At 47.9% G+C, this 71,241-nt stretch overlaps 2 protein-coding genes across 7 annotated transcripts in view; both read left to right on the top strand.

The window, feature by feature from the left end:
- LOC132206912 (low affinity immunoglobulin gamma Fc region receptor III-A-like) overlaps nucleotides 1-12,478 on the top strand; it is a 21,436-nt gene extending 8,958 nt beyond the window's left edge. The window contains exons 3-7 of the mRNA XM_059642010.1: nucleotides 3,238-3,531; nucleotides 4,656-4,799; nucleotides 5,552-5,617; nucleotides 9,240-9,265; nucleotides 11,837-12,478. Of these exons, the coding sequence (XP_059497993.1) occupies nucleotides 3,238-3,531; nucleotides 4,656-4,799; nucleotides 5,552-5,617; nucleotides 9,240-9,265; nucleotides 11,837-11,965 (659 nt within the window). The 3' untranslated portion in view covers nucleotides 11,966-12,478. The remainder of the gene's footprint in view (nucleotides 1-3,237; nucleotides 3,532-4,655; nucleotides 4,800-5,551; nucleotides 5,618-9,239; nucleotides 9,266-11,836) is intronic.
- Nucleotides 12,479-40,560: 28,082 nt separating this feature from the next.
- On the top strand, nucleotides 40,561-62,615 carry LOC132206961 (Fc receptor-like protein 3). Of its 6 annotated transcripts, none has more exons than XM_059642076.1 (8): nucleotides 40,561-40,813; nucleotides 43,946-44,061; nucleotides 46,558-46,587; nucleotides 51,924-52,184; nucleotides 54,121-54,402; nucleotides 55,181-55,453; nucleotides 56,123-56,407; nucleotides 62,163-62,615. In XM_059642076.1, the coding sequence occupies exons 2-8, from the start codon at nucleotides 44,007-44,009 to the stop codon at nucleotides 62,576-62,578; spliced, it is 1,602 nt and encodes a 533-aa protein (XP_059498059.1). In that variant the 5' UTR covers nucleotides 40,561-40,813; nucleotides 43,946-44,006; the 3' UTR covers nucleotides 62,579-62,615. The 6 variants fall into 6 exon arrangements, with proteins under 6 accessions (XP_059498059.1, XP_059498058.1, XP_059498061.1 ...); XM_059642075.1 differs by having other exon boundaries at nucleotides 40,561-40,939; XM_059642077.1 differs by lacking the exon at nucleotides 40,561-40,813 and adding an exon at nucleotides 41,959-42,199.
- Nucleotides 62,616-71,241: the final 8,626 nt, after the last annotated feature.

Below are 71,241 nucleotides of genomic sequence, written 5' to 3'. Positions count from 1 at the left end.
TTGGAACAGCCCCAGTTTTTCAGTCTACATTTAGCTGCTGGGACTGAGGAGGGTTAAATCCATGAGGAGGGTTCTGTAATTGGTAGATCACCAACATTCATCTCTGCTCTGATCCCGAGACCAGTTTCTTCCTGGAGCTCATTTGGTTGTGAGTGGCCTCTTTCTGTGTAATTTGGCCTGACTCTGTGCAAGAGTTTTGCATGTGCATGATGCATGTAACCTGATTGTCCTCCAAGTGTGAAGAACATAAAATGTGGGAGTGGGAATAGGCCATTCAGCCCGTCGAGTCCACTCCACACTTCAATGGGAGCGTGTCTGATCTGATCATCCTCAACTCCACTTTCCTGCCTTCCCCCCACCTCATCCCCCATCACCCTCAATTCCCCTTCCTGATGAAATCTCCATCTCTGCTTGAATATACTAAATGGCCCAGCCTTGACAGCCCTCTGTGGTAAATTATTCTGCAGATTAGCTCCCCTCAGTGAAAATAATTTCCTCCTCATCCCCAACTTCAATAGGAAGCTCCCCTTATTCTGAGATGATGCCCCTCTGGTCATACACTCTCCCACACAAAAGGAAGCAACTACTGTCTGCATCTCCCCTGTCAGGTTCCTGTAATAATCTTCAATAAGGTCACCTCTAATTCTTCTAAACACCAATGAGGACAGGCCGTACCTACTCAACCTCTCCCTCAAAAGATAATCTCTCCGTATCTGGGATCAGCCGAGTGAACCTTCTCTGGGCTGCCTCCACTGCCCAGGCTATCTTTGTTCAGATATGGGAACCCAGAACTGTTCTCAGGAGTCCAAATTCGATAAATACGAGATAAAAGTGAAGTGTTGTATTTTGGTGAGGCAAATCAGGGTAGAGCTTATATATTTAATGCAAGCATCTTGGGGAATATTGTTGAATAAAGGGACATAGAGGATGCAGGTTCATAGTTCCTTGAAAGGTGAGTTGCAGGCAGACAGGATTCTGACAAAGGTGTTCAGTACACTTGCCTTCATTGTTCAGTGCAATGTGTATCAGGGTTGCGATTTCACGTTGCAGCTGTACAAGACATTGATAAAGCCATTTTAGGAATATGGCATTGAATTCTGGTCTCCTTGCTAGGAACGATGTCCTTCAGCTGGAAAAGGTTTTGAAAAGATTTACAAGAATGTTGCTGGGGCTGTCAGGTTTGAGGGAGACGGAAAGGCTGAATAGGCTGGAGCTATTATCCCTGGAGCGTCGAGGGCTGAGGTTTATAAAGTATAGAAGTTTAGAAAATCATGTGGGGCATGGATCAGGTGAATAGCCAAGGTCTTCGCCAGTGTAGGGGTGTCCATAACTAGATGGCATTGGTTTAAGGTGAGAGGGGACAAGTTTAAAGGGGACCTAAGGGACAATACTTTTCACACAGAGAGTGGTGCTTGCATGGAATGAGCTGCCAGAGGAAGTCATAGAGATGGGTACAATCACAACATTTAAAAGGCATCTGAATAGGTACATGAATGGGAAAGGCTCAGAAGGATATGATTCCAAATGCTGGCAAATAGGACAAGATTAATTTAGGATATCTGGTCAACATGCATGAGTTGGAATGAGGGGCCTGTTTCCATGCTGTACATCTGTGTAACTGTACCGTTTAGCTCCGTTTGCTATTCCTCAGATACTGAAGCAACCTGTGTGCAAATGTAGCAGGTTCTGGATAATATCCAGGCTTATGCTGACAAGTGGCAAGTAAAATCTGCACCACACAAATAAGAAAGACTCTAATCATAATCTCTTGATGTTCAGTTGTATTACCATCACTGAATCCCCTCATTATTTGCATCCTGGGGATACCATTGAGAGAAAATCTAACTATCACCTCTGAATATTTAATGGTATTACTGTCACTGAATTCCCCCACTACCAACATCCTGGGGACTGTCATTGACCAAAAACTGAACTGGATTCATCATTTCAATACTGTGGCTGCAAGAGCAGACCAGAGGCGAAGAATACTGCAGCGAGTAACTCACCTCCAGATTCCCGCCAAAGCCTGTCCACCATCGACAAGGCACAAGTCGGGAGTGTGATGCAATATTCCCCACTTGGCTGGATGAGTACAACTCCAACAGCACTCGAGAGGCTCAACACGATCCAGGACAAAGCAGCTGCCACTTGATTGGCACCACATCCACTTCCTCCACCATCAATGGTCAGCCGCAGCAGAGTGTACCATCTATGAGACTACTGCAGAAATTCATCAAAGATCCGAAGACAGCACTTTCCAAACCCATGATCACATCATCTAGAAGGAAAGGGAGGCAGATATAGGGCAAGACCAACCCCTGCACGTTCCCCTCCAAGCCACTCACCATCCTGACTTAGAAATATATCAGCCATTCCTTCAGTGTCACTGTGTCAAAGTCCTGGAATTCCCTTCCTCATGGCGTTTGTGCCCAATATTGCACATGGACTGCAGTGGTTCAAGAAGACAGCTCACTATCACTTTCTCAAGGGGAAAACTAGGGACAAAGTTGATTAATATCGGGCCTCGCCAATCATATCCATGTCTCATAAGTAGAAAATAAAGTGAATTCAGTAAGGGACAAAGAGTTCAAGTGAGGTTGACTTGAAATCTGTTAAGTGTGTTAATTGTTGTTTCAAGTTTTCAGTCCCAGTAAGGTTGATCAACATTTGTTATCTTTATTATTGTAAGGTCAAAGAAAACAAAATTATTATAAGTAAATGCACATCAGATATTATCAACCTAAATGAAGTAAATTAAGGTAAGACAGCACAGATCAGTCATGTGTATTGCATGTTTTAATATGTGGGAAATCATGGATGTTACAGGTGACCAGCATATGATTCCTTCCATCATAGCATCACAGAAAATAGGAGCAGGAGTAGGGGACATTCGGCCCTTTGAAGCCTGCTTCACCATTCAATCCGATCATGGGTGATCATCAGTCTCAGTGCTCTGGTTCCCCTTTCCCCCCCATACCCTTTGATCCCTTTAGCCTTAAGAACGAGCCCTGATGAAAATAGGATTAGAAAAGCAAGGTGCTTGTTTTTGACAGGCAAGCCATTTTGGGTGAACGGGCCTGTTTCTGTCCTGAAAACGCAGTAACTATATCTGATTCTGCACCTTCACCACTGGGGATCTGTCCCTGAAAAGTCATGTCCGTGTGCAGTATGTGATGGGATCCTCTCTTTTGCTGCTGGGGATTTAATTGATGCCTGAATTTTCTCTCTCCTCCCCAGTCCCTGTGAGCTGCCCATCCATCAGCTCAGATCTGAAGGAGCCCGCTGTGTCCATCGGTGACCACTTTCCCATCCGGTGTACGTCTGAAAATGGGACACTGCCTATAAACCTCATGCTTTACCACGACCACCACCCCCACCCCCTGAGGAACACAACAGTCGTTGACTCCAGGACAGCCACCTTCCATGTCACCGTGCCACCTGATGGGGAGGGCGCTGCGTACTCCTGTGGTGCTGCCAATGCCGTTGCCCACGTTATCAACTGCAGTGAGCCGCTCGTCCTCACTGTGTCAGGTATGGATCAAAATGGAAGGAGCCATCAGTTGTAGATTGCCGTGTTATCTGAGGGGACATGGTATGCTGGTTCGGTGCATTAGCTACAGGAAATGTAGTGTTTTCGGGATGGGGTAGGGGGATGGGGATGGGCCTTGGTGGGATGCATTGACACTGTAGGATTCTATAATTTTATGATATCCTGTGGACCAAAGGTGGGGAACTGACGCAGGAGTACAGTTGCACTCTCCTATTTTGTATTGTCTTTCAACATTCTTCCCACCAAAGTGCATCAGTTCACACGGCATGGAACTGGACCTGCCACCAATCTGCCCACGCCACCAACTTGTCAATGTCCTTTCGGAGTTTCACATGGTCTTCCTCAAGTTTACAGTTCTCCATGTTTAGTTTCATTTGCACACTTGGAACTAGCCCCCCAGAACAGCAAGATCCAGTTTGTTAACATATTGAGTGAAGTAAGAGCCCGAAAGCCATTCCCGGGGGAGTTCCACTAGAAGCTTTTCTCCATCCTGAAAAATATCCATCGACCATCACTCTCTGTGTCCTGCCACTTGGTCACTTTCGAGTCCATATTTGTACTGTCTTTAGAATAGAAATTGCTGCTATTAGCAGGGGGAAGCTTATACCATAAATGCAGGCAGGATGTTCCTGATGACTGGGGGGAAGAGTCCGGAACCAGAGGCTCTCAGGCTAAAGGAGATGGGATAGGATTGAGATGAGGGGAAAGGTGAGAGTGGGGAAGTGTGGAATTCTCTACCACAGAAAGCCAAAGAACATTTGTCTGTGCAGATTTATAACAAATGAGGAGGAATTCACTCCCACAGAGAGAGTGTGTGGTGGGTGCCAGACACTGAATAAATTTAAGGCAAAGGCAGATTTTTAATCAGTTAAAGGGAGTGAGGACGGGGAAGTGGAGTTAAAGCAGAGATGAGATCAGTCACAGTTGTATTGAATGAGAGGGGTTGAATGTCCTACTCCTGCTCCTGGCCCTTACGTATCTGGCCTCCATAGCATCCTCCACCAATTCAATGGGATCGCTTCCCTGCTTTCTCACCTGAAGTATTACATTCAGTGACTTTGTGACAATCAGAGTGATCTTTGGTTTTCCCAATTCTATGTTCCAGGTCCCACTGGGAAATTTGCTCTGCAGGTCGGAGGTTCTGCTGTTGCTGCCGTTCTCCTCATTGTTTTCCTGCTTCTGTTTGCTGTCTGCAAACTCCATCATAAAGAGAGACATCAGGACACCTCTGGTTCCCAATCCAGGAGAGGTCAGTTTGTGACCGTGTGCCTGAGGGACAATGAATGTGTTTCCTTGTACAGGTTCTGATAAAAGTAGGGATCGGTGTTGGGTCTGCTGTTTGGCATTTATATAAATGATTTGGATGAGAATTTAGGAAGCACAGTTCATACATTTGCACCAAAATTGGTAGTATGGTCAAGACTGAAGAAGGTTATTTCAGATTATCAAGAAGATCTTGAGTAATTGGGTTAATGGACTAAAGAGTGGCAGATGGAGTTTAATTTGGATAAAAGTGAGGTATGGCATTTTGGTAAAACAAACGAAGGCAGGGCTCATACAGTTAATGGTGGGGCCCTGGGGAGTGTTGTTGAACAGAGAGACCGAGAGGTTCAGTTACACAGTTTTGTGAAAATTACATCACAGGTAGAAAGGGTGGTTAAGGAGGTGTTTGGTGTGCTTGCCTTCATTGTTCAAAGCATTGATTCTGATACCTTTCCACATCTCACTCCTGAGTTCCGATGGAGATTCACACCGGATCTGAAACGTTAACTGTTTCTCTCTCTCTCTCTCTCTCTCTCTGCAGATGCTGCCGAACCTGCTGTGTTTCTCCAGAACTTTCTGTCTTTGTTAGCTGTGACATTGACAGTTTTTTCTCTCTCTCTTTTTCTGTTTCCACAGATGCTGTTGAATTTCTCCAGCACTTTGTGTTTATAACATGTCATGTTAACGCTCTGTCTCTCTCTCTCTCTTGGAATCTTATAAAGTGTGTTCTTGTTTCAGACACCAGCAGCCCCAATCATGATGAAATTGTGTACTCTGTTGTCCAAGCAAAGAAGAAAGAAGGAGGTAACATGTTTCTAAATAACTTTGCATCACTGTTTCAGAAAGGAAACACAAGGCTCTGTGATAACATCTTATGGGAATAGGGTCCATGTGACTGTAGGAGCAGAACAAGGCCATTCAACCCATCTCCTGTGTTCCACCAGTCAACAAGATTGCAGCTGATCTAATCATCCTCAACTCCACTTCCTCCCCTATATCTCTCTCAATTAAAAATCGCAGCCTTGAATATACTTCATGACTCAGCCTTGACAGGTCTGTGTAGTAAAGAATTCCACAGATTTTCTTCCCTTGGAGTGAAGAAATTCCTCCTCATATCTGTCTTCAGTGGGCGGCCTCCCTTATTCAGAGACGATGCATCTGGTCCCAGACTCTCCGACACAAAGGGAAACAACCTCTCTCCGCATTTCTCCTGCCAAGTACTTCCGAGAATCTTCAATCTTCTAAACTCCAATGAGTACAGGCCCAACCTATTCAACCTCACCCTCAAACAGTCCCTCCATCCCTGGGATCAGATCTTCTCCAACTGCCTCCAATGCCCAGTTTATCTTTCCTCAGATACGGGGCCCCAAAACCATATCACAGCTATTGTCTGACTAGTGCCTTGTAGAGTTTTAGCAGAAATATCCCCACTTTTATACTCCACTACCTTTGAATTAAAGGCCAACTTTTCATTTGCCTTCCATTTGCACATCCATGGGAAGTACTGAGGCATTGACAATTTTCTGAGAAAGGCTGTGGAAGTCCGAAGCACACACGGACTTGGGAATTCTAGTTCAGGATTCTCTTCAGGTTATCAGGCAGATTCAATTGGCAGTTAAGAAGGTAAATGCAATGTTTGCATTCATTTCAAGAGGGTTAGAATACAATAGCAAAGATGTACTGCTCGTGTCTTATAAAGGCTCTGGTCAGACTACCTTTGGAATATTGTGAGCAGTTTTGGGCTCTGTATCCAAGGAAGAATGAGCTGGCCTCAGAGGATGTCCAGAGCAGGTTTACAAGAATGATCCCAGGGATAAAGGGCATGTCATATGAGAAGCGTTTGAGGACGATGGGTCTGTAATTGATGAAGTGTAGAAGGATGAGGGATGATCTGTTGAAAACTTTAAGAATGCTGGGATGCCTGAGTAGAGTGGACATGGAGAAGATGTTTCCCAGAGTAGGAGAGTAGGACCTATGGGCACAGCCTCGGTGTGAAGAGACGACCCTTTAGAACTGAGATGAGGAAGAATTTCTTCAGCCAGAGGGTGTTGAATCTGTGAAACGCACTGCCACAGAGGGCTGTGGAGACCAAGTCATCAAGTGTTTTTAATACAGAGATCGATATGTTCTGATTAATAACGGGATCAAGGGTTATGGGGAGATGGCAGCAGGATGTGGTCGAGAAAGATATCAACCATGACTGAATGACAAAGCAGACTCCTATGGGCCAAATTCTGCTCCGATACCTTATGGTCTGTGATCATACCCCCTGAATTTAAATGCTAGCTTTTGGCGATTCACACATGAGGACTGTCAAATCCCTCAATCCCACAGCTTTTGCAGTCTTTCTCCATTTAAATAATCTTTAACTCCTCTGTTTTTCTTCTATCACATTGTATTTCCCCACGTAATATTCATCAACTAAGTTTTTGCACCTTCACTTAACCGCATCTATGTCCCTCTTGGCACACTCACCACTTGCTTCCCATCGGTTTTTGCATCACCTGTAAACTTGGTATCGCCTTACTAACAGTGAGTGTGAATCCATGATCATGTGCCTCTGAACAAAAACCATCTGGGTTCACTAGCATCCTTCAGGGAGGGAAATCTGCTGTTCTTACCTAATCTAGCCCGACACATGACTCCAGACCCACAACGATGTGGTTGACATCTGACTGCCCACTGGGACAATTAGGGATGGAGGCAATAAATGTTGGGTCCAGTCCATGATGTCCACATCCCACAAAAGTAAACTAGTATTGGCTCAGTGCACATCCAAGCAGAATCAGGTCATTCAGCCCATTGATTCTGCTCTGCCATTCAATATGATATGGGATTCCTTAGCCAACCTTGTCCAAATTAGTCTTGTTTTCCTTCATCTCTCTCTCACTCATCCAATGAGCTTGAACTCCAACATTCCCTTAATCTGTGCTCTATTCCTTCAGTGTGATAACGTAGTCTGACACTTCTCCACCAAGCACAGGGGCTTTCTCAACCACTCCCCCTTACTCCCACAGGGATATCTCGACTCAAATGTCTCATCCATCAGATGGTGTGCGTATGTCAGAACTGACTGAAACCAACTTCTGTCTGCACTGCTTCATGGAAGTGTATTCCCCTTGGGCTTTTCCTCCTGTATCCTTGTGCACCCATTTCTATCCAACTCTGCATCCACTATCCCTTCTCCATTGAACCTGCCTCCACAACATTCCCAGGCAGTACACACTACACCCTCACTACTAGCTGGGTGAAAAGGTTTATTCATCACATCTGTCCCCCACCGCACTCTGTTTCCACATCACTGTAAATCTATACACCTTCTCCCTCTTTTCCACATGGGAACAGCTTTTCCCTCTCAACTCTGTCCAGCCCCTGCTCACGATTTTGAAAACCTCCCACTCTCTCTGCCTTCTCTTCTCCCAGGCAGAACAGTCCCCGATTGCTGGACTTTCTCATCCCTGGAACCTGGTTCTTCTGAATCAATCACACAAGCCAGCCTTTTATCCACTGACTCCATCTATACTTCCCACTGCCTCAGGAAAGCAGCCAACATAATCGAAGACCCCCGACTGTACCAGTTATATTCTTTTGCAGCCTCTTCCGTTGGGCAGAAGATCCCGAAGTTTGAAAATGCCTACCAGCAAATTCCAGAACAGCTTCTTCCCCATTGTTATCAGGCTTTTGAACGGACCTCTCAAACGTTAAAGTTGTCTGTCTCTCTCTCTGTTTCTGTTCTGTGACTGTAACACTGGATTCTGCGATTGTAGGAACTGCAGATGCTGGAGAATCTCAGATAACAATGTGTCGAGCTGGATGAACACAACAGGCCAAGTAGCATCAGAAGAGCAGAAAGGCTGATATTTCAGGGTCTAGGCCCGAAACGCAGCCTTCCTGCTCCTCTGGTGCTGCTTGGCCTGCTGTGTTCAGCCAGCTTTACACCTTCTTATCTCTACACTAGATTCTGCACTTGGTTCTGCTGCCCTGATGCAGTTTGTACTGTACTACCTGCCTACAGAGCACATAAAACAAGACTTTTCACTGCATCTCTGTTCATGTGACACCAGTAAATCAAATCAAAAAGTGCTTCGGTGCACATTCTCTCTCTCTCTCTCTTGGATGCGTTCGTATCTTTCCTGTAATGTGGCACCCAGACTGCAGGCAACGCTCCAGCTGATGCCTCGTAAGTGTTTTGTAAAACTTCAGCCTTCTCTTCCTGCTGCTGGGCTCCACGCCCCTATTAATAAAGCCAAGGGCACTGTGTGCTTTCGTAACTGAGCTGTCCCCTTGTCCTGTCACCCCCAGCCTTGTCTGCTCCTGCACCCGCTTTTCTTAAGCGACACACACCACAGTTAATGCCGAGAGAGACGGTAAATGAAATGTTGAGCCATATTGTGCACTTAAACCTTTTTTTGGTTATTCCTTCCAGGCTCCGTCAGGACAAGAAGAGAACCAGTAAGTTTTTATTGTTTCAGAGACCTTTACAGGACAAGGAGGGGTGCCAGTCAGCAAAGATCTGTAAGGAACATTGCCCTCATCTTTGACCTTAGGAGGCTATGGCAATGCAGTTGTACATCTAAATACTTCTTCAATGTGATGAGGGTTTCTGCCTGTCCCACTTTTACAGGCAGCGAGTTCCAGATTCCCCACCATCCTCTGGATGAACGATATTCTACTCAAGGTTCTTTTTAGCTTTATATCCATGATGCCTGCTTACCCATCCCTCTACGTGTTGGAAATATGCCTTGCAACTATGTCTCTCACAGTCTAATATAGCTCTACCAGGTCCCCCCTCAACCTTCTCTGCTCCCATCTGACCTTATCCATCCTTTTGTTCTGCCTGAAATGTCCCATCCCAGGCAACATCCTGGTCAGTCTCCTCTGCACCCTGCCCAATGCAAACACATCCTTCCTATGGTGCTCCAGCTGTGGCCTCACCAAAGTCCTGTCCAGCTCCAACATCACCTACCCACTGTTATAATCTATGCCTGTACTAATAAAGGCAAATATCCTGAATGCCTTCTTAACTACTTAACTATCTTCTGGAAAATGTGGACTAGCACCCCGAGAATTTCACTACTGTAGGATCTTATGACATTTTGTCTACATCTTTGACTTGTTATCCCTGCCCAAGTGCATTAAAACTATCAGAGGTAGGCCATTTAGCACTTAATGTCTGCATCCCCTGTTCACTAAGATCACAGCTGATCTTATCATCCTCAACTTCACTTTCTGCCCCATAACCCTCGATTGCCCTTCCTAATTGAAAATCTCAGCCTTGAATATACTTCACAGCCCAGCCTTGACAACCGTCTGCAGTCAAGACTTCTACAGATTCACTCCTCTCAGAAAGAAGAAATTCCTCCTCACCTCCACCTTGATTGGCCACCCCATGCCCGCTCCCCCCCCCCCCCGCCTTTATTCTGAGATGATGCCCCTCTGGTCCCAGAATCTTCCACAGAAGGGGAAACAACCTTTCTCTACATCTCCCCATATCATCCAGAATTCTTCAATTATTTCTTCTGGTACTTCTAAACTCCAATGAAGGCAGGCTTGAACTACTCAAACTCTCCTTCATCGAACAGGCTCTCCATACCTAGGATCAGCTGAGTGAACCTTCTCTGAGCTGCCCCCGTGCCCAGTCTATCTCTCCTCAGATATGGGGCCCCAAAACTGTGTTCCAACTGTGGTCTCACTCATGCTTTGTGAGGTTTACACAAAGCCTTCCATCTTTTATATCACATTCCCTTCAAAATAAAGACTATTATGACCCGCTGAACTTGGACTCTTGCTTTTTGTGATTCATGGACAAGGAATCCCAATCCCTCAGGCCCGTAGCTTTCCATAGTCTTTCTCTATTTAAATAATAAGTAATTATATTAATTTCACCAATGTCTCATGTATTGGGTAATCATTACAATGGGTCTGATCAAGTGAACCATGTCGTAAACACCCAACTAGCTCTCTGATCTTGGGGATGGTGGTCATCACTGAATGGTATCATCACGATTAATCTGGAGACCCAGGTTCAAATCCTGCCATGGCAAAGGGTGGAATTTGAATTAATCAAAGTCATGAATTCGGTGTCTAATGATGGCCATCACCAGAGGAGAACCACATCTGGATCACTAATGTCCTTTTGGGAAAGAAATCTGTCATTCTTACCTGGCCTTGCCTACATGTGACTCCATACCCCACAGCAAAGTGTTAGACTCCTAACTGTACTCTGGGCAATTAGTAATTGGCAAAAAATGTTGTCCTCGTGAGTGGCACCCACATCGATGAATAAATATTTTTAAAAAATGAATGTCCTTGACAGAAGGCAATCTGTACCCAGTCTGGTTTTCCATGTGAACCCAGGCTCATAGTAGAGTAGTTCGCTCTCAAAATGAGAATGTAATCCTAAATGGTTCATTCTTGCTCATTCTTTTTTTAAAACTTAATGACTTCCTTCCTCACTTTCCCAGACTGATTCCTGAAATAAGAAGACTGACGAATGAGGACAGACTAAATCAATTAGGATTATATTCACTGGAGTTGAGAAGAATGGGGTGGAGGGATCTCACAGCAACCTGTACAATTCTAAGACAGTAAAGCCAGGAGGATGTTCCCAATGATGGAGTAGGGGTGGAGGTGGAGGTGGGGTTGGAGTTGGGGGTGGGGTTGTCTTGAACCAAGGGGTGATGGTCTGAAGGAGATGGTTGAGGCTGAGATGGGGAGAAAAGTCTTCACCCAGAGAGTGAGGAATCTCTGGATTTCTCTACCACAGAAGTGGTCATGGCCAGAACACTGAATATTGTTCAGGAGGAGTTGGATAGAGCTCTTAGCTGGCTTAAGGAAGAAAGTGGAGAAAAGGGGACTGAATTGAATGATCCCACTGAATGGACAGAGCAGGCTGGAAGGGGTGAATGGCCTACTCCTGCTCCTATATGCTCTGTCCTTCAACCCCTTTGTTCAAGGCAAGTTAGAAAAATGGTCAGAAAGTGCAATAAACCTTGGATTAAGACAATGTCTGTTCCCTTGCAGCAGGAGTCTGACAGTCGTGTGACTTATGCGTCATTAATGTACCTTGAAACACCAAAGGTCCGAGAGGCAAGTGCCAGAGGGGAGGAAGAAAATGGCTCGTCCATCTACCAGAACTTTCAGAGGAGGTAGTCACAGAGATCTGCTGCCCCTGCTGATGAGGAAGAGAAGTTCCTTCTGGTGGCAGGCAGGGGTCTGTTCATTTGTCATCTTCAACTGAAGAATGGACCAAATCAACATGGGAACTTCACATCAGAGAAATGTCACCTGGTTGTTCTGTCATTCTAGAATGCAGTTAGTTCCCCAAATGCTGTGCACATATCCCTAACCCTCAGTAGCCGTAGATGAACAGGATGTCTTCTGCCCAAAGCTATGGTTTAACATCTTCACCCAATTCTAAATCCTCATGTTTGGGAGCCACGTAGCAATGGACTGCTGCCTCATATAGAGTCATGCAGCACAGAAACTGACCCTTTGATCCAACTTGTCCATGCCAACCAAACTTCCCAAACTGAGCTCACCCCTCCTGCCTGTGCTTGGCTCATATCCCTCCAAACATTTCTTATTCATTCATTTATCCAAGTGTCCTTTAAACATTGTAAGTGTACCCGCATCCATCACTTCCTCTGGAAGTTCATTCCATACTTAAACAAGTCTGTAAAAATGTAGCCCTCATGTCTTTTTTAATACCTGTCTCTTCTCACCTCAAAAGAATGCTCTCTTGTCTTAAAATTCCCCACCCTATAAGATTTTATAAACCTCTATAACCTCTCAATCTTCAAATTGTGCAAATAGTTGCTGCCTCTCTTTATAACTCAATTCCTCCATTCCCTGTAATACACTTGTCAATCTTTTCTGCACCCTTCTCAGTTTAATAATATCCTTCCTATAACAGGGCAACCAGAACCGCACACAATACTCCAGAACGGGACCTGATCACACATACCCTCGAAGTTAGTGCAAAGGGAGGGAAGTGATGGTTGAGCCCCTTGCTGAGATACTTGTGTCATTGATAGCCACAGGTGAGGTGCCAGAAGACTGGATTTTGGATAAAGTGGTGTCACCATTCAAGAAAAGTGGTTAAAAAAAAACATGGGAACTATTGACCAGTGAGCCTGACATCAGTGTTGGACAAGTTGTTGTAGGGGATCCTAAGGGACAGGATTTACATGTATTTGGAAAGACAAGGACTGATTAGGGATAGTCAATGTGGCTTTGTCCTTGGGAAATCATGTGGTACTAACTTAATTGAGTCTTTTGAAGATGTAACGAAGAGGATTGATGAAGACAGAGCAGTGGATGTGATCTATATGGATTTCTGTAAGGCATTCGACAAGGTTCCTCACAGTCGACTTGTCAGCAAGGTTACATCACATGGAATACAGGGAAAACTAGCCATCTGGATGCAGAACTGGCTCGAAGGTAGGAGATCGAGGGTGGCAGTGGAGGGTTGCTTTTCAGACTGGAGTCCTGTGACCAGCGATGTGTCACAAGAATTGGTGCTGGTTCCATTTTTGCCATTTGTATAAAATATTTGGATGCGAACATATGGTTAGTAACTTTGCAGATGACACTAACGTTGGTGATGTGGTAGACGGCCAAGAAGATTACTGCTGAGTGCAGTGGGACCTTGGTCGGATGGGCTGAGGAGTGGTAGATGGAGTTTAATTTAGATAAGTGGGAGGTGCTGCTTTTTGGAAAGACTAATTAGGGCAGAACTTATTCACTTAATGGTAAGGTCCTGGGGAGTGCTGTTGAACAGAGAGACCTTGGAGTGCAGGTTCATAGTTTGTTGAAAGTGGAGTTGCAGGTGGACAGGATAGTGAAGAAGGCATTTGGAATGCTTGCCTTTATTAGTCAATACATTGAGGATAGGAGTTGGGAGGTCACGTTGCAGTGAAAAAGGACATTGGTGAGGCCACTTTTGCAATACTGTGTTCAATTCTGGTCTCCCTGCTATAGGAAGCATGTGGTGAAACTTGAAAGGGTTGAGAAAAGATTCATGAGGATGTTGCCAGGTTTGGAGGGTTTGTTTGAGCTATAGGGAGAGGCTGGACAGTCTGGGACTAATTTCCCTGAAGCTTCGGAGGCTGAGGGGTGACATTATTGAGCTTTATAAAATTATGTGGGGCATAGACAGGGTGTATAGCCAAGGTATTTTCCCTAGAGTACCAGAACCGAAACTAGAGGGCATAGGTTAAGGTGACAGGGGAATGATTTAAAATGAATCTAAGGGGCAACTTTTTCACGCAGAGGCTGTTGCTTGTATGGAATGAGCTGCCAGAGAAAGTGATGAACGCTGGTAAAATTACAACAGCTGAAGGCATCCGGAGGGGATAGGCATCTATAGGAAGAGTTTAGACGGATACTGGACAAAAGCTGACAAATGGAACTAGACTTGGGGCGGCACGGTGGCTCCGTGGTGAGCACTGCAGCCTCACAGCGCCAGGGACCCGAGTTCGATTCCAGCCTCGAGTAAGTGTCTGTGCGGAGCTTGCACATTCTCCCCATGTCTGCGTGGGTTTCCTCCGGGTGCACCGGTTTCCTACCACAGTCCAAAGATGTGCAGCCGAGGTGGATCCGCCATGCTAAATTGCCCGTAGTGCTCAGGGGTGTGTGGGTTATCGGGGGATGGGTCTGGGTGGGATGCTCCAAGGGGTAGTGTGGACTCCAAGGGCAGAAGGGCCTGTTTCGACACTGGAGGGAATCTAATCTAATTACTTTAGGATATCTAGTCAGCATTAAGGTATTGGATCAAAGGGTCTCTTCGTGTGTCTCTAAGAAGCCACACAGTATGGCCCGTACTGTGAACGGAAGGCTTCAAGAGATTGAGGCAAGAATATGCAACAGTTGAATAAGGTTCCATCCATGCGATGGATACCCACCTGTCTGACAGAAAGGGGTTTACTGACAATCTTATCGGCCTTCCCATTATAATTTCATGAGGAGACAGTCCAGTTCTCCAACTAGGACTGGACCGCAATAACATGAGAGCCATCTACAGTGGCTCAGGCTGCTTCAGTCCAGTTTCCGCACACAATTTTGCTATTTTGTTTTTTTCAGTCTCCATTGTGCCTTGCTCCCGTCCCTGTTAGAACTGAAGGTGATAGGGACATGACAGATGGTGTTCAGTTTGCAATCCCTTAAGTTGTTCCTTAATTACTTGTCTGGTAAATTATGGACCAGTGTCACTTGGGATTTGCTCTGGTCCTCCGAATCGGGGTGCAAAGTCCTGTAAAATTTCTTATCAACTGTTGTGGCATCATTTTTCCGATGAGTATAAGCTTCTACCCACCCGGAAAACACATCTAAAATAACTAACACATAGCTAAAGCCCATGCATTTGGGCATTTGTATATAAAATCCATTTGCAAGTGTACAAAAGGCTCCCAAGGCTGGGGCTGTGATGGAAGCTTGGCAGTAAGTGTTTTCCCTGTATTCATTTTTTGACAGATCATGCATCTAGCTCTTATCTTTCAGCTATTATTGCAAAGCCTGGCGCATACCAGGACTGCAGTACAAAAATGTTCATGCCTACCTGCCTTCCGCAAGTGGAAAGTGATGACAAATGCCAGCAAGCCGGGGCAGCAAGGCAGAGGGCACGTCCGCACGGCTGGTCATGGGAGACCCAGAAGCCGCCATGCCGTTTGAGAGCAGCCTGCAACTTGCCAAGATGATAGATCAGCGGAACTGGATTCCGACTGTAAAGTTATCATATCCGCAAGAGAAGGAGCGGAAGTGTCAGGGGCAGTGAGGGTGACACAGAGGCGTCCCATAATCCCAGACCGTCCCTCGACCGTCGAGATCGGCCCGAGAGTTCCCCGAGGGCACATCTCAATGGAATTAACTTGGGCAGGACATTTTAAAATGGCCAAGGCAGAGGGAAGTTGTTTCGCCTTCAGGAGGCTTTGAAAGAGCAGTGCGTGTTTGACAGAGGCTCTTGAAGAAGTGAGGAAACCCCGTGACTCCCAAAGCTTGCCAAAGTGACGGGCAGCCCCCAAACAGCACAACGGGAGTCGGTAAAAATAGAGGCTGTCCTCCCTTCAGCGAGGACACATGCCGGGGAAAGGGCAAACAGTTCCGCAGCCCGGGCTGAACATGGAGAGGGAGGTTGCGCTGATTGGTGACGGTTACAGGTGGGAGATCCAGCCTGAAGGCCCCCAGTGGGAGAAGGCGAGCCGGAACGGTCCACATAATATATAAAGGCAGGGCTGAGAAGCCGGTAATCTTGGAAATCAGGTCTTGGGAGGGTGGGTGGACTGAGCGACAAATTCGCAACCGTGGGGTTCCCCGTAACCCTCCGTGGGCAGAAGGGTGGCAGGATTGGGGGGCCAAACAGCGAACGACAGTGAGGGAGGGAGGCGACAGTGTGATGCTCATAATCTAGTTGTCAAAATGTGTTTATTAGGAGGATGGAACACGAGTCGTAGTGATCGATGGGTGAGGGTTTTGACTGTATTATCATCATCATTCGGCAGACAGTTTGTGGCAGCCTGCGTTTGAAGTCTAGAAATCATACAACGCAGGTCCCTCGCTTCGAATCTGTGTGCCACATTGAGGGGACAGTGAGGGGTAGGGGAGGCTGGTGCCCGGACAGTGGGGGGAAAGGTTGATAGAGAGAGTAACGGCTTCCTTTTCAATATGTAGATCAGAAGCAATCGGAAAGAAGAACTCAGCAATCTTGTTGTTCTCGCCTCAATCCTGATCTTCACCAGGACCATAATATGCTGTACAACGCAGATACTGATGCCATCGAGTAACAACTGGGATGTGGGATAGTAAGTGGGACTGTACCTGAGCTAGTTCCAAGCGTCCGAGGCATCGACTGAGAAAGGGAGTTATTGGGTATATCCCAGCACCAGGCAACGGGACATGAAACCTTGACGGCTTGTTGGAAGAGAACTTGAGCATCGGCAAATGGTTCTGGCGGGACCTGTAACTCAATGCCCTTGGGTGCACAAGTGAGCAAACAGCCACCTTACACAGTAGGACTGGGCTCAGGAAGTTGCAAGGAACTTGGTCTGCGGGTGAGAACTGGTGCTCTCTCGTCCAGCCCTGAACATCGCATATAACAGCTGCTGAAACAGGTTTAGAAACCGGCCGAGCAGTTAGTCCCACAGCTCGGACTGATTTGTCAGTCCTTGGTATGGCAGGGAAATCGGAAGCTTTCAAAGTGGAAAATGTCGCTCCAGTGTCAACCAAAAAGTCCATAATTTCCCATTAACAGCAACTGGAATGAGTGATTCCCTCGGGGGAAGCAAAGGAGGGTTTGGGAGGACAAAAGTAAAGATGTATCCTGTATCTGGGAGTGACATCCTTATGGCTGTTGTCGATGTGCTGTGGGATTAGAGAAAGAATTGGAAACGGAGAAAGGCGCAGGATTCTCGGGGACATAAGGTCACTTTTACACATCCGAGCCCAGTGTCCCATGCGGCCACATGTGTAACAAGGGCCACCTGACTCTCTTGGGCATTTTTGGCCACGACCCCGACCCTTATTAGCCCATGGAGGCCTGTGGGGTGGTCGTCAGCAATAAGGATCCCATCGGGTTTCTCCTTATTTTTCTGCTGTTGCATTTAGTAACTGGCGCTGGCCACGTTGCAAGATGCTCCGGACCACATTCAGATTTTTAGCTTCCCATCCAACACAAAGTACAAAACATCTGTTTCATACCAAGTTGCAGCCTGTTTACAATAATACTGACAAGGGCAGGTGTCCCCGCATCTCCTTCAATTCCGGAACACTGTTCACAAACAGTTTGGAGCTGTTCAACACAATCGCCTACATCTTCATCAACCTTTTGTAAAGTATTATGAATTTCTGCCCAATTAACAGTTCATGGAAAACTCTCAACTAAGTGTTTTTTTTAAATCTTCCCAAAGTTGTCCCAAATGAGCTTCACCATAAGGGTCCCCTGGCCAGTCACACTTTGCTTTAACCTGGCTCCTTTTGTTGGTTCCAAGGCAACGCATCCATCATAAGACCTAAATCCCCTCCGTTTGGCTTATGGCACTTGTGCAAAATTGCTATTTTTTTTTGTTTGGGAGGTGTGGCAAAGTTTCAACAATACCCCGTAGTTCAGAAGGGGGTCCAAGGTCGCTCGGCCTGGCCTGGTTGGCCATCTAGACCAGGGAATGTGCGCATGGACAGTTGGGGAGCCGGTGCACCTCCCCTTCCAGTTTGGGAACGGGAATGTTTTGAAATAGGACCAGAAACATTTTCACTCCCGAAATAACGGGGTTTGGTGTTGCCCCCGGTACCGGCGGTAGAAGTGAGTTGGTTACGTGGTACAGGACTTGTTGTAGGTGGTGGGGGGGGGGGGTAATAATGTGGTGGAGGGGGGTTGGGAATGAGGACTGGAATCTGTGAGAGGGGCAGATGGACCATGGACGTGTCCGTCCTGTTTGTATTTCGATTGGACCAGGTCTGACAGTCATCCCAGTCACGGGCCTGTACTTCATCATCAGTGTCAGCTCTCAGTCCAGCCTGACGAGCAAATCATCGTTGTAGCACAGTTCTTATTTCGTCCCAGGCCGTCATTATTTCTGATAACAAGGTGCAGAGCTGGATGAACACAGCAGGCCAAGCAGCATCAGAGGAGCAGGGAAGCTGCCGTTTCAGACCTAGACCCTTCTTTCCTCTTTTGTTTTTCTCTTTGACTCAAAATCACACCTAATTGTTTCAAGCGATCGCAGTTAAAAGTGCCGCCGGAGGGAAACGGCGTTTCCGTTTTCTGCCTCCAAGTCACCCATTTTTCGATAAACTTGAGTAAATGCACAAAAAGCCAATAGTGTCCGCTTTTGTGGGTCTGTCTCACTGGAGACACTGTTCCCCATCGTGATCACTTCGCGAAGTAAGATGACATTTATAGCCAGTCAGATTTCCGGAAACGTTAAACCCTCACAGTGCCTGGGGCTTGCAGCACCTCACCGAGAGGGCTCCAACCCTCTTGCAGAGGCAAACCGGCCATTACCTCCCGGGGACGACTTTTCCTCTCTCATGTTTATAGAAGTAACTGCTCACATCACTTCACGGAGGTGGGACTCATATCCTCTCATAGAAATAAAGCTTCTAAACTGTGAGTCCTTTTTCCCTTATTCCTTTAGAGACTTCACTTTGTCTCCTGGAGTTCCTTCTTAATTCTCAGTCATAACTTCAACACCTTCCCTCCCCCAACGCGTAGCCGTTTGTGGCTCACCCCGTACTTGGACAGAGGACAACACCTCGAACCTGACGGTGAAACAAGCCCCAAACGGGATAAAATTCCCTCCCTTTTATATACCGCGGCTGGTTCGGGTACCGGTGAGGCGCGGGATGTAGGCCCATGCCTCGAGCCAGAGGCTTTGCCATCTCAGTGGAGCCTCTAAGAAAATACTGTCGGAGAAATGACTCTTCAGGCGGCAGTTTGTTGAACATTAACGAGTTTGCTGCTTGCATGCAAGGAGAGGCAGTAAACAGGGTTACTAGTGACCCTGCAAGACGAGGCTAAAGTTGGCAGTTAGTTACATTGTTATAAATAAGTCATGTTTCCTGACTGTCCCATGACATCTTGATCATAAGCCTCAGCGACACAAGACACCAATCTTTTTATGACATTTACTAATATGTTATCTATTTTTAAGTTTAGCCGCCATCAGCCAAGTGTGGTTTTTGCGGTTAAAGGCATTTTGCGCTCTGCTGCAAAAGTCTCACTTTTGGAGAAGCTCGGAGTGATTTATAGGTATCAGCTCCGTGGCTATGAGTATGTTTATATTTTAAAATCTTACTGCGTCTCAGAATTTTCCTAGCTCTTGTTTTGACTGTCTGGAATTTTGCATGGTTTCTAATGTCCAGAGCATTCTGCCTTTTTACTGCCATTGTAACCTTTGCTTTGCTGATTGGGCTGTTTTGACACATTTAACATTAGCTTCAGCAGTGCGCACACTCAGAAAGATGTTTCAGTCACGACTCGTGAGCTCAAAACCTCACGAACTAACCACCTTGACACATCCTTTGCAAAATTCCCTCGTTCTGCACAATCCTGTGACTGGGACACGGATTTAAACTCTGCCGGGATATCCCATAAGTGGATAAGAAGTAGAAGTTGGAAAGTCAAACTTGAAATAGCTGCAATAAGCACAGGACAGGAAGACAAAGGAGAAAATACATGGTGGGGTGTGTGGAGAGCTTGGAGAGAGAGAGAGAGAGTTTGAATCACGCTGACAGCAGGAAAATCCTACAACAGACTGTGCCCATGATCTGCCCAGCTTTCTGTGCGCCGGGGATTTCAGAGTCTGAGAATCTTTGAGGCTAGTACAGGAGCATTGTTTAATATTTTCAAACTGCATTGCTGTCACTGTTCTTCCTTGTTTTACTCCCCTATTTGTAAAGTCAATGTCAGTGCTGTACTAACATCAAATGGCATCAGTGAACAAGCTTAAAATATTTGTCTGGCTCAAGTGGATCTGAAATTGTGTCGGCAAGGGAGGGGGGAAATATATCAAAAGCTGTTTTCATTCACACATTCCTACATTGTAAAAATGTGAATTCTCTTTGTATAGATAGGAAATGAAGACAGCTGTTTCAAGCTGATTCAAGGAAAATTCCAGAACTTGACGCCAGGAAATTCCTGAGACAATGTAACATTTCAGCAATGCCTGCTTTACTTTGCCAGCTTCAGATACCTGAGAGACTTGAACATGCAAAAACTGTAATAGCTTCGCCACTGGGTTGTAGGTGCGCGTGACCTTGTTCAGGATCAGTTGCAGAGTTTGAATCCTCTGTGGTGAGGTTTGTCCCAAAATCAAGTATTTGTGACTTGTGGTGAGTTAAAATTGTGATTTCTACAAATTAAATAGAACAGTCTCCCTGAAAATATACAAAGCTCTTGGATGGAACTTTGTGTTTGTTTTTTGTGTTGTATTTATACTGGACTGAAGATAAATGAGACAGTGCCAGATAGGCAGCATGGGGACTAACCATTATGGTAATGAAATTATGAAACAATATTAATATCTTCAGTGAATCGGGAAAGCAGATGGGGATGTAGTTCAAAGAAGGCAAGTGGGAAGTCAAGAAAATAGTGTATTTAATGACTTTGCATGTAAAAAGTTTTGGAACTGCTTGCAGCAAAAGAAATTGATCCCACGTCTCCTTTAATTTTTCACTGTAGGCCTACATTAATCTGATGGCTTAACATCAACATCCTACATAATCCCTGGTAAAATCTGGGAACACACTATTCGTCTTCCTAGCTGCTGGCTGACCAAGCAGGTTAGCTTCCTATGATTTAACCTGTGTTTTGCAGACAGCTCAGCATATAACGTCTTCACAATTTACTTTCTGATCTGTCTCTGCTGAGTCAGTTTTTAAACAATAAAGACAGTCTTGATCTGATGCTGTTTGGAAATCTAAATATTTTTCTGTCCTTTTCTGACTGTTGGTCACTGTGGGAGTGCCTTTCAGAGACTGTGGAAACGTCCTCAGATGCCAGTTGGTCATTTTTGAGTTGGTCTATGGTGGCTACTTTCTGCCCTGTTTTTGCTCCTCTCCTATCTGGATGCTCCTTACATAAATTTCCTGACCCCTCTTTGAGATTCCAGTCTGTAACTCACTCCCAGGTATCTGTTATTCCATATATAAATCACCCCAATCCACTTAATAAGATTCCTGAAAACAACTCACTCCTGAGTGTATGTTATTCCAATGTAAGGCACACAAAACCCCTCAATGTGATTCCAGTCTTTAACACATTTATATATAAATCACATATTCCTCAATAAGATTTTAGTCTGTAGTTCACCCTTAAGGATCTGTTATTCAAAATGCAAAACACCTGAAACCCCTTGATTAGACTCCAATCTGCAACTCAATTCCATGCATCTTTCATTCTAAATATAAACTACCCCAAGCACCTTGATGAGATTCCAGTCTGTAACTCACTCTCAGGAATCTGATATTCTAAACATAAACCATTGTGAAACCTTGGTTAAGACTCCAATCTATATCTCACTCCCAGATATCTGTTATTCCACTCAAAATCCTCAATTAATAAATAGTCCGTATCTTATTCCTGGATCTCTGTTATGCTCCATATAAACCACCCCAAAACTCCTCGATTCAATTGCCGTTTGTAAAGTACTCTGGAGTATCAGTTATTCAAAACCAAATCACACCAAAGCCCTCAATTAGACTCCAATCTGTACCTTACTCCTGGATATCTGTTATTCCACATATAAACAAATCCGAGCCCTCGATTAGAGACCAGTCAGAATTCTATTCCCAGATCCCGTTATTCTCTTTTTAAACTACACCAAATCTCTCAATGATATTCCAGTCTGTAATACTCCTCAGTATCTGTTGGTCTCTCGATAAATGCATCATCCCCTCAATTAGATTCCAGTCTGTAACTCTTTTCCCGGTGTCGATATTCTTGATGTAAACTACCCTGACCCCTTCAATTATACTCCCACCTGTAACTTACTCTCTCGTACCTGTTAGTCGAAATAGAAACCATCCCAAAATACCTCTACCAGATTCCAAACTATAACTCACTCCCCAATATGTGTTACGCTAATCTAAAACCTCTGAACCTCTCAATTAGATTACAGTCTGTAATTCACTCCCTTTTGGGTCAGGTGATATGTAAACACATTGAGATCATCAATGAAATTCCAGTCTCTAACTCAGTAGGAACTAAATTGACCTACGTTAAACTGGGAGCAGGAACAGAGAAGTTGTTTAATTTCTGCACATTCTCTTTCTCCAAAAAATACTAGTTTTATGAAGGGCAACAGTTCAATAACACAGCTCCCTCCTATCTTCTCAAGGACAGACAGGAATTCAGGATAAATGCCCACATCCTGTCAATGAATGAAAAGAAAACAATCCCTTTGCCTTCCAAATCCCTCACGACCCAAGCAGACAAACTCAATGTGATTGATATCCCAGGACACCCAGCACTCTGTACCTCAGAGTCATGCAACATCACCCCGGTTAAATTAAACTCCCTTTCTTGGTTCTTCCTGACAACATCACACTTCCCACTTTATACTGCGTCAGACAATGCTTTACACACTCACTGACCATCTCCACATCGCTCCATTTGAATACCCCTTACACCCCCTTCACAGCTTACCTTTCAAATCATTTTTGCCAAGAACATGTTCAATTTTTAAATCAAAGACTGAGCAGATGTGAAACTTGCTGGAAATCTAAGTATCTTTCCGCCACTCTCTGCTCCTTGGTCAGTTTGTGTATGTCTGTTTCTCTCTTCACTCTGAAAACATCTGTAAATTGCCACATTTATCTGTTAGCCGTTTTGGCTCGGTTCATGGTGTCCATGTCTCCTGCACAATCTCAGCAAGGCTTCCTCACTTCCCTCGTGCCATTCCTTGGGAATAACTGGCAGCCCATACTCCTACTATTTGCTGATGCTAAGAATCCACAGAATCATGGTCACTAATCTACGTGCAAGAGTATATGAGTACTTTTTATATACAGGGTGCTGGCCCCCTGGTCTCACATGCATAACTGTGCACACACACACAGGCATTGACACAGTCACGAGGGAATATGCAATAATAAGATAATATTGGGATTTTGAAATATTATATCTTCATTAAACAATCCCTGGATGTGAGATTAACACAAGATGTTCACACACCATGGTCAATTAAAGCAACAGGGTCCGGGGACAGGAGGAAAAGTCAGAGGGAAAGAGGCAGGAAAGGAGAGATGGAGACAGACTGAGGGAGTTGGCAGAGAGAGAGAGAGAAAGAGGGGTAAGGGGAGAGAGACCGACTAAGACAGAGAATGAGACAAGCAGAATGAGGTAGAGACAGAGGGAGATAGAGGCAATGAGAGAAAGGGTGAGAATCAAAGACTCAGAGAGCACAAGAGAGACAGTCAAGGAGTGAGACAGACCAAGACAGTTGCAGACTAACAGAGAGAGACAGACAGGCAGAGAGAGAAAGAGAAATAGAGGACAGAGAGAGAAGAGAGGAGGACAGAGAGAGATAGGGGAAGAAAGACAGAGAAAGTGATAAATAGAGAGAGAGAGAGAGAAAGACAGAGGGCAAGAATGATTCAGGGAGAGAGTGAGTGAATGAAATAGAGAAGCAATGAGAGGGATGGAGTCAGTGAGAAAGAAGACTGAGAGTGAGAGAGCGAGAAAGAACAGAGAACGAGAGACAATGATAGAGATGCAAATAGAGGAAGAGACAGAAAGACAAAGTGACAGGCAGAGGGAGCAAGAGAGATGGAGAAACAGTGAGTAGAGTGAGACAGAAAGGCTGAGACAGAGTGAGAGAAACCATTAGAGAGATTGAGAGGCAGAGCGATAGAGGGACAGGGATAGAGAAGGGAGAGATGAAAGGGTGTGGCAGGGAAAGAAGTACAAAGAAAGAGACAGAGAGCAAGAGACAGACAGACACAGAGACAGAGATAGAGGCACACATAGGGAGAAACATGCAGACATAGAGAGTTTCTGCCTCCCCTCAGCAATGTGCTACTCCCAGGTTTTTGAACACAACCTACAAGCCATATTCCCAGCGCCTTCAGGTAATCTGACCTTATGGTGAGGGGAAATGGGATCAGTCATCCAAGATCCCAAGGAACATGGCCTCGCTCTCGCCCCAATTGGTCAAACTACTTGAATTTGCCCCCAGTGCCCATTGATTCCAGTTTTGCTAGAACTCTTTGATGGTACACTCGGGCAAATGCAACCTTGATGTCAAGGACAGTCACTCTCACCTCACCTGTGGGATTCAGCTCTTTTGTCCATGTTTGAACCAAGGCTGTAATGAGGTCAGGAGCTGAGTGGCTCTGGCAGAACTGGGTGTCACTGAGCAGGTCGTTGCTGAGAAGGTGCTGCTCGATAGCACTGTTGATGACACCTTCCATCAAATTCCTGATCATTGAGAGGAAACTGATGAGTTAGATTGGATTTGTCCTCCTTCTTTGTGTACAGAAAATCTTCCACATTGTCGGTTAGACACCAGTGCTGTAGGTTTACTGGAACAGCTTGGCTTGAGGTGCTGCAAGTTCTGGAGCACCAGTCTTCAGTAATCGAATTCACTTGGCTGAGAACTGATTGACGTGATGCTGAGGACCACAGGACGGGTCCAAGATGGATCATCCAGTTGGCATTTCTGCCTGAAGATTGGTGTGAATGCTTCAGCTTTAATTTTTGCACTGATGTTCTGGGCTCTTCCATCATTGAGCTTGGGATATTTCTGAAGTTGTTTAGTATTCCACCACCACTCACAACTGGATGTGTGGGGCTGTGGAGCTTAGAATCAGAGATTGATAACCACACTCACACATTAAAGTGCAGAACTGGCAGTTACAGAGAGATAACCTCACTCAAGATCAACATAGCTGAAACGAACATGAATGGATTGAGATCTAAACTCTCACTCACACAGCAGAGCCTGACAGGCAGAGGTTGGTAATTGCAGTCAAACATTCACACAGTAGAAACTAACAGTGAGAGATTTGTAAATACATTTACAGTGCATATTCACACAGCGGAGATGGGCAGGTACAGGTTAATAAGTGCACTCACACATTCCCATTGCAGAAACTGAGTGCTATCGATCACTGACTAAACTCATACCTTCACACAGCAGAACCTGACAGATACATATTGATAAAACACTCACACATTCAAGATGGCGATGCCAGCATGGTAGGCAGTGTTCGGGCTCCTGTGCCCTCTGCTTCAGGTGGCTGTTTCCTTCCTTTCCTTCCCCTGTTTGTCTTTTTCTTCATCTCTTCCTGTCGGCAGCAGAGAAGGTAACATCACAGAGGAGAGTGACTGGAGCGAGGGGGGACTCTTGGCAAGGCAGCGGCTTGGCCTGGAGCCAGAGTTTCCGGGTTGTGGTAAGCCCAGAGCAGGAACCCCATACATCGGTGAGGTGGCAGCAGAGCCAGGGACACTTGGTTGTGGTAGGCCCGGAACTGGGACGCCTGGTTATTGCCTCGATGGCAGCTCCTGGTTGTGATAGGCCTGGAGCCTGGATGTCCTATTAGTGGTTGGCCTGGAGCCAGGATTTCCCATTTGTAGTAGGCCTGAGCTCGGGTCTCCTGGTTGTGCTAAGCCTGGAGCTGGTGTCCCCTGGTTGCACTAGTCCTGGAGCTAGGGTTCCCTGGTTATACTCAGCCTGGAGCTGGTGTCCCCGGATTGCACTAGACCTGGAGCTGGGGTTCCCTGGTTACACTAGGCCTGGAGCTGGGGTTCCCTGGTTACACTAGACCTGGAGCTGGTGTCCCCTGGTTGCACTAGGCCCGGAGCTGGGGTTCCCTGGTTACACTAGGCCTGGATCTGGCGTCCCTGGTTGCTCTAGGCCTGGAGCTGGGGTTCCCTGGTTACACTAGGCCTGGAGCTGGTGTCCCCTGGTTGCACTAGGCGTGGAGCTGGGGTTCCCAGGTTGCACTAGGCCTGGAGTTGGCGTCCCCTGGTTGCACTAGGCCTGGAGCTGGCGTCCCCTGGTTACACAAGGCCTGGAGCTGGCGTTCCTTGGTTGCACTCGGCCGGGAGATGGGGTTCCCTGGTTACACTAGGCCTGGAGGTGGGGTTCCTGGTTGCACTAGGCCTGGAGCTGGTGTTCCCTGGTTACAATCGGCCCGGAGCTGTGGTTGCCTGTTTGCACTAGGCCTGGAGCTGGGGTCCCTTGTTTCACTAGGCCTGGAGCTGGGGTTCCCTGGTTGCACTAGGCCCGGAGCTGGGGTTCCCGGGTTACACTAGGCCCGGAGCTGGGTTTCCCTCGTTACACTAGGCCTGGAGCTGGTGTCCCCTGGTTTCACTAGGCCTGGAGCTGGGGATCCCTGGTTGCACTAGGTCTGGAGCTGGGGTTCCTTGAGTGCACTAGGCCTGGAGCTGGGGTCCCAAGGATGCACTAGGCCTGGAGCTGGTGTTCCTTGGTTGCACTAGGCCTGGAGCTGGGGGTCCCTGGATACACTAGGCCCGGAGATGGTTTTCCCTGTTTACACGAAGCCTGGAGATGGGTCCCTGAATGCACTAGGCCCGGAGCTGGGGTTCCCTGTTTATACTAGGCCTGGAGCTGTGGTTCCCTGGTTGCACTAGGCCTGGAGCTGGCGTCCCCTGGTTGTACTAGCCCTGGAGCTGGCGTCCCCTTGTTGCACTAGGCCTGGAGCTGGTGTTCCCTGGTTACACTGGGCCCGGAGCTGTGGTCCCCTGTTTGCACTAGGCCTGGAGCTGGGGTCCCCTGTTTGCACTAGGCCTGGAGCTGGCGTTCCCTGGTTGTAATAGGCCCGGAGCTGGGGTTCCCTGGTTACACCAAGCCTGGAGATGGGGTCCCTGGTTCCACTTGGCCTGGAGCTCGGTTCCCTGGTTGCACAAGGCCCGGAGCTGGGGTTCCCAGGTTACACGAGGCCTGGAGCTGGTGTCCCTGGTTGAACTAGGCCTGGAGCTGGGTTTCCTGGTTGCACTAGCCCTGCAGCTCGGGTTCCCTGGTTACAGTAGCCCTGGAGCTCGGGTTTCCTGGTTACACTGGGCCCGGAGCTGTGGTCGCCTGTTTGCACTAGGCCTGGAGCTGGGGTCCCTTGTTTCACTAGGCCTGGAGCTGGGGTTCCCTGGTTGCTCTAGGACTGGAGCTGGTGTTCCCAGGTTACACTAGGCCTGGAGTTGGCGTCTCCTGGTTGCACTAGGCCTGAAGCTGGCGTCCCCTGGTTACACAAGGCCTGGAGCTGGCGTTCCTTGGTTGCACTCGGCCGGGAGATGGGGTTCCCTGGTTACACTGGGCCTGGAGGTGGGGTTCCTGGTTGCACTAGGCCGGGAGCTGGTGTTCACTGGTTACACTTGGCCTGGTGATGGGTTCCCTGGATACACTAGGCCTGGAGCTGGTGTTCCTTGGTTACACTAGGCCTGGAGCTGGTGTTCACTGGTTACACTAGACCCGGAGATGGTTTTCCCTGTTTACATCAGGCCTGGAGATGGGTCCCTGGTTGCACTAGGCCCGGAGCTGGGGTTCCCTGTTTATACTAGGCCTGGAGCTGGGGTTCCCTGGTTGCACTAGGCCTGGAGCTGGGGTCCCTTGTTTCATTAGGCCTGGAGCTGGGGTTCCCTGGTTGCACTAGGCCTGGAAATGGGGTTCCCTGGTTGCACTAGGCCTGGAGCTGGGGTTCCCTGGTTACACTAGACCTGGAGCTGGTGTCCCCTGGTTGCACTAGGCCCGGAGCTGGGGTTCCCTGGTTACACTAGGCCTGGATCTGGCGTCCCTGGTTGCTCTAGGCCTGGAGCTGGGGTTCCCTGGTTACACTAGGCCTGGAGAAGGTGTCCCCTGGTTGCACTAGGCGCGGAGCTGGGGTTCCCAGGTTGCACTAGGCCTGGAGTTGGCGTCCCCTGGTTGCACTAGGCCTGAAGCTGGCGTCCCCTGGTTACACAAGGCCTGGAGCTGGGGTTCCCTGTTTGCACTCGGCCTGGAAATGGGGTTCCCTGGTTGCACTAGGCCCGGAGCTGGTGTTCACTGGTTACACTAGGCCTGGAGATGTGGTCCCTGGATACACTAGGCCTGGAGCTGGTGTTCCTTGGTTGCACTAGGCCTGGAGCTGGTGTTCCCTGGTTACACTGGGCCCGGAGCTGTGGTCCCCTGTTTGCACTAGGCCTGGAGCTGGGGTCCCTTGTTTCATTAGGCCTGGAGCTGGGGTTCCCTGGTTGCATTAGGCCTGGAGCTGGGGTTCCCTGGTTACACTAGACCTGGAGCTGGTGTCCCCTGGTTGCACTAGGCCCGGAGCTGGGGTTCCCTGGTTACACTAGGCCTGGATCTGGCGTCCCTGGTTGCTCTAGGCCTGGAGCTGGGGTTCCCTGGTTACACTAGGCCTGGAGAAGGTGTCCCCTGGTTGCACTAGGCGCGGAGCTGGGGTTCCCAGGTTGCACTAGGCCTGGAGTTGGCGTCCCCTGGTTGCACTAGGCCTGAAGCTGGCGTCCCCTGGTTACACAAGGCCTGGAGCTGGTGTTCCTTGGTTTCACTAGGCCTGGAGCTGGGGGTCCCTGGTTACACTAGGCCTGGAGCTGGTGTTCACTGGTTACACTAGGCCCGGAGCTGGGGTTCCCTGGTTACACTAGGCCTGGAGATGGCGTCCCCTTGTTGCACTAGGCCTGGAGCTGGTGTTCCCTGGTTACACTGGGCCCGGAGCTGTGGTCCCCTGTTTGCACTAGGCCTGGAGCTGGGGTCCCCTGTTTGCACTTAGGCCTGGAGCTGGCGTTCCCTGGTTGTAATAGGCCCGGAGCTGGGGTACCCTGGTTACACCAAGCCTGGAGCTGGGGTCCCTTGTTTCATTAGGCCTGGAGCTGGGGTTCCCTGGTTGCACTAGGCCTGGAGCTGGGGTTCCCTGGTTGCACTAGGCCTGGAGCTGGGTTTCCTGGTTGCACTCGGACTGGAGCTGGGTTTCCCTGGTTGCTCTAGGACTGGAGCTGGTGTTCCCAGGTTACACTAGGCCTGGAGCTAGGGTCCCTGGTTGCACTAGGCCTGGAGCTAGGTTTCCTGGTTGCACTCGGCCTGGAGCTTGGGTTCCCTGGTTACACAAGTCCTGGAGCTGGGGTTCCCTGGTTACACTAGGCCCGGAGCTGGGGTTCCCTGGTTACACTAGGCCTGGAGATGGCGTCCCCTTGTTGCACTAGGCCTGGAGCTGGGGTTCCCTGTTTGCACTAGGCCCTGAGATGGGGTTCCCTGGTTGCACTAGGCCTGGAGCTGTGGTTCCCTGGTTACACTCGGCCTGGAGCTGGTATCCCCTGTTTGCACTAGACCTGGAGATCGGGTTCCCTGGTTACACTAGGCCTGGATGTGGCGTCCCTTGGTTGCACTCGGCCTGGAGATGGGGTTCCCTGGTTGCACTAGGCCCGGAGCTGGTGTTCACTGGTTACACTAGGCCTGGAGATGGGGTCCCTGGATACACTAGGCCTGGAGCTGGTGTTCCTTGGTTGCACTAGGCCTGGAGCTGGGGTTCCCTGGTTACACTAGGCCTTGAGCTGGCGTCACCTGGTTTCACTCGGCCTGGAGCTGGCGTCCCCTGGTTACACTCGGCCTGGAGCTGGGGTTCCCTGGTTGCACTTGGCCTGGAGCTGGTGGTCCTGGTTGCACTAGGCCTGGAGGTGGTGTTCCTGGTTGCACTAGGCCTGGAGGTGCGGTTCCCTGGTTACACTAGGCCTGGAGCTGGGGTCCCTGGTTGCACCAGGCCTGGCGCTGGGGTCCCTGGTTGCACTAGGCATGGAGCTGGGTTTCCTGGTTGCACTCGGCCTGGAGCTGGGGTTCCCTGGTTGCACTAGGCCTGGAGTTGGGGTTCCCTGGTTACACTAGGCCTGGAGATGGGGTCCCTGGAAACACTAGGCCTGGAGCTGGTGTTCCTATGTTGCACTAGGCCTGGAGCTGGGGTTCTCTGGTTACACTAGCCCTGGAGCTGGGGTTCCCTTGTTACACTAGGCCTTGAGCTGGTGTCACCTGATTTCACTAGGCCTGGAGCTGGCGTCCCCTGGTTGCACTAGGCCTGGAGCTGGGGATCCCTGGTTGCACTAGCCCTAGAGCTGGGGTTCCCTGGTTATACAAGGCATGGAGCTGGTGTCCCCTGGTTGCACTAGGCCTGGAGCTGGGGTCTCCTGGTTGCACAAGGCCTGGAGCTGGGGTTCCCTGGCTCCACTACGCCTGGAGCTGGTGTCCCCTGGTTGCACTAAGCCCGGAGCTGGGGTTCCCTGGTTACAACAGGCCTAGAGCTGGTGTCCCCTGATTGCATTAGGCCTGGAGCTGGGGTTCCCTGTTTGCACTAGGCCTGGAGCTGGGGTTAGCTAGTTACAATAGACCTGGAGCTTTGGTCCCTGGTTGCTCTAGGCCCGAGCTGGGGATCCCTGGTTACACTAGGCCTGGAGCTGGGGTTCCCTGTTTGCAATAGGCATGGAGCTGGGGTCCCCTGGTTGCACTAGGCCTGGAGCTGGGGTCCCCTGGTTGCACTAGGCCTGGAGCTGGAGTTCTCTGGTTACACTAGGCCTGGAGCTGGGGTTACCTGGTTACACTAGGCCTGGAGCTTTGGTCCCTGGTTGCACTAGGCCCGAGTTGGGGATCCCTGGTTACACTATGCCTGGAGCTGGGGTTCCCTGTTGGCACTAGGCCTGGAGCTGGGGTCCCCTGGTTGCACTAGGGCTGGAGCTGGTGTTCCTGGTTGCACTAGGCCCGGAGCTGGGGTTCCCTGGTTACACTAGGCCTGGAACTGGGGTTCCCTGGTTACACTAGGCCTGCAGCTGGCGTCCCCTGTTTGCACTAGGCCTGCAGCTGGTGTTCCCTGGTTACACTAGGCCTGGAGGTGGGGTTCCCTGGTTACACTAGGCCTGGAGCCTGGGTTCCCTGGTTGCACTAGGCCCGGAGGTGCGGTTCCCTGGTTGCACTAGGCCTGGAGCTCGGGTTCCGAGGTTACACTAGGCCAGGAGATGGGGTGCCTGGTTGCACTTGGCCTGGAGCTCGGTTCCCTGGTTGCACTAGGCCTGGAGCTGGTTGTCCTGGTTGCACTCGGCCTGGAGCTTAGGTTCCCTGGTTACACAAGTCCTGGAGTTGGGGTTCCCTGGTTACACTAGGCCCGGAGCTGGGGTTCCCTGGTTACACTAGGCCTGGAGATGGCGTCCCCTTGTTGCACTAGGCCCTGAGGTGGGGTTCCCTGGTTGCACTAGGCCTGGAGTTGGGGTTCCCTGGTTACACTAGGCCTGGAGCTGGTGTCCCCTGGTTGCACTAGACATGGCGATCGGGTTCCCTGGTTACACTAGGCCTGGATCTGGCGTCCCTTGGTTGCACTAGGCCTGGATATGGGGTTCCCTGGTTGCACTAGGCCCGGAGCTGGTGTTCACTGGTTGCACTAGGCCTGGAGCTGGGGTCTCCTGGTTGCACAAGGCCTGGAGCTGGGGTTCCCTGGTTGCACTAGGCCTGGAGCTAGGGTTCCCTGGTTACACAAGGCATGTAGCTGGTGTCCCCTGGTTGCACTAGGCCTGGAGCTGGGGTCTCCTGGTTGCACAAGGCCTGGAGCTGGGGTTCCCTGGCTACACTACGCCTGGAGCTGGTGTCCCCTGGTTGCACTGAGCCCGGAGCTGGGGTTCCCTGGTTACACGAGGCCTGGAGCTGGTGTCCCCTGGTTGCACTAGGCCTGTAGATGGCATCCCCTTGTTGCATTCGGCCTGGAGCTGGGTTTCCCTGATTGCACTCGGCCTGGAGCTGGGGTTAGCTAGTTACACTAGGCCTGGAGCTTTGGTCCCTGGTTGCACTAGGCCCGAGCTGGGGATCCCTGGGTACACTAGGCCTGGAGCTGGGATTCCCTGTTTGCACTAGGCCTGGAGCTGGGGTCCCCTGGGTGCACTAGGGCTGGAGCTGGTGAGCCTGGTTGCACTAGGCCTGGAGCTGGTGTTCCATTGCTGCACTAGGCCCGGAACTGGAGTTCTCTGGTTACACTAGGCCTGGAGCTGGGGTTCCCTGTTGCACTCGGCCTGGAGCTGGTGTTCCTGGTTGCACTAGGCCCGGAGCTGGTGTTCCATCTTTGCATTCGGCCTGGAGCTGGGGTTCCCTGGTTACACTAGGCCTGGAACTGGGGTTCCCTGGTTACACCAGGCCTGAAGCTGGTGTCCCTTGTTTGCACTAGGCCCAGAGCTGGGGTTCCCTGGTTACACTAGGCCTGCAACTGACGTCCCCTGTTTGCACTAGGCCTGGAGCTGGGGTTCCCTGGTTACACTAGGCCTGGAGCTGGTGTCCCCTGGTTGCACTAGGCCTGAAGCTGGCGTCCCCTGTTTGCACTAGGCCTGGAGCTGGGGTTCCCTGGTTACACTAGGCCTGGAGCTGGTGTCCCCTGGTTGCACTAGGCCTGGAGCTCGGGTTCCGAGGTTACACTAGGCCAGGAGATGGGGTCCCTGGTTGCACTTGGCCTGGAGCTGGGGTTCCTGGTTGCACTAGGCCCGGAGCTGGCGTTCCCTGGTTGCACTAGGCCTGGAGCTGGTGTTCCCTGGTTGCATTAGGCCTGGAGCTGCGGTTTCCTGTTGCACTAGGCCTGGAGCTCGGGTTCCCAGGCTACACAAGGCCCGGAGCTGGGGTCCCTGGTTACTCAAGGCCCGGAGCAGGCTCCCTGGTTGCACTAGGCCCGGAGGTGGGGTTCCCTGGTTACTCTAGGCCTGAAGCTGGGTTTCCCTGGTTGCATTAGGCCTGGAGCTGCGGATTCCTGTTGCACTAGACCGGGAGCTTGGGTTCCCTGGTTACACTCGGCCCAGAGCTGGGGTTCCCTGGTTGCACTAGGCCTGGAGCTGGCGTCCCCTGGGTTTCCTAGACCTGGAGCTGGCATCCCCTGGGTACATTAGGCCTGGAGCTGGCATCCCCTGGGTACACAGGCCTGGAGATGGGGTATCTCCTCACTGGCCAGTCTCTCCTCACTGTCTCAGTGTACAATAAGAGCTAGAAACAGGAGTCGTCTATTCATCCCTTTGAAAGCCTGCTAGCCCATTCCACGCAATCACGCCTGACCTCATCTCAACCTCAGCTCTGCTTTCCTGCCCTGTTCCCTTTAACCCGTCACTGATTAAAAATCTACCTGACTCCTTCAATTTATTCAGTCTCCTGGCATCCACTGTACCCTCTCGGGGGAGGAGTAGATTCCCATAGATTTCCATTCCCCCTCCCCCAGTTGAGAGGAGCCATTCCTCCTCATTTCTGTTTTCACTCTGCTTCAGCCCCTTATCCTAAAACATCGACTTCTGATTTTTAGGTCATCCCTCATGAGGAAACATCCTCTCTCCATCTACTTAGTAGATCCCCTGCTGACAGAAACAGGGGAATTTAAAAGGGACAAAGAAATGGTTGAGTAACTGAACACATACTTTGGTTCTGCCTTCAGAAAGGAGCACACAAATCAGATGCCAGAAATGTTGGAGAACGCAAAATTCAGCGAGAGGCAAGAATTGAGGGAAATCAATATTATGAGAGAAATAGTGCTGGGAAAATTGTTGGTATTGAAGGTGGATAAATCCCCAAAGCCTGTTAATCTACATCCCAGAGTACTTCAGGGAGTGGTTCCAGTAATAGTGGATGCATTATGCAGGATTGTGTCGATCCTAGAGCAGTCCCTGCAGATTGGATGGTAGCTAATGTCGCTCCAATATTCAAAGCGGCAGGCTGAGAGAAAACAGGGAAGTATAGGCCAGTAAACCTAACATTGGTAGTGGGGAAAATTCACGAATCCATTATCAAGGGCTTTATAGCGGATCATTTAGAAATCAGTGACAGGGTCTGACAGAATAAGCATGGATTTATGAAGGAGAAATCTTGTTTGGCAAATCTGTTGGAAATCTATGATATGTAATTCGTAAAGTTGACAAGAGGGAGTCAGTCAATGTGGTATATTTGTACTTTCAGAAAGCTTTCATAAAGAGCCCAGCAAGAGAGATTATTGTGCCAGATTAGTGTGCACAGGACTTGGGGGAGCATTATTGAAATATAAAATTGGTTGGCAGGAAGGAACCAAAGAGTAGGAATTTATGGGCCCTTTTTAAATTGGAAGGCAGTGACTAGTGGAGTGCCACAGGGGTCAGTACTAGGACCCCAGCTAGTCACAATACATACTAATGATTTTGATGAAGGAACAAAATGTAACATTTTAAAGTTTACAGATGATGCCAAGTTGGATGGGACGGAGAACTGTGACGAGCATGCAGAGATACTTAAGCGTAATCTGGACAGGTTGGGTGAATGGGAGATTCAGAACAAGTTGGACAAATGTGAGGTTGTTCACTTTGGAAGCAAAATCAAGAAAGCAGATTGCTACCTGAATGTACGTAAACTGTGAGAAGGGATTGTGCAGCAGGACCTGGGTGCCCTTGTGCACCAGTTGCTGAAGGTAAGTATGCAGGTACAGAAGGCAAATGGTATAGTAGCCTTCACTGAAAGAGATTTTGACTTCAAGAGCAGGGATGAGTGTGTCCAAAACCATGGCTCGCAGTCTGAGGATTCAGGGTAGAGCTTTTAGGACAGAGATGAGGAGATATTTCTTCACCCAAAGGGTGGTGAGCCTTTGAAATTCATTACTGCAGGAAGTAGTTGAAGGCAAAACATTGAACGCACTCAGGAGCCAATGAGGTATAACACTTGGGATGAATGGGATCAAAGATTATGGGAAGAAAGCAGGATTAGACTATTGAGTTGGATGATCAGCCATGATCATGATGAATGGTAGAGCAGTCTGTAAGGGCCAGATAGCCTCCTCCTGCTCCAAACTTCTATGTTTCTATGTCAATACCCCAATTTTGCATCTCATAACAACAATTAGATCTCCTCTCATTCTTTTAAACTCCAGACAGTATCGGCCAAAATTGCTCAATATCACCTCACAAGACAAAGCAATCATCTCTGGAATCAATCCAGTGAACCTCCTGTGATCTGCCTCCACTAAAAGTACATCCCTCCCCAAGTACTGGGACCAAAGCTCTGCACAGTACTCCGGGTGTAGAAAAACTAATGGCTTGTACAAATGCAGCAACATTTTCAATACTTTTATACTCCATTCCTTTAGCAAAAAATGCCATTTGTCCTTCCTTACTACCTGCTGTAGCTGCGTGCTAGTTTTCCAAGATTCACGCTCAAAGTCACTGAGATCCCTCTGCACTGACTTACTCTGAGGTTTCTCTCCACTGAGATAATAAATTGCCTTTCTATTTTCAGCGGGGGTGTCATTCATGCTGTTGAACTTTGTTGCCAATATCCAGAGCATTGAGGATGTTTCAGATTAGCCTACTGAACAAGGAGCTAGGTCAGAACTGTGTTCTGATGTCACCTCCTACTCCTACACCAGATGCTATGAGCAGCCAAGCGCCCAGTCAATTCTGTAAAACCAAAAGAACGGTAGATGCTGTAAATCAGGAACAAAAACAGAAGTTGCTGGAAAAGCTGGGCTCTTCTGAAGAAGGGTCATCCTGAGATGTAATGAGGATAACGTCCCTTCACTTTCTATATTTTCTGTAACTTAATGCTCTTTACCTGCTTACGCAGAGGTATGCAGACACTGCCTTAAAACTTGCTACCCGACGAGAATTAGGTATAAACTGTGTAAATCTTTATCTTCCTGCACAGGGCTATGTGGAAACTGCCTCGAAAAAGATTAGGTGGGCAGGATTTGTAAAGGTGTGAGACTTCTGAGATCCTGTAAAATATGTAACTTCTGTTTCTGCTAAAGGGGCAGCTTGAAATTACATTCTGTCACTTCAGCAACTTGAAATCGCCTCCTGTCATTAGCAGTCACTTCGCGAACGATCAATACTGTATCCTGCTCTCTATGACTTTCGATGTAGCAATTATTTTTATATCAGGTCATTGTCCGATGTAGTGATTGTTTCATGTAACATGCCAATGTGAGATGTAAAATTGCTTTGTGTACTATGCACTCGATAAGGTATCAAAAACGGGGACTGTCTGCTGCTCAGAGAGAATCGCTTACGAGACTCTGCACTCTGTGATAATGGGAACTGCAGATGCTGGAGAATCCAAGATAATAAAATGTGATAAAATGTGAGGCTGGATGAACACAGCAGGCCAAGCAGCATCTCAGGAGCACAAAAGCTGACGTTTCGGGCCTAGACCCTTCATCAGAGAGGGGGATGGGGGGAGGGAACTGGAATAAATAGGGAGAGAGGGGGAGGCGGACCGAAGATGGAGAGCAAAGAAGATAGGTGGAGAGGGTGTAGGTGGGGAGGTAGGGAGGGGATAGGTCAGTCCAGGGAAGACGGACAGGTCAAGGAGGTGGGATGAGGTTAGTAGGTAGCTGGGGGTGCGGCTGGGGGTGGGAGGAAGGGATGGGTGAGAGGAAGAACCGGTTAGGGAGGCAGAGACAGGTTGGACTGGTTTTGGGATGCAGTGGGTGGGGGGGAAGAGCTGGGCTGGTTGTGTGGTGCAGTGGGGGGAGGGGATGAACTGGGCTGGTTTAGGGATGCAGTGGGGGAAGGGGAGATTTTGAAACTGGTGAAGTCCACATTGATACCATATGGCTGCAGGGTTCCCAGGCGGAATATGAGTTGCTGTTCCTGCAACCTTCGGGTGGCATCATTGTGGCAGTGCAGGAGGCCCATGATGGACATGTCGTCAAGAGAATGGGAGGGGGAGTGGAAATGGTTTGCGACTGGGAGGTGCAGTTGTTTGTTGCGAACTGAGCGGAGGTGTTCTGCAAAGCGGTCCCCAAGCCTCCGCTTGGTTTCCCCAATGTAGAGAAAGCCGCACCGGGTACAGTGGATGCAGTATACCACATTGGCAGATGTGCAGGTGAACCTCTGCTTAATGTGGAATGTCATCTTGGGGCCTGGGATGGGGGTGAGGGAGGAGGTGTGGGGACAAGTGTAGCATTTCCTGCGGTTGCAGGGGAAGGTGCCGGGTGTGGTGGGGTTGGAGGGCAGTGTGGAGCGAACAAGGGAGTCACGGAGAGAGTGGTCTCTCCGGAAAGCAGACAGGGGTGGGGATGGAAAAATGTCTTGGGTGGTGGGGTCGGATTGTAAATGGCGGAAGTGTCGGAGGATAATGCGTTGTATCCGGAGGTTGGTAGGGTGGTGTGTGAGAACGAGGGGGATCCTCTTGGGGCGGTTGTGGCGGGGGCGGGGTGTGATGGATGTGTCGCGGGATATGCGGGAGACGCGGTCAAGGGCGTTCTCAATCACCGTGGGGGGGAAGTTGCGGTCCTTAAAGAACTTGGACATCTGGGATGTGCGGGAGTGGAATGTCTTATCGTGGGAGCAGATGCGGCGGAGGCGGAGGAATTGGGAATAGGGGATGGAGTTTTTGCAGGAGGGTGGGTCAGTCTCCATCTCAGGCAACCAGCTTGTAACTGATGTCCATTTCAAGCCCACCGACTCCCACAGCTACCTAGAATACACCTCCTCCCACCCAACCTCCTGCAAAAACTCCATCCCCTATTCCCAATTCCTCCGCCTCCGCCGCATCTGCTCCCACGATAAGACATTCCACTCCCGCACATCCCAGATGTCCAAGTTCTTTAAGGACCGCAACTTCCCCCCCACGGTGATTGAGAACGCCCTTGACCGCGTCTCCCGCATATCCCGCGACACATCCCTCACACCCCGCCCCCGCCACAACCGCCCCAAGAGGATCCCCCTCGTTCTCACACACCACCCTACCAACCTCCGGATACAACGCATTATCCTCCGACACTTCCGCCATTTACAATCCGACCCCACCACCCAAGACATTTTTCCATCCCCACCCCTGTCTGCTTTCCGGAGAGACCACTCTCTCCGTGACTCCCTTGTTCGCTCCACACTGCCCTCCAACCCCACCACACCCGGCACCTTCCCCTGCAACCGCAGGAAATGCTACACTTGTCCCCACACCTCCTCCCTCACCCCCATCCCAGGCCCCAAGATGACATTCCACATTAAGCAGAGGTTCACCTGCACATCTGCCAATGTGGTATACTGCATCCACTGTACCCGGTGCGGCTTTCTCTACATTGGGGAAACCAAGCGGAGGCTTGGGGACCGCTTTGCAGAACACCTCCGCTCAGTTCGCAACAAACAACTGCACCTCCCAGTCGCAAACCATTTCCACTCCCCCTCCCATTCTCTTGATGACATGTCCATCATGGGCCTCCTGCACTGCCACAATGATGCCACCCGAAGGTTGCAGGAACAGCAACTCATATTCCGCCTGGGAACCCTGCAGCCATATGGTATCAATGTGGACTTCACCAGTTTCAAAATCTCCCCTTCCCCCACTGCATCCCTAAACCAGCCCAGTTGATCCCCTCCCCCCACTGCACCACACAACCAGCCCAGCTCTTCCCCCCCACCCACTGCATCCCAAAACCAGTCCAACCTGTCTCTGCCTCCCTAACCGGTTCTTCCTCTCACCCATCCCTTCCTCCCACCCCCAGCCGCACCCCCAGCTACCTACTAACCTCATCCCACCTCCTTGACCTGTCCGTCTTCCCTGGACTGACCTATCCCCTCCCTACCTCCCCACCTACACCCTCTCCACCTATCTTCTTTGCTCTCCATCTTCGGTCCGCCTCCCCCTCTCTCCCTATTTATTCCAGTTCCCTCCCCCCATCCCCCTCTCTGATGAAGGGTCTAGGCCCGAAACGTCAGCTTTTGTGCTCCTGAGATGCTGCTTGGCCTGCTGTGTTCATCCAGCCTCACATTTTATCATCTTGGAATCTCCAGCATCTGCAGTTCCCATTATCTCTAATAAAATGTGAGGCTGGTTGAACACAGCAGGCCCAGCAGCATCTCAGGAGCACAAAAGCTGACGTTTCGGGCCTAGGCCCTTCATGAGCCGGGTTGAGCACAGTGATCCTCCACGGCTTGTACTTGCTTTGTAATAAAGGATTTGTGTTTTTCTAAACAGGTCAGTGTCTTGTTATTGCATCAAGCCTGTAAGGGTCTCCGAAAATGAACCTAATAATCTGACATGAAACGTTAGTTCTGTTTTTTTTTCTTCACAGAAGCTGCAAGACCTGCTCAGCTTTTCCAGCAACTTCTGTTCTTGTTGCAGTCAGTTACATACCCGGCACACGAGAACCCATCAGTTGGCACTTACAGTTAGCCTTCTGTTCCAACACACAATCTCACTTCCTCAATCCCCCGTCACCTTCTGAGCTCCACCGAGCATGACCTTTTCAGAATGGATACCTCTTGCCCCACAGCATCCTCTGCTCATCTGTCACTGCAATCCCCTTCTTTACCTTTCAGAATCAAATAACAATTTTCTGAGAGACTGTGCATTGGGGTGGTCATTTCTGTAAGAATAGAAGTTCAGTAAACAGTTACCGCAAGCAATCAGGAAGGTTTGCAGGATCTTCTGATTCATTGTGAGAGGAATTAAATACTAATGTGGGAGATTATGCTTCAGTGTCGTAGGGGATTGGTGTTTCTGCATCTGCAACATTATCCAGTGCGGCTCCCTGTCCTTACAGCAGGAAGCGATTACATCAGAGGCAGGTCAGACTAGGTTTGTCACACTTATACCTGTTATTTCTGTGTTTATAACCTGTAATGTTACATCTGTTTTTTTCTATTTCTCTTTCTCCACAGGTGCTACCAGGCCTGCTGAGTTTCTCCAGCACTTTCAGTGTTTATAACCTATAATGTTAACTCTCTTTCTCTCTCTCTGCACAGATGCTGCCCGATCTGGTAAGTTCTTCCAGCACTTTCTGCTTTTGCTTTAGATCTCCAGCAGCCCTCAGTTTTTGTGTCATCAAGACTGCGATTCAGATCATCGCAGTCCCAGTCCATGTCAGCATAGATTGTCTGTCTATTTATTTTCGGAGATAATCTGTTTTTAACAGCACAGGATGGGAAAATGGTGTTTGTAATACTTTCAGCAGAGGAGGGTTAGTGAAACAGACCAGTGATGGTGCAAAGGGCAAAGGGGTTATTAATTCTGCAGAAAGGTAAATAGTGATATTAAATGGGGATGTAGTGAGGTGACGGGAATGGAGAGTAACTGTGCTTGGTGAGCTGTGGAATTTGCTTCACTTTCTCCAGTGATTTCTGTTTCAGTCACAGATGTTGCTGGTTTGAAGGCTGACAGCCCTGACAATATATCATCGTCATGATGCTTGCAGGGGTCTATTCAGCCTGGGTGCTGACTGCTGAACTCTGATAAAGCTCAGCTTGCAAAGACGTTGTAGGGCTGATGTGGGGTTTCCTTTTCAGAGGCCGAGGGGTGTCTGCTCAAAGTGGTGCCACCACTCGTGCTGTTTACAGTCGCCCCCAGAGGGTGGAGATTGAATGGAACATTGAGTGGAAACTGCATCAAAACAGCAACACAGCTGTTCCCTCTGCCACTACATTTCCCTTTTCTCGTTCAGAACCAAAGAAGAAACACACTCAACTTTCTGACAGTGTGCCAGTGGGAAAATCAACACATTGCAGGCGGCCAGTTCTGTGAGGATGGAAGGCTGGTGCACAGCGGCAGCAAGCGATCTGGAAAGCTCACAGGATGTTCTGGCTCATAGTGAGGGGAACTGAATGTAAGGGTCGCGAGGTTATGCTTCAGTTCTAGAGGAGATTGGTGTTTCCACATCTGCAGTACTGTACGGTGTTGCTCAACTATCCTTATAGAAGGATGTTAATGCGTTGGAAACAGTTTAGAGAAGGTTTGTCACACTTAGACCAGTTATTTCTGTGTTTATAACCTGTAACATTAACTCTGTCTTACTCCTCTGTCTGTCTCCATGGATGCTGCCAGATCTGCTGAGTTTCTCCAGAACTTTCTGTTTTTGTTAGATCTCCAGCATTCCCCATAGTTTTTGTGTTTATGAATACTGTGATTCAGATCATTGTATTCCTGGTCCTGTCCCAGCACTCATCGTCTGAACATTTTTTTTTGTTTTAAAAACCCTGTGATGTCAAAACCAGACGGTCAGTGGCGCGGTGTGGATGTGCTGAACACTGGAAATATCAGTTCAACGCTTTTAGACGGTGTGTCCAAAAGTTGTCTACATGCAAACTGGCGATGCTGCTGTATTCCTTTCTGATTCAGGAGTGTCAGCCTGAGGATTGGGCGGGGGGTGGGGGAACAAAAACAAGAAACAGATGTGATGGGAGAGGCGGGAACAGAGTTAATGTCACAGTTTCTAAAGGCAGAACGCGCTGGAGAAACTCAGGCAGAAGAGAGAGAAAGAGAAACAAAGTTAACTTTTGAGTGCAGCGAACTCTCCGAACCGAGAGGGGTGGGAAAAGTCGGGGTTTTAATAGTTTGGACAGAGGAGGGGGGAGTGGAACAGATCAGTGATGGTGCAGGACAAAGGTGTTAACTGTGGCAAAAGGGGACTCGACATAACGGGGGCATGTTAAGGCCGGGGCGATGCAGAGTAATTGTGTCTTGGTGGGCTGCGAAATTTGCTTTGCTTTCACTTTCTGCAGTGATGCCGACTTCAGCCACAAATGTTGCAGGTTGAACAGCAGAAAGAGACGTGACGATATATCATTGTCACGCCAGCTACAGAAATCTGTACAACCTCTGCACTGGCCGCTGAACTCTGCTGAAGCGCAGCTTGCAAACACCTTGCAGGGCTGATATGGGCTTCCTCCTCGCGGGTGGCGGGCCGGGGGGTGGGGGGAGGTGTTGAGAGTGTCTGGGTGCCACGTCTTGGGGAGGTTTCCTGTCTCTCAGTCTCGAAGCTGGCCGTCAGACAGATGCTGGCTGCATTTTCTCTCCAATCTCAGAAGCAGCGAGGACTCCGGGCATGGGGACTGGCCGAGGGACGCATTCACGCTGTGCTTAGATCTGCTTCGAATACGAAATTCCCAGCGAACAGGGAACAGACTGATTCCGGACAGCGACATGAACTGGAGTCGCAGAGTCATGTATCACGGAACGAGGTCCTTCGGCCCAACTTGTCCATCGCGACCAGGTTTCCTAATGGCCCACGTCTGTTTCTCTCCCCACAGATGCTGGTCGACCTGCTGCGTTTCTCCAGTGATTTTTGTATTTCCTTTCCAAGGGGAGCGCTGCTCTCCCAGAGTCAGCGCCAGTTTTGTGGTTCAAATTGGTACAAATTGGTCACGTTTCTCAGTCCAGATTCTGCTTGTTCTCTGACAGACCAGGGTTGAGGAAAACTTGCATCCACACTGGGGATGGGAATTAGGATTTGTGGTTGCGATCTGTTGGGGTAGAATCGTCCCATGCTTTATTATGGTGGAGCATCGAACAGTACAACACAGGAACAGGCCTTTCGGCCCACATTGTCCGTGCCGACCCATGATGCCATTCTAGACTATCAGTGTGAGGTGATTCATTTTGGACCAATGGCAGATAGATGAGGGTGTTTTCTAGGTGGAATGAAGTGAAATACAATGAATGTTCAAAGAGCCTGTTGGAGTGGACTGGGTGCGTAGATAGTTACAATGTCACAAACAGGTTCAGAAAATAACCAAGAGCTGATGGAATGAGACAAAGATAAAGGCAAAGAACAGGAACCCACCAAGACTGCACCAACACATGATGCCTTTCTAACCTGGAACCCCTTTTCCTCCAGGCTGTCCCTATCCCTGTATTCCCAGCCTGGTCATGTATCTGTCAAGGTGCCTGTTAAATGAAGCTGTTGTATCTGCCTCCACCATCACCTCTGGCAGGGCATTACAGACACTTACTACCCTCTGTGTAAAAAAGAAAACTGCCTCTCACATCTCCTTTAAACTCTCCCCCTTTTACCTGAAACCTGCCTCTGTTGGAAATGGACATTAATTCCCTGGGAAGAAAAATCTCCGACTGTCCATTCTATCTGTGGTTGCTCGTCATCCTTCAACTTCCAAGTGAAAACAGATTGAGTTTGTCCAATCTCTCCTCTTGGTTAATGTCGTGGTGAAGTGTTTCTATACCTGCTTCAAATCATTCACATCCCCCTGGTAGTGTGGCTACCAGAACTGTCCACGATATTCCAAATGGGGACTGACTCATGTTCAATACAGCTTGTCTTTATATCGAGAGGACAGGAGTACAACGGCTCAGGAAATAACGCTGCAGTTGTACAAAACCCTGTTTAGACCCCACTTGGAGCAGTTCTGAGAACCACACTTTAGGAAGGATTGATTGGCCTTGGAGAGAGTACAATGTTCATTTACAAGCACGATACCTGGGCTTTAGGGGCTAAGTTATGAGTAGATTTTACACAAATGAGGCCGGTTTTCTCCAGAATTTAGAAGGTCAAAGGTGACCTGATCAAACATGTTGACAGGAAAAGACAAGGTGGGTAAAGATAAACTATTTCCACTGTTCAGCGATTCTAGAAATGGGGACGACATTGTCTGAGAATTAGAACCAGACTGTTCAGGAGAGACATTGGGAAGTACTTCTGCACACGAAGGGTGGGAGAGGTTTGGAAATCCCTCCAACAAATGGCATTGGATGCTGGGTCAGTTGTTAGTTTTCAGTCTGAGTGGGATCAATATTTGTTCAGCAACAATATGCAGGGGATAGGGCCCAAGGCACGGAAATGGAGCTTGGCCGCAGATCAGCCATTGCATGGTGGAACAGGCTGGAAGGGCTGAATGGTCTGTTCCTGTACCTTTGAATGGAACAATTTAGTTGGAAGTGCTCAAAAAGTTTGGAGAGAGCAGCCTCCTTTTGCCGTTTCTAAACTTACTGTCTTCTGTTCCAGGTAAATGTGTGAGAAAGAAGGCATCAATGCAGCAGGCACCAGGTCACACTGAATTGGGCTGATGTCCTGCAAAACCACATCAGGAATGTTGCAGGTCTCTGTACCTCTGATTCTCTGTAAGTATGTGTTACAGGGGAACCTTGTTCCTGACATACCCGTGCTGTTCTCTGGTTACATGAGGTTAAATTCTGCAGCAGAAAACACCCAACACTTCCTTCTCAGTTGCCAGAAAGTGAGGGAAAATTACCCTGGCCAACATAAAAATGAAACTTGGCAGACATAAGGACGGAAAAATAGTTGGGAGTCTGTATTACAGCATTTCGCGAGCGAGAGAGAGAGAGAGAGAGAGAGAGAGAGAAAGGAAAGATGAGCGTTTCAGGTTACTGTCCTTTGATGCCAAAATAATATTATTCAATCTTCTCAGAAAAGGATGCAAGTTATGCACACACGTGCACTAGGATCTGAAAATGTTGATTTGTGGATGGATCAGTATAATTTTATTATCTGCAAAGGGAAACAAAGTCTCCAACAATATAGGGGGGAGATATCTAACTGATCAGAGAATGAAAATACCATCTCTTTTAATCAGCATGAGGAGACTTACCAGGATGTTGCTTTGGTGGCTGGAGAGTTTCAGTGATGAAGAGAGATTGGACAGACTGGGTTTGGTTTCCTCAGAGTGGAGGAGTTTGAAAAAGGGTGCCATGATTAACATACAAAATGAAAAGGGGCATTCATAGGGTAGACAGAAGTAACTTCTCCCTGACGAGAGAGGGATCAAGACCAGTGTGGGGACCTAGATTGATGTTAAGGGGCAGAAGGTTTAGAGGGGATGCGAGTAAAATCTTTTTGAACCGAGAGATCATAAAACCGTAAGACATAGGAGCAGAAATTAGTCCATTTGGACCATCAAGTCTGCTCTGCCAGTCAATCATGGCTGATAACTTCCTCAACCCCTTCTCCTGCTTTCTCCCCATATCCCTTGATCCCCCTGATAATCAAGAACCTATATGTCTCAATATGAAATAAACTCAATAACCCGGCCTCCACAGCCTTCTGTGGCAGTGAATTCCATAGATTCACCACTCTCTGGCTGAGGATGTTTGTCCTTATCTCCCTTATAAAGGGCCTTCCTTTTCCTCTAAGGCTGTGCCCTTGCGTCCTAGTCTCTCTTACCAATGGAAACATCTTCCCAACATCCACTCTGTCCAGGCTGTTCAGTATTCTGAAAGCTTCAATTAGACGTCCCCTCATCCTTCTAAACTCCAATGAGTATAGTCACAAAGTCCTGAAGCATTCCTCATATGTTAAGCTGCGCATTCCCAGGACCATTCTCATGAGCCTGCTCTGAAGCTGATCTAGGGCCAGTCCATCCTTCCTGAGATTTGGGGCCCAAAAATGCACACAATACTCCAAGTGTGGCCTTATAAAGTTTCAGTAGTTCATCCCTGCTTTTATATTCATGTCCTTGCAAAATAAAAGCCAACATTGCATTTGCCTTCCTGAGTACTGACTCAAGCTGCAAGTTTACCTTGAGAGAATCCTGGACTAGAACTCCCAAGTCTCCTTACACTTCAGACTTCTGAATTTTCTCCCCATTTATAAAATAGTCCATGCTTTCATTCTTCTTACCAAAGTGCATTCCCTTCCACTTGTCCATGTTGTACTCCATCTGCTAGTTCTTTGGCCACTTTCCTAACGTGTCCAAATTGTTCTGCAGCTTTGCCACCTCCTCATCACTACCTGTCCCTCCACCTATCTTTGTGTCATCTGCAAACTTAGCCAGAATGCCCACAGTAGCTTTATCTAGATAATTAATGTGCAAAATGAAAATTTGTGGCTCCCACACTGACCTTTGCGGAACACCACTTGTCACCAGCTGCCATCCTGAAGAAGACCCCATTAACCCCACTCTCTGCTTTCTGCCAGACGGCCAATTATCTATTCATGCCAGTACCATGCCTCTAACACCATGGGCCCTTATCTTACTTAGCAGCCACCTGTGTGGCACATTACCAAAGTCCTTCTTGAAGTCCTGGTAGATAACATCCATTGGTTCTCCTTGGTCTACCCTGTTCATTACTTGCTCAAAGAATTACAGCAGATTTTGTCAGGCATGAACTCCCATTCCTGAAACCATGCTGACTTTGCCCTATTTTACCATACAATTCCAAATATTCAGAAATCTCATCCTTTACAATGGGCTCCAAAGTCTTCCCAAATGCACTTTATTGTTTAAAAACCTAGAAATGTGGAGTCCTTTGCTTGTTTATGAAGAATGGCATGGTGACTGGGAACCGAAAGAGAGAGAAAACAGGAGGGGAAGATGCGGGGATAAATAAAAGACGAAGGGTACAAAGCACAAGTTGAAGGGGGATTGAAACAAGGGCGAGAAACCAATGGTGCCACCATGCACTTCATGTCAATTCCTATTTCTGCCTCCACTTCAATGAGATTTAACAGTTACCGATGCCCATTGAGTTACCGAAAGGGCATATGCTGTTTCTCTGCTGCTTCCGCACTCATTGCTTTGACATTGTCTTTACTTTGCCATTTCCAGGACACTGTCACAAATAATGACATTTGCATTTCAATTCCCTTCTGTTTTCCAGTGAATCTCGCTCTCTGTGGGAACACCCAAGGTAGGAGGGAACTGCTGATTTCTTGAATAATTGTTTGGAAATTTGAAGTCTTGCTGTACAATCTTTTAAGCGACCTTTTCCAAAACATGCTTCAAATGGGACTTGATCCCAGTCCTTCAGGTCCGGAGTTAGAGATACTCTCTCAAAGATTGGGCACCAGAATCATTTTCAACTCTTTTCCTGTGTGGATATGCCACCAGTTTCAATGAGGATCAGTGACCAGTTTCATTGATTTGGTCACATTGGACAGAGACCATTCAGTAAATCTGCACAAAGTTTAACTCCACCACAATACTTCAAATGTGTGTGAGACTTAAAACAGGTTGTTTTGGAAGAAGAAATCAAATTTGTGATTATTTTGGCAAGTAGAACAAAAGAACAAAGTATGATTTAATTGGAGAGAAACTGCAGAAAGCTCCAATGCAAAAGGACTGGTAGCAGGGGGAAGGGACTTGTGCATGAAACTGAGAAAGCTCGCACATGGGGCAGCACATAATCAAGAAGGGCTTATGGAATATTGATCGTTATTTCAAGGGGGCTGGGGTATAAGAGTAGGGATGTCTTCTTGCAACTGTGCAGGTGCTGATGAAATCATAACTGGTGCACTGTGATCAGTTTTGCTCCCGTTAAGCAAACATTTCATTGGAGGCAATTCAGAGAGGGTTCATTTGGGCTGGACCTTGGTCTGGAAAGATTGTCTCAGGAGAAAAGACTAAAAATGTTGGGACTATACTCACTGGAATTCAGAAGAATGAGAGGTGGTGTCATTGAAACATATGGAGGTTTGGCAGTGTCAATGCCAAGAGGATGTTGCCCCATCATGGGAGAGTATAGGAGCAGAGGATACAGTCTCAAACTAATGAGGCACCAATTGGAGACTAAGATAGTCTCAGAGATATACAGCACAGAAACAGGCCCTTCCAGCGACATTGACCAAATGTGGACTTGCCTAATAACAGCTCCTTCCAACTATCACTCTCTGATACTGTTGCCTAATAATGGCATAATTTGCACTCCCCCAATTTATTAACTTCCCTCAATGTCCTGGTTTATCCTTGTTCATAGCTATCTTAAAACAGAAGCACCTGTGATCACTGTTTCCAAAAGGCACTCCAACTGAATGGCCTCTCACCTGGCCAGGCTCATTAGCCAATACAAGATCCAATATGGACCCTCTTCTAGTCCAATTTTAGACATTAAGACATTGGAGCAGGAGTTAGGCCATTCAGCCCATTGAAACTGCTCCACTATTCAATCACGGCTGATAAGTTTCTCAACTCCTTTCTCCTGCCTTCTGTACATAACCTTTGATCCCCTTGACAATCAAGAATCTATCTCTCTCTGGCCTGGCCTCCACAGCCTTCTGTAGCAATGAATTCCATAGATTCATCACTCTCTGGCTGAAGAAATTTCTCCTCATTCTTTACTCCAAGGTCGTGCCCTCAGGTCCTCGTCTGGTCCTGCCAATGGAAACATATTTCCAATGTTCACTCTAGCCAGGCCTTTCAGTATTTTGTAAGTTTCAGTTTGATACCCAGTTATCCTTCAAAACGCCATTGATAAATATTTAGAGTCCACAAACATTCCTCATATGTTAAGCCTTTCATTCCTTGGTCATTCTCGTGAACCTCCTCTGGACCCACTCCAGGGCCAGTGTATCTTTCCTGACATATGGGGCCCAAAATTTCTCACAGTAATCCCAATGTGGATTGAGAAGAGCCTTATTTCGCTTCAAAATTACATCTCTGCTTTAATGGTCCAGTCCTCACAAAATAAATGCCAACATTTCATTTGCCTCCCTAACCACCAACTCAACCTGCAAGTTTACCTTAGGAAAATCTGGACGAGGATTCCCAAGTCCCTCTGCACTTCAGATTTCTGAATTTTCTCCCCGTCTAGAAAAATAGTCTATACTTTTATTCTTCCTACCAAAGTGAATGATCCCATACTTGCCCAGATTGTATTTCATCTACAGATCCTTTGCCCACTGTCCTGACCTGTCTAAATCCTTTTGCAGCCTCTCCACCTCCTCAGTACTACCTGTGGCCCCACCTATCTTTGTATCATCGCGAAACTTAGCCAGAATGCCCTTAGTTCCTTCATTTAGGTCATTGTTTCATAAAGTGAAGACCTTGTGACTGACCCTTGTAGATCTTGACTTGTCACTGGCTACCATCCAAGTAGGACCCTTTTATCACCGCTCTCTCTCCTTCCTGCCAGGCAGCCAATCTTCTATTCATGCTGGTACCTTGCCTCCAACACCATAGGCCCTTATCTTCCTCAGCAACTTTTTGTGCAGCACCTTGCCAAAGGCCTTCTGCCAGTCTAGGTCGGTAACATCTATTGCCTCTCCTTGGTCTAACCTGTCTGTTACTGCCACAAAAATTTCTAACAGATTTGCCAGGTAACCATGCTGGCTGTGTCCTATTTTACCATGTACTTCCAAGTATTCAGAAATGTAATTCTTCACAATACGCTCAAAATCTTACCAATGGCCGAGGTCAGGCCAATCAGCCTGTAATTTCCCACCTTTTGCCTTACTCCCTTCTTAAACTGAGGTTACACTCGTGATTTTCCAGTCCTCTGGCTCCATCCCTGTCTCCAGTGATTCCTGAAAGACCACAACTAACACCTCCACTATCTCTTCAGCTTTCTCACTCAGAACTGTGGGGTGTAGTCCATCTGGTCCAGGTGATTTATCCACCTTCAGTCCATTCAGTTTTTCTTGCACCTTCTCCTTGGTGAGGGCCACCATACTCATCTCTGCCCTCCCACTGACTCTCTTGAATTTTTGGATGTTGATTGTGACTTGCACCTTGAAGACTGATGCAAAGTGTTTATTCAGTTCTTCAGCCATTTCTTTGTTCCCCATTACTACTGATTCACCATCATTTTCCAGCAGACCAAAGCCCATTTTTGCCTCTCTTTAGCCATTTATATGTTGAAAGAAACTCTTGCAATCTTCCTTTATATTGCTGGTTCCCTTGCCTATTTCTTGTATTGGATGTAACTAAGTACAAAACAATAAAGGAAACAATGTTTCATTAGTTAGCAATTACAGACCTTCATAGAAGAAGTAGGGAAATAAAGAAATAAGGTAATAGTTAACATTGAAGTATTTCTTAATATAAACTAGAAAAATAAAGGAATCAAGTGAAAACTTCAGCAGTTTTTAATGAGTGCTTGCTGGGCCCTAGTCCCCTCTGTGCAGCTCGCTCTCTGAGGGAACTCAGCTGCCCAGCCTCATGGCTACCGCTGCAAATGCCCAGGAACCCTCCTCACTGCTTGTTCTTCCCACATCGGGCTGTGATACCATCGCAGCCGCTGCTGCTGCCTCTGATCTCCTGCTGCCCGTGGAACATGCCCAGGCCGAAGCTGCTGGCAGTTCTGGTCACTGGGTAGGCAGGTCTAGGCCCGAAACACCAGCTTTCTTGCTCCTGAGATGCTGCTTGGCCTGCTGTGTTCATCCAGCTCCACACCATATTATGTGGCATTGGGGCCTGCTTTCTCCACCAGCTATCTCGGACGTTGGGTTTGAGAGATTGCTATGGGCTGCTGAATGCCTCCCACCCTGGGCTGGGAAGCCACCACACCGAGCTGAGAGGAAGCCTCGCTGTGTCCACGCTGAGACCAGGAGAAGAAAACAGAAAAAAAAACACAAAGACAGAAAAGAGGAAAATGAAAAAAGAGAATGAAATGGTCAGAGTGGATGGGCCCTGGCTGAAATGTTCGGCTCGGTTGCCATCTTGAAGTGGGTTCGTAAAAGAAGGAGAGACTTTAAAATTGTAATGTGGGCTGACCAAGAAGGAATTGTTCTTGGTCCAAAAATGGAAAGTACTTCACTTACACATGAAACTGGTGGGTATTATCACTGTGTGCTATATAGTGCATGGTCAAAAGCGAAATTGTTGAAGATGTCATCACTGCTCAGTGAACTTCGAATTTCATTTACATAGAAAGGCCCATGGAAGTGGAGTGTACAGTATTCAAGAAACAAACAACAGAACAGTGTAGGAACAGGCCCTTAAGCCCAAAAGGCTGTGCCAACACATGATGCCTTACTGAGCTGAACCCTTTACCTCGAAGCTGTCCATATCCCTCTATTCCTTGACTGGCCATGTACCTGTAAAGATGCCTCTTAAATGCTGCTGTTGTATCCACCTCCACCACCTCCTCTGGCAGTGCATTGAAGGCACTTACCAACCTTTGTGTAAAAATAACTTGCCTCTCACACCTCCTTTAAACTTTTCCCCCATTACCTAGAACGTACATCGCTTGTAGAATCGACAGGCTGAATTACCCCATTCTGATCCTACATCTTCTGGACCTTCAGTACAGGTTTGGTCCCCTGACCTGAGGAGGAGCCATAAGACCATAAGTAACAGGAACAGTATTATGCCATTTGGCCATCGATTCCTCTCCACCTTTCAACATGATCATGACCTCATGACCTCATTCTGATCCTACATCTTATAATCTTCAGGTCTTATGTCACTGAAAGGTGGAGGGGACTCAATGGTCAAATGCCATCCTTGCGCTCCTGTTTCTTGTGGTCATAGAATGATAAAATCCCGACATTGCGGAAGCAGGCCTTTCAGTCCATCAAGTCCACACTGACCCTCTGAAGTGCAACTACCCAGACCCAGGGCCATCCCATCTCTAACCCTGTATTTCCCATGGCTAATCCACCTGAGCCGGTACACCCTTGGACGCATTATGAGCAATTTGCAAGGGCCAATCTATCTAACCTGCACATCTTTGGACGGTGGGAGGAAACTGGAGCACCTAAAGGAAACTCTCACACAAAGGGAGAGCGTGCAATCTCCACGCAGTCACCCAACGGTGGAATCGATCCTGTGTTGCTAGGGCTATGCAGCATCAGTGCGAGCCACTGAGCCTCCCTGATGCCCTGTTTTATGGATCATCCTCAGGTCAGGAGAGCAAATCGATCTTCAACACTCCATCTAAGTTGCAAAAAGATTGACAGTAGTTGTCTGAGATAACAAAGTGTGGAGCTGGATGAACACAGAAGGCCAAGCAGCATCTGAGGAGCACAAAATGTGACATTTCAGGCCTCGACCCTTCATCAGCTTTTGTGCTCCTCAGGTGCTGCTGAGCCTGCTGTGTTCATCCAGCTCCACACTTTGTTATCTCGGATTCTCCAGCATCTGCAGTTTCCATTATCTCTGACAGGAGTTGTCTGGGCTGGATTGTAGAAAATATTCGGAATAGGTTGGCAGGACTGATGCTTGAAAATCCATTTTGGAAACAATGTGATAACGAATGTTGTAGGAGCAGTTGCCAGTGTAATGATGTGACTTTGCTTTCGATCTTAGCTGGACGAGTGGCTTTCTATGTTGTCCCAGTTTCACCTTTGGAAGGAGAGACACTGGAACTGAATTGTCAGTGCCAATACTATTATTGGTGGACAAAGCAGGACTTTACCTTTTATAGAAATGGAAAGAAGATCCATTCAATGAAGTCTACAACAGATGAATCTTCATATCACATTAAAGTAAAAAGCACCAATGACAGTGGATTGTACAGTTGCAAAATTGATGGGTCAGAATCACAACATGTTCACGTTCAAGTTCAAGGTACGTACCTGATATTCCATTCTGTGGTAGGCAATGTGCGTATTTCTCTTGATTTTTAATTTAAACACTGGAGGTATTCTCAGTCACAAAGTACAGCAGAATCTCTTTATTCCATCCTGTCTGTACTGCTAAAGTGACACGAGTTCTTTTGTCCCCAGCGCGAGGCCTCCACAACCTTGAACGTTCTGACACTTGAAGTGCTCATCCAAGTATTGTTTAAGCATTTGGGAGTTTCCCACCTCAACGACCCTCCCAGGCAGTGCATTCCACATTCCCACCATCCTCTGGGTATTACAAGCCTCAAGTTTCCCTCTAAATCTAGTGCCTTTCAATTTAAATGGATGTCCTGCCTTGTTATTGGCCGTTTGAATAAGGGGAAAACCTGCTTCTTACTCCCTCTGTTTATGCCCCTCATCATCTTACACACCCCAATCAGGTCCCCCCTCAGCCTTCTCTTCTCCAAAGAAAACAGCCCGAGTTTACCCAGTCTCTCTTCATCGCCGAAATGCTCCAGCCCAGGCAATGTACTGGGGAGTCTCCTCTGCAACTCTTCCAGTGCAATCACATCCTTTCTGCGGTGATCCGGACTGCCACACAGTGCTCCAGCTGTGGCCTCACCAAAGTCCTATTCAGCTCCAACATCACCTCCCCACTTTTATAATCTATGCCTTCACTGACAAAGGCTAATGTCCCATATGCCTTCTTAATGGCCCTGTTAACCCAAGCTGCCTTTAATGGTTTGTGAGCAATGGCAAAGGTAGTGAAGTCACTGTGGTCTCACTATCCCATTAGTGAGGGAGGGGAGTAGGAGGTGGTTTAACCTGAGGGTCACCACACCTCAGGCAAGGGGAGAGTCTGAGATGGAGATTCCATTGTGGTCACTCCAGCCAGTGTGGGATTTGAACCACACACTGTTGGAATCGTTGTGGATCACAGACCAGCTAACCAGCCAACTGAGCTACCCAACACTCAGCAATGGAATCTTCTCTCATCCTTCTAAACTCTGACCAACCTGCTCAGTCTCCCCTCATTAGACAAGCCTTTGTCTCTGTGTAGCTGAGAAAGTTGCAATCTGTCGATGTGACCCATGTCAATCATTGTGATCCATCATCACTAAATAGGGTCATACAATCACACAGCACAGAAACGTGCCCTTTATCCTAACTCACCCACGCTGACCAGGTTTCCCAAAGTGAACTTGTATCATTTGCCTGTGTTTGGCCCATATCCCTCGAAACATTTCCAATCGTGTATCCATCCAAATGTCTTTAAATGTTGTAATTGTCCTCACCTCCACCACTTCCTCTGGCAGTTCCTTCCACGCATGCACCTCCCGCTCTGTGTGAAAGTTACCCCTCAGGTCCCTTTTAAATCTTTCCCCTGTTACCTTAAACCTCCAGGTTTGGATTGCCCTCACGTGGGAATTTGATTATTTACCTTATCTATGCCCCTCATGATTTTATACACCTCAAAGGTGACCCATCTGCTTCCAATGCTTCAGCTGATGCACCCTCTCCCGATAGCTCAATTCCCTTTTTGTTTTCTGGAATCCTGGGATGGGAGCAAGGCAAATGTTTATCCTCCTCATGTCTTTAAATAACTTTGTCCTCTGGTCTTTCTCTACCTCTGTGTCAATATGAGGTATTTGAACTGGAAAGGCTTGGAGGGCAACAGACCAAATGGTTGTGAATGGAAGATTAGCTTAGGAAACTGGGTCAGCATGGACGAGTTGGGCAGAAGGGCCTGATTCTATGTTTTTTATATGGCTTTGAGACAGAATTTCATATTTGGAAAGCAAAAGAAGGATAATGTTTTGCACTGTCCCCTGACATTTGTCACTAAATGCTCACATTCTTTGCCCCTCATCACTGCTGTACCTTTCGCTCTGTGACTATAACAGTTGATAGATGAGCCCCGACTGTGTGTTACATTCCAGAACGCTTTGCCAAGCCCGTACTGAGGGTGGAGCCGGCGGCTGAAGTATTTGAGGGGCTCCGGGTCACGCTGACGTGCATTGCTCGGAGAGCACGGCGCTCCATCTGGCTTCACTACACATTTTACAGAGATGGCAGCGCCCTGGAGACAGCGCCGGATGCTGGCGGTGTGTACACGATCAACGCAGCGGCTGCAAACGTTTCTGGGAATTACGCCTGTGAAGCGATCGAGACAAATTCTGATCTGAGGAAGAGGAGCGACAATGTTCACCTTTCCGTTAGAGGTAAGTATCTGTCATTATTGCAGAGTCTCCAGCACAAATTAAAGGCCTTTCGGCCCATTGAGTCAGAAACAGCCACCTCACTATTCTCTAATCCCCATTTCCCCAGCACTTGGCCCCAGAGCTTTGGCATCATGAGGGACCATTTAAACAGTTCTTCAATGTGATGAGGGTTTCTGTCTCTCCCACCCTTACTGGCAGTGAGTTCCACATTCGGTGAGTGAAAGTGTTTTTCCTCACAACGCCTCTAAACTTCCTGCCCCTTATCTTTAATGTCTATGCCCACTGCCTGGGCCATTGGTCCCTCTACCAAAGGGAAAACAAGTTTCTTCCTGCATTCTCGACCTATGCTCTTCATCATTTTATACCTCTCAATAATGTCTCCCTGTCTCAATCTCCACGGATGTAGGAGAACAATCCTAGTCTGTTCAATCTCTCTCCATCACTGAAACTCTCCATCCCCCAAGGCAGCCTCCTGATAAATCTCCCTCTGCACCCTCTCCCAGTGCTAACACATCCCTCCAACAATGTGGAGAATGGGTGAACCAGACACAACGCTCTCACTGTGGTTGCACGTTTTCATTCCAAACATGTTGTGGTCATCACCAAATCTGAGCTTCACCTGACATGATGCTAACCGCCTTCATTGACCTTGAAGGAGGTTAGGAGTCTCCCGTGCTGACTCTGTCTCAGGATTTTCTTGCTCTCATTCTAATCACTGAGCTTTCCCAAGCTCAGACACTCTACAGCTCAAACGGAAACATGTCCTTTTGCTTTCCAGAGGCATTCGCTGTCCCTAAGCTGACCGTGTATCCTGAGGGACAGCTAGTTGATGGTCAATGGTTTAAGCTGATGTGCTTGGTTGAAGAGAATCTCTCCGAAGCTTCCTTGCGGTACGGCTTTTACAGAAATGGGATCCCTATCCAGTCTCCGTCCGACCACAGCAATTCCATCCCTGAGCCAGCTCGTCTGGCCGACTCGGGTACTTACCATTGCGAAGTTATGGGCAGTAAGGTGCGGAAACGCAGTAATCAGCTCCATTTGTCCATCAGGCGTGAGTACCGTTTATTATTGTTCCTTTCTTTAAACTGTGAAGGATTCAAAGTAGAGACAGATTATCATCATTCCCCACATCCACAGCCATTTATTAGAGCTGTAGAGACAAACAGCACAGGGTAATGAGTCACCCATTTAGGATTGATATGTGGAGAAATGTTTTCACCTCGAGAGTGGGAAGCCTGTGGGATTCACTTCCCCAGAAAATTATGGAAATTATTATACGGGAGTTGGCCATTTGGCCCTTCCAGCCTGTTCTGTCTGCGCAATGGGATCATGGATGATCATCTGACACAGTTCACTGCCCCCCACTGTCCCCTTGGCCCATGTGAACTCTATGCAACTCCTTCCTGAACAGCAAGCAATGTTCTCAGCCCAAACACATTCTGTGACAAAGAATTCCACAGGATTTCCACTCTCCCAGTGAAGACATTTGCCCCCATCTCAGTCCTACCCTGTCTCCTTTAGACAATGAGCCCACAGCCTGAAACATCCCTCTGTACAATTAGGGATGGGCAATAAATGCTGGATTACCCAGTGACACACATCCAAAGACTGAACCTACAAAAATGGACATGAGAATGGATGTGATTGTGATTAAGTTCTTAGTTGAGTTTGCAATTAACTCTGCCAAGCAAAGGGACCTAACATTTGTTTATATTTGCAGGAATTCCAGTGTCAAAGCCAGAACTAGTAATTCAATCAGGAAAGGAGCTAATCGAAGGAGATATGGCATCCTTAATCTGTTCAGTCTCCAATGGCTCTCTGCCGATTTATTACCAATTCTACAAGGGCTCAAGTGTGGAGCTGTACTGGGAGCTTTCCAACAGTACTAAGCTTGTTTACAACATTGAAACCATCAGCAGAAAAGACAAAGGGATTTACCATTGCTCGGTGAGAAATGAGGTGACAGGCCCTTTGCACAGTGAAGACATAGAGATCACAGTGATAGGTGAGTTCAGAAGGACTCTCTCCCAAAGAGTAACTGATCCATCGGCTCAGGGACCACTGCTGATGAGATCTCTCAAAACTAGTGTATTGTCATTGAAGACGTCACTTTGGATTAAAGTGACACAGCCTTGGATATTAGAGTCATAGAGGTATCCAGTATGGAACAGGCCCTTCAGCCGAACTTGTCCACGCCGAACAGGTTTCCCAAAAAGTCCCATTTGCCTGCATTTGGCAATTTCTTTTGAATGTTGTCATTGCCGCTACCATTTCCTCTCGCAGCTCATTCCATATGTGCACCACCCTCTGTGTGAAAATGTTTCCCCTCACATACCTTTCCTATCTCAGCTTATCCAGTGCCCTTTAGATTTAGCCCCCACTACCCTGGGGAGAAGTCCTCGGCTTTATCACCTTACATATTCCCCTCAGGATTTTATAAACCTCTCTGAGGTCACCCCTCAGCCTCCAATGTGTCAGAAATAAAACCCCCAGCCTATCCAGCCTCTCGTTATAATTCAAACTTTCTAGTCTCGGTGACATCCTTCTGAAGGTTTTTGGCACCATTCCCTGCTTCAGAACAACTTTCCTGTAGCAGGGTGAACAGAATTGTACACAGTACAATTACCAAGAACATCCTAAGATTCAATGCCTCCCATCGTTCTTCCAAACTCCAGCCAATACAGTTTTCTCCTCGCCCATGATAGCTTCTACACCATCTGATGCTCGATCATTCTTGTTGCTGCCATATCTATTCCAGCTCGTACAGAGCTATATCACCCACACTGCTTCCCTCCCTGTCATTTCCAAAAATCATGCACCCCCTGAATATTTGGTTAGATATTTTGCTGGAGAACCAACACCTGCCCCATCTCTTCTGATCTTCTGTCCAAAATATAAAGGTGTGTTATGTTAATGAGCAAAGTGTTGATTTTGGGCAGAATACCAGGCATTTAGAGTGTGAAGAGAGGTGATTGGTCAAGTGTTGATGATTGTCAGGGTGAGGTTTGGGCTTGGTATTTTTCAGGGTGTATTTTTAAAATCACAATTTGGAGAGAACTTTGTCAGAAGACTGCATTTCTGAGAAGAGACTGACTTACACGACCTATTTAGAAGGCAGTTCGAAGTAATTCCCCTCACTTTTGTTTCGGAATCACACAGAGTTCCATGCTGGGTAAGGATGGCTGGTTTCCTTCTCCCGACAACAGCATTTTGTCTCTGTTCAGCATGATTTCATGAGCCATTCAGTTTCACCATTACTGAGACAGTAGGAACTGCCGATGCTGGAGAATCTGAGATAACACCATTTTATCTCAGTTTCACCATTACTGAGCTTGCTTCTCACTTCCCGATTCTAAAAATGAACTGAACTTAAATTATATACAAGAAACAGGGTGCAATCTTTGGTGAACGATGACAGGCAGGCCTACTCCATTGGGAGTTATGTATTCACATGTGGGACATGGGCAATGCAGTCCCCGTCCCACGTTGCCCCGCTTTGAGAAGGTGGTGATGAGTTGCCTTGTTGAATCACTGCATCCATGTGCTATCAGTTGACCCACATTGCCCTTAGGGTGAGAATTTGAAATGTGGAGCTGGCTTAAGGAACAGATATTGCATGTCCTTGACAGGTATGTCCCTGTCAGGCAGGGAGGAAGTGATGAGGGAAGGGAACTGTGGTTTACTAAAGAAATTGTATCTCTTGGTAAGTGGAAGAGGGAGGCTTATGTGACAATGAGATGAGATGGTTCAGATGAGGCGATGGAGAGTTACAGATTAGCTAGGAAGGATTTAAAGAGACAGTTAAGAAGAGCAAGGGGGGGACATGAGCAGACATTGCTGGGTAAAATAAAGGAGAACCCTAAAGTTTTGTATAGATATGTGAGGAATAAGAGGATGACTAGGTTAGGAATAGGGCCAGTCAAAGACAGAAGTGGGAAGTTGTGTATGGATCCTGTGGAGATTGGAGTGGTGCTAAATGATTATTTCTCATCTGTTTTCACTGAGGAACAGGAGAATATTGTAGAACAGATGACTGAGTTACGGGCTAATAGAATTGAAAGGATTAAGGTGAGTAAGGAGGAGGTGTTATCAATTCTAGAAGGTGTGAACATAGATAAATCCCCTGGGCTAGATGGAATTTTTCCAAAGATTGCCTGGGACGCTAGGGAGGAGGTGGCGCAGCCTTTGGCCTTGACCTTTAAGTCCTCATTGTCGACAGGTTTAGTGCCAGAGGACTGGAGGGTTGCAAATGTTGTGCCCTTGTTCAAGAAGGGCAGTAGGGATGACCCAGACAATTATAGACCTGTGAGCCTTACGTCTGTTGTAGGAAAAATTTTGGAAAGGTTGATAAGAGATAGGATTTATAATAATCTAGCAAACAACAATTTGATTGGAGATAGTCAACATGGATTTGTCAAGGGCAGGTTGTGTCTCCCAAACCTCGTTGAGTTTTTTGAGAAGGTTACCAAGCATATGGATGAAGTTAGGCAGTTGATGTGGTGTACATGGACTTCAGTAAAGCCTTTGATAAGGTTCCACATGATAGGCTATTGGAGAAAATACAGAGGCACGGGATTGAGGGAGAATTAGCAATTTGGATTAGAAACTGGCTTTCTGTAAGAAGGCAACGAGTGGTGGTTGATGGAAAATATTCAGCCTGGAGTCCGATTACTACTGGTGTGCTTCAAGGATCTGTTTTAGGACCACTGCTGTTTGTCATTTTACTAAATGACTTGGATGCAGGCATAGGTGGATGGATTCGTAAATTCGCAGATGACACCAAAGTCAGTGGAGTGGTGGACAGTGTGGAAGAATGTTGCAAGTTGCAGGGAGACTTGGATAAACTGCAGAATTGGGCCGAAAGGTCGCAAATGGAGTACAATACGGATACATGTGAGGTGATTCACTTTGGGAGGAACAATAGGAAGGCAGAATACCATGTCAATGGAAGGATTCTTGGTAGTGTGGATTTGCAGAGGGATCTTGGTGTCCATGTACATAGATCCCTGAAAGTTGCCACCCAGGTTGATAGTGCTGTTAAAAAGGCTTACGGTGTTTTAGGTTTTATTGGGAGAGGGACTGAGTTCCAAAGCCGTGATGTCATGCTGCAACTGTACAAAACGCTAGTGTGGTCTCATTTGGAATATTGCATGCAGTTCTGGTCACCCCATTAAAGGAAGGATGTGGAAGCATTGGAAAAGGTGCAGAGGAGATTTACCAGGATGTTGCCTGGTCTGGAGCGCAGGCCTTATGAAGAAAGGCTGAGGGACTTGGGTCTGTTCTCATTGGAGAGAAGGAGGCTAAGAGGAGATTTACTAGAGACATACAAGATGATCAGAGGATTAGATAGGGTGGACAGTGAGAGTCTTTTTCCGTGGATGATGTCTTCAGCTTGTACAAGGGGGCATAGCTACAAATTGAGGGGTGATAGATATAAGACAGATGTCAGAGACAGGCTTTTTACACAGAGAGTGGTAAGGACGTGGAGAACCCTGCCTGCCAATGTAGTGAACTCAGCCACATGAGGGGCATTTAAACAGTCCTTAGATAAGCATAAGGATAATGATGGGATAGCGTATCAGAGATAATGGGAACTGCAGATGCTGGAGAATCCAAGATAATAAAATGTGAGGCTGGATGAACACAGCAGGCCCAGCAACATCTCAGGAGCACAAAAGCTGACGTTTCGGGCCTCGACCCTTCATCAGAGAGGGGGATGGAGTGAGGGTTCTGGAATAAATAGGGAGAGAGGGGGAGGCGGACCGAAGATGGAGAGAAAAGAAGATAGATGGGGAGGAGAGTATAGGTGGGGAGGTAGGGAGGGGATAGGTCAGTCCAGGGAAGACGGACAGGTCAAGGAGGTGGGATGAGGTTAGTAGGTAGGAGATGGAGGTGCGGCTTGGGGTGGGAGGTAGGGATGGGTGAGAGGAAGAACAGGTTAGGGAGGCAGAGACAGGTTGGACTGGTTTTGGGATGCAGTGGGTGGAGGGGAAGAGCTGGGCTGGTTGTGTGGTGCAGTGGGGGTAGGGGACGAACTGGGCTGGTTTTGGGATGCGGTGGGGGAAGGGGAGATTTTGAAGCTGGTGAAGTCCACATTGATACCATTGGGCTGCAGGGTTCCCAAGCGGAATATGAATTGCTGTTCCTGCAACCTTTGGGTGACATCATTGTGGCAGTGCAGGAGGCCCATGATGGACATGTCATCTAAAGAATGGGAGGGGGAGTGGAAATGGTTTGCGACTGGGAGGTGCAGTTGTTTGTTGCGAACTGAGCGGAGGTGTTCTGCAAAGCGGTCCCCAAGCCTCCGCTTGGTTTCCCCAATGTAGAGGAAGCCACACCGGGTACAGTGGATGCAGTATACCACATTGGCAGATGTGCAGGTGAACCTCTGCTTAATGTGGAATGTCATCTTGGGGCCTGGGGTAGGGGTGAGGGAGGAGGTGTGGGGGCAAGTGTAGCATTTCCTGCGGTTGCAGGGGAAGGTGCTGGGTGTGGTGGGGTTGGAAGACAGTGTGGAGCGAACAAGGGAGTCACAGAGAGAGTGGTCTCCCCGGAAAGCAGACAAGGGTGGGGATGGAAAAATGTCTTGGGTGGTGGGGTCGGATTGTAAATGGCGGAAGTGTCGGAGGATGATGCGTTGTATCCGGAGGTTGGTAGGGTGATGTGTGAGAACGAGGGGGATCCTCTTTGGGCGGTTGTGGCGGGGACGGGGTGTGAGGGATGTGTTGCGGATGTGTACCACGTGTGGCTTCCTCTACATTGGGGAAACCAAGCGGAGGCTTGGGGACCACTTTGCAGAACACCTCCGCTCAGTTCGCAACAAACAACTGCACCTCCCAGTCGCAAACCATTTCCACTCCCCCTCCCATAGCTTTTTCTATGGATGGTGTTGAGCTTCTCAAGAGTTGTGATAGCACTGGAGGGGGTACAGAAGACGGGGTACAGAGCCAGGTTGTTTCCTGGGTTGGAACAAGTGAGCTGTAAGGAGAGAGTAGATAGGCTGGGATGGTTTCCTTTAGAGCAGGGAAGGCTGCAGAGGGTCATGAATGAGGTGCATCAGATTATGAGGGGGGTGGACAGGGTGAATGGAGAGCATCTGTTCCCCTTGGTTGAGAGGTCACTCATGAAGGGGCACAGATTTAGTGTAAGGGACAGGAGATTCTGAGGGGATTTGACAGAAAAAAATCTTTTTCACTCCGAGGTTCATGCAAATGGGACGAGAGTGGCGAGCAGAAACCTAAAATAAACGTTTAAAATATATTTGGAGGAGCACTTGTCACACCATAACATTTCAGGATATGGGGCCAGGGTGGGAAATTGGAATTCGCGCACCTTTCGGGATAGTTATTGTCAGTGCAGACGCAATGGGCCGAAGGGCCTGTTCCACGCTGTATGATGCACTGGTCACATTCCCCAAGGGTGTTGGCCGTGTGAGGGCATTCAGTGATGGTAGCGCCATTAACATCACGGGCTCAATGGTTAGATTCTCTGTTAATGGTAACCCCCAGGATGTTAATACTGAGGGAAGCAGTAACGGCAACGCCATTGAACATCGGGGGCGCGATGGTTAGATTTTCTTTCTCTCAATGATAATCTCCAAAATGTTGATAATTGGGGAGAATTAAAGCTCTCCATTAGATTTTAAATCCATCAAACTGCTTCACTCCCTTTTAAATTATTTGCATTAAACTGGTCCCCACTGATAGCCTCAATCGATGGGCGAACTCCATGGTTTTGAACTCGGCGTGTTTTCTCCTCAGTTCCTGTCTCAGATGCTGTGCTGATACCCCGCACCAACGGGACTGAGATACAGCCCGGGGACCGCCTTGTTCTCCGGTGCCTGGTGAGGGAAGGCACTGAGCCCCAGTTCATTTGGTACCGAGACAACGTGCCGCTAAGGAACGGCAGTGCGAGCTCCCATGTGACTGCCGATGGTGGTGAGCTGGTTATTCATTCATTCCGGAGAGACAGCGTCGGGAGGTATCACTGTGCAGCGATCAACACAGGAACCGACGGCACCATTTTTAACGTGACCAGCGACTATATCGAATTCACGCTGCGAGGTAACAGTGACAGTCAGATCAGACACAGACAGAGCACAGGGAAAGGCCATTCGCTCCATCCAGTCCGTGCCAGTCAGAAACAATTAACCATCTCAGTTAGGAAGGTGACGTGAGGTTATTAATCCAGCTGCCTGGGTCATTTTCCCGGGATCCCAGTTCAAACCCCGCTCATACCCGATGGTAGAATTTGAGCGCAATAAAAATCTGGAAGTGTAAGTCTTATAGAGAGGGGCGTGCAGAGGAGATTCACCAGGACGTTGCCCTGGGGTGGTGCATTTCAGCGATGAAGAGAGGCTCAGTAAGCTCAGGCTGTTTTCTTTGGAGCAGGGAATGCTGAGGGGGAACTGATAGAGGTGTGCCAGTCTGTGTGGCACAGGGACTGCTGGGGGGTGGGGGGTGAGGAAGCAGCTGCTCCCCTGGGTGGAAGTGTAAATAACAAGGGCAGCATCATTTGAAAGTGAAAGGCAGGAGGTTGAGAGGGGGTTTGAGGATTGTCTCACCCACAGGGCTGTGGGGGCTCGGAGGGTAGTTGAGGTGGGAAACCTCCCAGCCTTTAAAGAGAACTTGAATGAAACTCGACGTGCCATAACATTCCAGGCTGTAGGGGGCCGAGTGCAGGAAAGTGGGATTGATGTAGGGAGCTCAATGGGCTCAATTCTTCCGTGTTTTCCATCCCCCCGTGGGTGGCAGGGAGTTACGTACCTGCAGGGGTTGGTCACTCTGATGCTGATCGTGTGCCTCACATAGGGCTGATGCGGTAACACTTCCCGCTGAGTTTGTTAACGTGAGCCGGATGTTGTTGTTGGATTTCAGCTCGGAGTTATTCCACGGAGATCGCGGCCTCGCTCGTCCCAGTTCTGCTGTTCGCCGGCCTGATCGCGTCGGCGTGGTTCATCCACCGGAGGGGGCACACAGGTCTGTAACTTCCCACGGGGATCGGGTTTGTTCCCCGGGGCATGGCATTGCCGTCCCCGCCCCAGTGTAACCTTTGCAGCTGGACAGGGTGGGGGTGGGGGTGGGGGACCCGGGGAAGGAGTTGTTTGGTCAGGAACTGGGGTAGACCGTGTTCCTGACAGTAGGAGGGAGAGCACTCACAAAGTTAGCCTCCTGGTTCGGGTAAATGTGACCAATACTGCCACTCTGTGTTACCTCAGAGAAGAGGAGAGGCATAAGATCGTGTGAATCAGGAACAGGAGGAGGCCATTCAGCCCCCTCAAGTCCTTGCTCCACTAATCCTAACCCTAATTTAAACTCAAACCTACCTCTGAACTAAATCTTAGTCCGAAACTGAGCTCTAATACTCATTCTAATTTTGGCTCTCAGCCAAATGCTAACTAAAACTAATACACCAACCCAAACCTTAAGCCTAGCCCTAGACTGAATGCTGACCCTCACCGTAACCCTCGCCTTAACCCAATGCTAATCCTGAACTGAACCTTAATGCTGAAACAACCTTAACCCTAACCCTGACCCAAACCACACCCAAAAACCTAACCATGACCCTAATCCTAATCCAAATCCTAACATTAACCTTAAACTGAATGCTAACCCTCACCATAAAACAATCCTTAACCTCATGCTGACCCGAACTCTGGCCTTGGCCCTCACTCAGACACTAACCCAAACCCTCACCCGATCCCTGTCACAACTGGTTAATGTGCATTCAGATGGGTTTGATAATTCTCATCTATTGATGTGTTTGCTCTCTGCTTATGACTGAGAAAGGGCTTTGCAGCTCCTGTCTGTAACAGCACAAAGCTACTGTCCAATACGCTAAGAATGTTATCTCTCTACCTGCAGGCAATTCCTCACCTGTGTCACAGCCCAAGAGGTAAGGGGATGAAACTGCACATTTTATATTTGCCATTGTTTATCCTGATTCCCCTTAATCAGGGAGCGACAACGAGCAGAAGAACTGAGAGAGGGAGCTTGGGTATTGCCTTATCCTTTTAATATGAGCCTGACAAACCAGGAAACAATACTCCTGGAAAGTCCCAGGTGGCTTTTATTCATTCACAGGGGTGTGGGTGTCACTGGCAGGGCCAATATTTATTGCCCATCCTTGATTGCCCCAGAGGGCAGTTTTGTTAACCAGCTTCTGGAGTCACAAAACGGCCAGACCAGGTAAGGATGGCAGATTCCCTTCACTAAACGACATAAGTGAAAAGCGATGGGGAATTGGGAAGCTCCTTGAGGGTGAGAAAGCTCCATGTTTGGATGGAAACCAGGGACGTGGGACCAAGCAATAACAGGGTTTAACTGGGCTTTGTAATTTCCATGCTAGCTTTGCTGTTTTATTGAATCTGAGCGTGGTGTTGAAAGCGTTGTGTTTGAAATGACAACTTCCTTCCCTTCCCCTTTCTACTGGAAATAGATCCCAAGCTTCTGGTGAAGCGGCAGCAGCCAGCAACCTGGAGTATGCAGTAATCGGAGCAGCACACAATGCTGGTGAGTGCCATTGAATCGGTGTGGTTATAGAGCCCCACACAGTGACGGTGCACCATAACATGGTAGGAATTCTGGTCAATCGTCCAAGCTGTCAGCTGGGCTAGAATGGGGTGGTTTTCCTTGGAGCTGTGGAGGCTGAAGGGGAGGACAGCAGCCAGGAAACAGTACTAGGCCATTCAGCCCTCCTATCCTGTTCTGCCAGACATTATGATTATAGCTAACCATCTAATTCAGTCCCTGTTTCTGAGAGAAACAAGGAGGCCATTCAGCCTTCCCATTGGCCGGCCCATTGGGTAGTGTCACAGCTGACCATCGAACTCAATCCCCGGTTCCCAGCTTTCTCCCCCGGACACTTCAATCCCTTTCACCCTCAAAGACGCCAACTCCTCCTTCTTTGAGGTGTATAAAATGATGAGGGGCAGACATACGGGAGACAGGAAGAAACCCTTCCCCCTTCTTGAAGGACTCAACGACCGGGGGGTTGGGGACATGGATTGAAGGTAAGGGGCAGGAGGCTTAGAGGGGGATGTGAATGAAAATGTTTTCATCCAGTCAGTGATGGGGAATTTGGAACTCACTGCCTGTCAGGGTGGGAGAGGCAGAATATCTCATCACATTGAAGAAAGATTGAGATGTGCACTTGTGATGCCAAGGCTATGGAGGCAGGTGCTGGGGAAATGTGATTAGAGAATAGGGAGGTGGTTGCTTTTGGCCAGCACAGACCTGATGGGCTGATGGGTCTACTGCTGGGCTATAAACCCCTATCTTTAACCAGTGTCTTTTACAGACGGCCGTTGCTGTTAATACCTTGTGACTGGACCTCCTTCAGGGTGTTTTGCCTGACACACCATGCTTATTTTATCGGAAGTAATGTCGGAAACTGAGGGCGCAGTACTCTGGTATTGAGAAATCCAACTGATGTTGGTTACAATGAGTGATGTGTACAAAGGCTTGGCTCCTCAGAGACACAAGTGCTCCATGCAAGTGATATGAAGGGAAGCAAGCTTCCTGTACAGCAGTATTTATAGTGGTTGTAGTGAACTTAATGATCACCAAGGATATTATCTGTATGCATATTTATTTATCTATGCATCTTCTTATCTAAATAAGGCTATAGGACCTAACATATAGGAGAAGAATTAGGCCATTCTGTCCATCAAGTCAGCTGTGCCACTTGACCAAAGCTGATATGTTTGTCAATCTCATTTCCCTTCCTTCTCCCATCACCCTTGATTCCCCTTATTAATCAAGAACTATCTATCTCTATCTTAAAACATCCATCTGTCTATCCATCCATCAGTCGATTAAATTTGTCCATCCAGCTCTTAAATTTATTATCTATCCATGAATCTGTGCATTGATGTTGCATGTGTCATTTAGCCCATAAAAGCGCTGCTCTCTGATTGATGTGTGTTTTTCATGTGCACTTTATTTCTTTGTAGAAAACACCGCTGCGGATATAGTTTATTCAGTGGTCACCACCAAAAAGAGAACAGAGTCTGGTAAATATTTTGTTTGTTTAATGCTATGTTTAAGAGAGAGACAGAGGATCGTTGCAGCTCCAACAATATCATGATCCCAGTTACTGTGGAAATGCCTGTGTGTGGCCAGTTCCAAATAGAGAAATACCACAGTGCTTGTAGTGACAGGAGAGTGAGGGAACAGAGGGTCTACCAAAAGAAACATCCAGATTTGTGAATGAATGGACAGTAAACCAGCCAATCAGAAACAAGCCCCGATCTGATCTGCTGTGACCCTTTGTTCCCCTGCAGATAGGGTCAAGGATTTGGAGATGATTTATGTGTTGTCAGTGACTCAGAACAGACACACAGAGCAATGAGAAAGGGTTAACAGGGACTGCCAATGCTGGAGTCTGAGGTAACAAGGTGTGGAGCTGGATGAACACAGCAGGCCAGGCAGCATCAGAGGAGCAGTAAAGCCGATGTTTCAGAAAATGAAGAAGAGTCCAGACCTGAAATGTCCGCTTTCCTGCTCCTCTGACCCTGCCTGGCCTGCTGTGCTCATCCAGCACCACATCTGGTTATTCCAATCAGAAGGGGTATGGTCTAGTTACATTATCACTTCACTGTTAATCCAAAGACCCCAGCTAATGTCCTGGGGACCTGGGTTCGAATCCTCCCACAGAATTTGAATTCAATAAATATCTGGAATTCAGAGTTTAATGACCATGAAATTGTTGGGGAAAAGCCCAATGAATTTACTAATGCTTTTTAGGGAAGGAAGCTGCAATCCTTACCTGGTCAGGCCGACATGTGACTCCAGACCCACAGCAATGGAGACAGTTAGGGGTGGGCAATAAATGCTGCCCTGGCCAGTGACACCTTGTGAATGAATGAAATAAAAATATATCGCTGTGTGTGTTGGTGACTGTGATATGATGGCGGTCGCTTCCCAATTACTGTTTTGTACATGTAGAAACATTCTGTGCGTGACGCAAGCAGTGGGACATGCATTTTACACTTAACTGAGGCAGACGTAGATCATTTTCTCTTAAAACTAAGAACTGTAGATGCTGGACATCAGAAATAAATTCAGATATTTCTGGAGGAGCTCAGCAGGTCTGGCAGCATCTGTGGATAGAGAGAAAGTAAGTTCCATTTTCCTCATATAATACGCAAGGCAGATATGCAAAATGCTACCACCTGCTGATTTGAGATGACAGAGAAAATAAAAGCACCGCATGTCATATTGTTGCTCAGAAAGATGAACTTGCAATTATCACACAGATACCGATCAACACCCACAAGGGACATTTGAACTGAAGTTGGCCTTGTGTACAATGGAATCCAAACACATTCTAGCCTTTGTCTGAAGGGAATGAGCAGTAAATGGTCATGTTCTACATGGCCACCATCCTGCTCTTTCATAGGAGAGAGAGAGTGAAGGGGAACTGGGTGGTATTTTAACTTTTAGAGAATCACCACGCTTTAGGAGAGGGGAGAGGTTCGGAAGGAGCATCCTTCAGGGTAGCCTCAGCTGGTGTGGGAATTGTACCCACGCTGTTGGCAAGGGCTGGCATGCCATGTATTACAAAAACCAGCCATCTAGCCAACTGAGCTATCTGGAACTATCAGCATGCAACAGCTAAAACCCAAATGGACATTATCTGTATGGTTCACTCTTGTCGTTTTCATGTACAACAACAGGGCGAGTGATGCAAAGGCTGATAAGATTAAGGCGGCCTGCTGAAGATGTTGCAATGACCTGCATCCTAAAAAACTGACCCTCTGTGTGATTGACCTGAATGCAAATTGTAGGCTTTAGCCAGAGCGAGGTTTCTAAATGCGATCTTCTGAAGTTTCTGGGCTGATTGAGGAGGACAATTTATTAAGCGTTGCACCAATATAAAAACACAGCTATGCTTTTGAAATATTCAGTTACATCTTTAATGTTGATCAGCCTTCAATTCGTCCAAATTGAATCGTCAATGTCTCCAAAGAGTTCCTTCTCAACTTGGTCTGTTTTATTTTCAGGCAGCAGTGTTGGTTTCTCCTCGAATGGGAAGAAGGTATGTTACATTTTAAGCCTAAATAGACCACAGCTATTGCCACAGGAAGTGCAGGTCGATTTATACCTTACATCCGCGCAGTAAAATATTAACTATTGGTTCATATCAGACTGATCACAGGAAACACCTTAGAAAGTAGGAGCAGGAGTCGGCCATTCAGCCCTTCCAGGCTGCTCTCCCCATTCAATTTTCTGGTCCTGACTGTGTTCTGTCGCAGAGAATCCCACAAGGATCCCACTCTCTTGGTGAAGACATTTCGCCTCATCTCAGTCCTTACCCATCTCCTTTATATTGTGACCTCTGGTTCTTGACTTCCTCCCAGTCACTAGGAACATCCTTCCTGTGTTTACCGTATTTAGTCCTGTTAGAATTTTACAGTTTTCTATGAGATTCTTCCCTTATTCTCCTAAACTGCAGTGAATATAATCCTAGCCAATCCAGTCTCTCTTCATGTGTCCATCCTGCCATCCCAGGAATTAGTCTGTGAAACCTTCACTGCACTCCCTCCGTAGCCAGGACATCCTTTCTCAGATAAGTTGATCCCAAACTGCACACACAATACTCCAGGGTTTGGTCTCAGCCTGCACAATTGCAGCAAGACATCCCGGCTCCTGGGCTCGAATCCTCTCGCTTGAAGGCCGGCATCTCATTTGCCTCCTTCACCACCCGCTGCCCCTGCGATACTCACTTTCAGCGATTGGTGTATGGGGGACACGTAGGTCTCATTGCACCTCCCCCACTCCCAATCCATCACCGTTTGGATAATCACCACCTTCCTGTTTTTGCTCTCAGTTGGATAACCTCATGCTGATCTACATTAGCTGCCACTTCCTGAATTGTCCAAATCACACTGAAGCATCTCTGTAGCCTCCTTCACAGCTCCCCTCCCCCATAGCTTTGTGCCTGCTTTAAACACAGTGGGAAATATCCAGCAATGCTTTAACAATGGAGTAGGTCACTCATTGTTTCACATTCCACTTCCAGTGCCTGGGGATAAGTGAGTTTCAAACTTGTGGCATTACTGGTGTTGGTGTTCCAGTTACTCCTGTACAGAATTAAAACATCACTGACCGTGACATTAAATAGTTGCCAGTTCATTGTCATTCACACCCAATTGGTAGCTACAGTATGTACCATCTACAAGATACACGACAGAAATTTCCCAAAGATCCCCAGACAGCACCTTCCAAACCCACAACCACATCCATCCAGAAGGACACGGGCAGCAGATGCATGGCAACACCACCCCTTGTGTGTTCCCCTCCAAGCCGCTCACCATCCCAACTTGGAAATACATTGGCTGTTCTTTCAGTGTCACTGGGTGAAAATCCTGGAGTTCCCTCCTGAAGCGCATTGTGAGTCGACCTACAGGACATGGGGCTGTAGCAGCTCAAGAAGGCGGCTCAATACCACCTTCTCAAGAGGGCAGCAAGGGACAGGGCAACAAATGCTGGGCCCAGCCAGCAATGCCAATGTCCCATGAGTGAATGGAAACAAATCAAAAGCCCTTTCAGCCTTTTCTGCTCCAAGCATCGACCTGAGCCTGTCCAGCCTCACTTCACTGGTGAAATGTTCTGACCCAGGCAATATCTTCGTGAATATCCCTCTGCACCCCGTTCGGTGCAATTACATCCTTACTATAGAACATAGAACATAGAACAGTACAGCACAGAACAGGCCCTTCAGCCCACAATGTTGTGCCGACCATTGATCCTCATGTCTGCACCCTCAAATTTCTGTGACCATATGCATGTCCAGTAGTCTCTTAAATGACCCCAATGACCTTGCTTCCACAACTGCTGCTGGCAACGCATTCCATGCTCTCACAACTCTCTGTGTAAAGAACCCGCCTCTGACATCCCCTCTATACTTTCCTCCAACCAGCTTAAAACTATGACCCCTCGTGTTAGCCATTTCTGCACTGGGAAATAGTCTCTGGCTATCAACTCTATCTATGCCTCTCATTATCTTGTATACCTCAATTAGGTCCCCTCTCCTCCTCCTTTTCTCCAATGAAAAGAGTCCGAACTCAGTCAACCTCTTTTCATAAGATAAGCCCTCCAGTCCAGGCAGCATTCTGGTAAACCTCCTCTGAACCCTCTCCAAAGCATCCACATCTTTCCTATAATAGGACGACCAGAACTGGATGCAGTATTCCAAGTGCGGTCTAACCAAAGTTTTATAGAGCTGCAACTAGATCTCACGACTCTTAAACTCAATCCCCCTGTTAATGAAAGCCAAAACACCATATGCTTTCTTAACAACCCTGTCCACTTGGGTGGCCATTTTAAGGGATCTATGTATCTGCACACCAAGATCCCTCTGTTCCTCCACACTGCCAAGAATCCTATCCTTAATCCTGTACTCAGCTTTCAAATTTGACCTTCCAAAATGCATCACCTCGCATTTATCCAGGTTGAACTCCATCTGCCACCTCTCAGCCCATCTCTGCATCCTGTCAATGTCCCGCTGCAGCATACAACAGCCCTCTATACTGTCAACGACACCTCCAACCTTTGTGTCGTCTGCAAACTTGCTGACCCATCCTTCAATTCCCTCGTCCAAGTCATTAATAAAAATTACAAACAGTAGAGGCCCAAGGACAGAGCCCTGTGGAAGCCCACTCACCACTACTATAGTGCGGAGACTGGAACTGCACACAGTGCTCCAGCTGCAGCCGCACCAAAGTCCTGTACAGCTCTGACATCACCTTCCCACTTTTATCATCTGTATGGCACACCTCAGGCACAGGTAGGACTTGAACCCCAGCCTCCTGGCTCAGAGGTAGGGAAATTACCA

Source organism: Stegostoma tigrinum, chromosome 44 (genome assembly GCF_030684315.1).
Source record: "Stegostoma tigrinum isolate sSteTig4 chromosome 44, sSteTig4.hap1, whole genome shotgun sequence".
NCBI classification, from domain to species: domain Eukaryota; kingdom Metazoa; phylum Chordata; class Chondrichthyes; order Orectolobiformes; family Stegostomatidae; genus Stegostoma; species Stegostoma tigrinum.
The sequence above is the reverse complement of the archived record's forward strand: the minus strand, read 5'-3'. Positions and strand labels throughout refer to the sequence as shown.

Coding starts and splice junctions, on each gene's coding strand:
- LOC132206961 (XM_059642076.1), top strand. CDS start 44,007: ATGTCCTGCAAAACCACATCAGGAATGTTGCAGGTCTCTGTACCTCTG. Junction 54,403..55,180: donor TGTTCACCTTTCCGTTAGAG/GTAAGTATCTGT, acceptor TTTGCTTTCCAG/AGGCATTCGCTGTCCCTAAG. Junction 56,408..62,162: donor CATAGAGATCACAGTGATAG/GTGAGTTCAGAA, acceptor TTTTCTCCTCAG/TTCCTGTCTCAGATGCTGTG.